Raw genomic sequence first — 69,308 nt, forward strand, 5'->3', positions numbered from 1 at the left:
AATATCTTCCTAGTCTGATGCTCACGGGGCTTCGCTTTTAAAAGATGTGCGCGGGAAACCTCACATATATTTTACCCTCAGTGGCCACGGGGACTATTTCCAGCTACCAAAGTAAGGCCATAGTTGTTTTTGGTGAGTTTCCTGAGTAAAGAAATAAAAAGAACTCGTGGGCTGGCGTGTGGAAGGAAAAAATATTAATGTGGTAGGACGGAGACTCCACCAGCCACCTCCTGTTGACTCCACATCGATTTAATATTTTTACCCTGTGGCCTCGGCGATTGCTTCCACCTGGATTTCCACTTGCCACAACACGGCCAGGGATGTTTTGCAAAAGTTCCGTGACAATATAAGTAAATAAAGCTCGTGGGCTGGTCAGTAGAGGGAAAAAAAGTGTTAAAATCCCCAATCAGGCACCTCCTCCTGACTCCACATCGATTTAATATTTTTTAACCTGTGGTCTCGGCGATTGCTTCCACCTGGGTTTCCACTTGCCACAACACGGCCAGGGATGTTTTGCAAAAGTTCCGTGACAATATAAGCAAATAAAGCTCGTGGGCTGGTCAGTGGAGGGAAAAAAGTGTTAAAATCCCCCATCAGTCACTTCCCGCCGACTCCACATCGATTTAATATTTTTTAACCTGTGGTCTCGGCGATTGCTTCCACCTGGGTTTCCACTTGCCACAACACGGCCAGGGATGTTTTGCAAAAGTTCCGTGACAATATAAGTAAATAAAGCTCGCGGGCTGGTCAGTGGAGGGAAAAATGTTTAAAATCTCCATCAGCCAATCCCTCCCTTCCCCATGTCAACATTCCAGCCGCCCTCACTTTTAAGCTGTTTTTTACCCTTATTTACTACTTCCTCCGTACTTTACTGAACTAGAATCGTCATCCATACCTTATTCGTTGTTTCTGTCGGTTTGTCTGTTGGCCCTGACGTCTCCGCCTTGAAAAATATGGATAAAATTGCAGGACATCAACGACACCAAGCCTTCAAATCCCACCCCGCCAGGCTACTGCTCGCTGATTGGTTGACCCGCCCGAGCCTCAGCCAATCAGCGGGACGAGATGCCAGTGACTGTAATGTCGTACGCCTTTAGTCTAAATTGTCGTATTTTAGTCGTATTACAGGTAAATTTGGTAATATACGCTATATCTGCTGCTCATCTCCTTTCCATTGGCCCTTTGAGTGGAAGCTAAGGCAATATTGACTATAAAATCACTATATTCGGTGCGATGTCAGGACAATTACCCCTTTGTTGTATTTTACATCAATAAATATTTCATTTCAATTTAATTCAATCCAAAGCTATTTTCACAGTTTATTTATCTTTAGACTCTTTCCTACTATCCTCGGTAGGTTTAAAGATCAGTAAATGAGATAAATGACTACACAGAAGTATTTCGTCAGGCAGGGAGCGAGGTATGGATGTGTATCGTTAATATATCGTAATTATCGTACATCTAGCCACGATGACCCGTCCAAGCTTCAACCTATCAGCGCGCGGCTTTTTTCCCTCCCTTCATGACGCCATAAATATGAACATTCCTCATAAACATTTCTGTGGTTATATAATTTCTCATCCTAAAAGCCTATGAATGCTAACAGAAGGCTTTCCAGATATAGGCCTACACTATTTTTTCTCTGTATTTTTATTAATTTCTTACTCTCAAAGCCTGTGAGATTAGGTAATAAGCTGTACTTTCCTATATATTTACAGTTCTTTTCATATCAAGGCCTATGAGTGTTTGAGGAAGGCTTGCAGACATACACATTAATATTTGATCTATTTTTCTTTTCTCTCAAAGCTATACATTTTCCTCTTTATTTTCTCTTAAAGCTATATATGAGGTTGATTATTTATTTTATTTTCTCTCCATTTGCTGTAGGTTGATTGCGTTTTTTATGAATAGTATTAATTCTCTCTCTCTCTCTCTCTCTCTCTCTCTCTCTCTCTCTCTCTCTCTCTCTCTCTCTCTCTTTGCTACTACTACTACTACTACTACTACTACTACTACTACTACTCTCGTTACTATCACCACAAGGACATAATACAAATAAAACAAAAAAAAGTTCATTCTCAAGGTCTACCAATTCCTATGTAAAGCTTTTAATATTAGACATTATTTTTCTTTATACTTAAAACTTTTCACACTATAATGTCTACCTAAATTCATCTAATGCACAGGTAGACTATAAATTACCTGGTCCTAATTACTCCACAGGTACTTCATTATTATTACTATTATTATTATTTGTTAAGAAGCAGATCAAATTTAGCATCTTATATCCACTAATTAGCAGGCTTTTTTTATTATGGATTCCTTTTTTTGTGCCCTTGAGCGGTCTCCTTTGTTGTAATATAAAAAACTAGACCTCACTAAATAAACTAGAATGCCATAGTGAGCCAGGCATGATAGGTAAATGAGATCAAAAGAATGATTAGAATGTACCATAGCTTGTCCGAGTTGTTATATATGTTAGTTATAGATAGATGTGTTATTAGATGTTATACCTCTGTTATGAGCCTCAACTCTCCTGTATCTTTTTTTACTCTTTCCTGTATAATTATTTTCCAGTGTGAGGCGGATTATTTATTTTATTTTCTCTCCATTTGTTGTAAGTTGAGTTTTTTAAGAGTAATATTAACTTTGTCTCTCTCTCTCTCTACTACTACTACTACTACTACTACTATTACTACTACTACTCTCCTTACCATCACGACAAGAACACAACAAAAAAACAAATACACACAACTAATATAAGGATAACAAGGAATAAAAGCTACATTTACATTATTATTACATGTATATTTCAACTCCAACATGAGCCTTCCAGTTACAACACTTCGCTATGAACCTAAAAAGTTACATAAATAGAAAAAAGATACCAGCGGACTGAACAGGGCGGAGGGGAGGAGGTGAAGGGACTGGTGTTGTTGGCGCCCCTTACAGGTAAAGCCCCTCGGGCGTCCCCTCCTTCTTCCTGTACAGCACGTTCTCCTTGGACTTCTTGAAATCCTCGCTGGTGACCTTCATTCGCCGCTCCCTTAGTGCCATCAGCCCAGCCTCGGTGCAGATGGCCTGAAACACACGCACAAAAAATAAACAATGAGCAAGTGATTTCAAGGAAGGGAATACTTAGAATAATGAATGAATGTCTTGGGAAGGGAGGATTTTAGAATGGATGACTGACTTAAAGAGTGGTAGAATGTATTGAATGAATGAACACACACACACACACACATAAAATACAAATAATGAGCAATGAATGAGTCTTGGGATGGGAGGATTTTAGAATGGATGACTGACTTAAGAGTGGCAGAATGTATTGAATGAATAACTTGAACACATATACATAGAATACAAATAAGGAGTGAATGACAGTGTGTGACAATGTATAGTTACCTCCACCTCCACCCCTACCCACCTTGATGTCTGCCCCCGAGAGGTCGTCCTTGGCCATGATGAGCTCGTCGAGGTTGACATCATCAGATAAGGTCATCCTCGAGGTGTGGATTTGGAAGATGCGCCGCTTGGTCTTCTCGTCCGGCAGCGGGAACTCAATCTTGCGGTCGATCCTCCCCGGCCGGATCAGCGCTGGGTCAAGGGTTTCGATCCTGTTGGTTGCCATGATCACCTGTTGGAGGGAAGTATTAATAGTTATTCTCATTTACAAGTCAATAAATAAAGGTCCGTATAAAGTTATCAGAAGAGAAAATCGAGTAAAGAAAATATTAGACGAAGGAAAATTAGATAAGAGGAAACAATAGAACAAAACACTAAAATCAAAATAATAAAAAAATAAAACATATCAGTCAAATATATTCATGAACTTAAAAGAGCTTAACTTGATGACATGAGATTTAGATAAGCAGAAATGTATTACCATATCTTGCTTCTTGTACATCAAAACTAGGTAAATACAAACACATATAGAAACACATCAAATAAATAAATAAATAGAATAATAGAGAGCACCTACGTAACCCAAAAGGAAGTAAATAAATAAATACAAAAGATTAATACAAATAGAGCAGAATAAGGGACGCATTACAGATCCCTTGACGACACAGAAAGGCCTCTAGAAAAAAAAAGTAAATCAACAGAATAACAAAAGAAACAGTATAGGAAACAATAAGGAAAAACAAGACAATACCAAACCAACAAATAAACACAAACACACACTAAAAGAAAAATAAATAAATAAAAGGAACGCATTACCAATCCCTCGACGCTCACCTTGACATCACCGCGCGAGTCGAAGCCATCCAGCTGGTTGAGGAGCTCCAACATGGTACGTTGGATCTCCCTCTCGCCGCCTGAGTTTGAGTCGTAACGCTTGGTGCCGATGGCGTCGATCTCGTCAATGAAGACAATACTGGGGGCGTGTTCTTCGGCCACACGGAACAGCTCACGCACCAACTTGGGTCCATCGCCCTAAGAGGAGGAGGAAAGATGAGCATTAGGGGATGGTAAGGGAAGGTTAGGTAATGTGAGGTAAGGTAAGGCATGGCAAGGGAAGGGATGGTAAGGTATAGTAAGGAAAAGGAAGCGAAGGTAAGATAAGGTAAGGTAAGATTAGGAGACATGAGGTGAGGTGAGATGAGGTAAGGTATGGTAAGGTAAAGCAAGGCATTCTCATTTACTCCAATCCTCTTACTCCTTTCTCCTCTCTCAAGTAATTCTACCACCCCGATATTCCATTCTGACCAAAGACATTCCCTTTTAAATTGATATTATACTTTGCCATCAGCTTAGCTACTTGACTGAAAAAGAAAGAAAGAGAAATGAGAAAGAAAAGCCCAAAAGAAACAAAGAAAACAAAGAAAAGACAACAAAAGTAATCCCTCTCACCAGGTACTTCTGTATAAGCTCCGAGCCCACCACCCTGAGGAAGGTTGCACTGGTCTGGTTGGCCACCGCCTTGGCCAGCAGGGTCTTGCCAGTGCCGGGCTGGCCATACAGGATGACACCCTTGGGAGGCTTGATGCCCATCTCCTCGTAGTACTCGGGGTGTGTCAGGGGCAGCTCCACCGACTCCTTGATCTCCTGAATTTGAGTGTCGAGACCTGAGGGAAGAGGGGAAAGGTAAAGGTAAGGCTGGGTTTGAGTGTTAAGTGAATAGCTCACCGACCCTTGAGTGTGATAAGACCTATAACCTCAGAAAAGAAGGTATGTGTGACAGCCAATGGAATTATTATTATTATTATTATTATTATTAATAGTAGTAGTAGTAGTAGCAGCTTTTTTTGTGTTTTTTTGTTTCTCCTATGGCACCAGAAGGCTTTTTCTTAGTGGAGCCAGGTGTTCAATCCTGGTCCGTTATGGCTCAGGCAAATGTTTACAGTGGTGCCATCTTGCTTGGCTCATGCTGCCCCCCTGAACTCATCTTTGATTCTCTTTTCCCAGAGAATCAAGAGTCCGGGTTGACGGATGGTCTTCAGGACAGCATGTGGGTAGTCTTAGGTCACTTGGCAATGGTTGAAAAATTTCCAGCACGTTTATTACAGTGGGCAGGACACAAATCCGCATCTTCCTTAACGCCACGCCAGCATGCTAACCACTCAGTCATGTACTACGTGGAGACATAGTAGTGGTAGTATTGAGATCCATAAAAGGTATCGAGGGAAAATAAAAAAAATTGATGTACACCTAAAACCTCGATGAGCAGACATAAATATAAAAAACAGGAGACAATGACCATAAGGCAAAGAGATCAATAAAAAGGGGGATCAAAAACAAAATGCCGAGAGTATATGTTGAGTTAATGCGTTTAAATTAGACATAAGACAGATGGGAGAAGCAAGATATTTTTCCATCCAGAACAGATCTCTCTTTGGCCAATCTTATTCTCTTTGCTTTTGTAAGAGCAGCGCTGAGCGAGCTTTTTTGTTTTCTTTTTGTTTTTGCCCTTGAGCTCTTTCCTCTGCTGAAAAAAAAATAAATAAATAAATCTTCTCACCTCCGATGTCGGCGTAAGTCTCCTGCGGCGCCTTCTCCAGCTTCATCACCGTCACCATGGGGTCTGTGTCATCACTCAGCACCCCCACCACCGCATGGACCTGCAATGTACACAAAAACACACAAACATTTAGCAAAGATGGAAAAAAAAAAAAAAGCCACCTGGCACTGTTATTTTAAAAAGACTTAAAACCCTTATCACCATCTTCTCCATCTTCTTGGTATTATATTCCCTTCTACCCTAACCTTGACCTTTTATTAGTTTTCTCTTTTCATTTCCAGCTTTCAACCAATAATAATAAGAGTAATAAGAATAGGAATAATAATGTGACCTCTAATGCCTCTCGTTATTTTCTCTTTTATTTCAAGCAGCGTCTAGCGGGCTATTGCTGTTGTTTTTTTGCCTTGCCATAAAAAAGCCTACTAACCTTATGATTGAGGAGGACGGAACAGCCAGGCTCGAGCTGGTCCTTGTCGACGAAGGAGAGGATGGAGACGTAGTGCTCCGAGCCGACGCTGGTGGAGACGATGGCGTGGTTGTCGTCGATGATCTCCTCCAGGGTGCCGACGCTCATTGGAGTCCCACGCAGGTCGTCCACTTTGCTGCGCTCCTCCTGTTAGTGGGGGTGGTGGTGAGGTTTGGGGTGAGTGATTTTTTTATTTTTTTATTATTAGTTGTAGAAGTGGTAGCAGTTGTGGTGGTGGTGGTGGTGGTAGTAGTAGGTAGTAGTAGTAGTAGTAGAAGTGGTGGTGGTGGTAATAGTAGTAGTAGAAGAAAAATGAGAGGAAAAAGAGGAGAAAAGAACAAAACGAAAACTGAAAAGAAAGAAAAGGAAAACCAAAGGAGAAGAAAGAGCAAGAAGAGGACCAGGAAGAAGAAAATTAAAGAAAAAAAACTATAATAATAAATAAGAAAACAAAACAAAAGAAAGAGGAAATACAGAAGTAAAAGTAGTAATAGTAGTAGTAGTAGCAACAGTGATTAGTTATTCCAGTTCTCTTAAGACCTCTCCTAAAAATACAGCAACAACTATATCATTTAGATTACTATTACTATCATTTAAATATACTACAATTTCTGGAGAGGGGAAGATACAAAACAAAGGTGACATGAAGTATATGAGCAGCTGATGATCTACTGTTAAAATAATACTCTTGGTCGTCTTTGCTTTTCTTTCTTTTTTTTCTTTATCTCCTCTTCCTTACCTCCTGCTTCTCCTCTTGCGGCCTCAGAGTCTCCTGGTTACGGATAAACTCCTCCTCCATGAGTAGGTAGTCCTTGATGCGCTCCAGCTTCAGCATCTTGAGGCGGCAGCGAGTGTGTGGCGTCACTGTGGGGAGGGGAGACAAGGGGTGATGAGGCTGGTGAGAAGAAGTGTAAATATAAATGAAAAAAATAAGGATGCTAAACAAAGAGAAGTGAAAACATAAATATAGGAAAAGAAGGAGAAATCGATATATAGACAAACATAAGAATCCAACCCCAAAAGAGGTCATGACTCACCCAAAGGAAGCTTGTTGGCGGCATCTGGGCCCTTCATCTTCCTCTTCTTCTTGCCGACGCGTGTGGGGACTGGCGGCTCATATTTCTTTTTTTTGTCCTTCTTGTCGTCCCCACCCTGGCCCGAGCCCCCCGACCCACTGCTCTGACTCTGGCCCTGCACACAAGGAGAAATATTGTTACTTCTCTCTCTCTCTCTCTCTCTCTCTCTCTCTCTCTCTCACACACACACACACAGCACCTACAATAATTAACTTTTTCATGCAATGTTTAGACAATTACCATGTTGAATTGAATCATATTAACCTAACCTCTAACATTTATTATCGTTAACTCTAACATAACAAAGAGCGAGTTGACGAATAGCACATTAAAATCTTACAGGAAAAAGAGTATAATTCCCGGCAGGGTTGAGTGTAATTCTAGGTAAATCTTTTCTCAATGGTAATAAAAAAATAAATAAAAAAACTCATATAATGTCTGGGTGTGGTAGCCCCCTCAACTTCCCTGATATGGAGGTTTCAATCCCCTCAATCCCTCTATTTTTTTTTTTAAGTCAATCGTTACTGCACTGCTTTCAGGGACCAAAAAAGAATCCATGCTGTATATAGGTATTATATAACTTCGTATATGCTTCCATAGTAATGAGACAAACAAAATGAGATCTTTCTTTATTGACTTTGTGCTATGAGTTTCCGCCTATCATGTGTTTGAGTATACACTAAATACCTTCTCTCGATGATAAACACAAAAGCTTCCTAAAACATTCGTGTAATTCGGTGTAAATACTTTTATAAACCGTAATCTGTAAATGTTTAAAACCAGAAAAGACTGATCTCATTAAAACATACGTGTGTGTACCCAAAAATGCTTTACACAGACCAAATAACGAAGATATAAAAAAAGGACGGCAATTATACACCCAATGCGGCCATCACATCAAACTTCCTTATATTTCACAAACTACTACACAGAGCACAAAAATAACCTCCAGCAATAACCAGAGGAGCAATATCACCTTTTCTATCCTAGTTTCCTCTTATTTTCCGCCATAATTAAAGAAAAAGAGCTCAAAACACCACGACCTACCATGGCTTGCGGTTCCCCTTGTTGACAGTCGCCTGGACCCTCGACTTGCCCAGAAGAAACCACAAACATGTATTTCAATATTTGCTTACATCTGATATTTTACTTACATTTCGATCGTGAATCTCCACAACTTATTTACAATTTTGAGTGTGTGGGAAATGAAAACTCTGTGTGCTCTCTGAATAATGTCAAGTCGATGAGTGATTAGGTGAAAGCAATTACGTTTTTTTTAAGTAATTGACTGTTTTATTTATTCAAAGAGCACTTATCTCGTTACTTTAAATTATAGCTTATCTAGTTACTCCTCCTTGTAGTATTAGAAGGCCAGTAGTAAGATATGTATATACACCGGCTGATGATTACGATGATGGAAGGCGCAGAGAGTCCCATGCAAACTGAACACAATGATTTTAGCCTCTTATCATTCCTTTAAGATGGCCCTAGTAATTAATAATAAATCTATGGTGGTTATAAGGATGTATACTTATATTATGCCTATAACAGCATATTATGGCGTCTGTTGTGGGTGCCTGCTGACCTTGCCCTAAACTGCTTTCTCTAAATATGGTCACCTTCTTAATATAATGTTTCTGAAGCAGCTGCTGTCTTAGAATAATACCAGTAATAATAATAATAACAATAACAGCAGAAAACAGTGTGGAGAGGTACTATATAGGAGGTATGGCCTAGTATATTTTATTTCTCATCCCTTTTATTGGTAGACGCTGGAGCAGCCTTCAAGACACTTCCCTAATGAAACATGACTCCTCTTGGAACCCTTCACGTCCTCTTTTTGTATAGCAGCTTCATTTCTTTTATTATTACTCCTTTAAGCCCTTTTTTTTTGCTATGAGAAAACAAAAAATTAGGATTGGGGCTACAATGGCCATCAGGTATGCTCCTTTATGCAGTCCTATAGTGGCTGCATGGCCCTTCTTGTGTCTCTGGTTCAATGGTAAGTGTGCCTAACTGAACCTGTGGACCTGGGTTTAGCCTGGTAGCAGCGGGGATCATGTTTCTTAATGGTCCCTCCAAGCGAGAAAAATGAAAAAAAATCACCCCTCGCACAAACCATTTCATAATATATATCAAAGCATTTGTGATCAGATTATGTATCATCTATTTTTTGGGGGTTTATCTCATGGCACAAATTTGGCCCGTCGCTGCTACCATTTGTGATCAGATTATGTATCATCTATTTTTTTGGGTTTATCTCATGGCACAAATTTGGCCCGTCGCTGCTACTATTTGTGATCAGATTATGTATCATCTATTTTTGGGGGGTTTATATCATGGCACAAATTTGGCCCATCGCTGCTACACGGTAAAGCCACAAACTTGGCCCGTCGCTGCTACTATTTGTGATCAGATTATGTATCATCTGTTTTGGGGGGTTATATCATGGCACAAATTTGGCCCGTCGCTGCTACACGGTAAAGCCACAAACTTGGCCCGTCGCTGCTACACGGTAAAGCCACAAACTTGGCCCGTCACTGCTACCGGGTTAAATCGCGGCCTGGGCAGTCAGCGAGCAGCCCAACCAGTTCATCCTTCTTTCTGGGATGCTTGATAAATGGGTACCTGGGGAAACCTGGTGAAGGTAAACTGTAGTGACCCACGGCAAGTTCTACAGTTCAGTACAGCAAATTTGTGCGCTCCCCAACCAAACACAAAATACTACGAAAATTCCTTGTGTAGTGTTTGACATTGACATAAAAAGGAGAACATTTTAGGAAACCACACGGGAAATCTCTTTAGTATCTGGGATTGAGTAGAAAAAAAAAAGGATCATTGTGGTTTGGTTTGGGTGCTGGAAATGACTGCGTCTTGAACTGTCGAACTGGCCCCCAGATGTTGCACTGACTTGTCTCTGGGCAATGGGTTCTCTCCCACCACAGGCTCAAGGGCCAATGATACAGAGATGAGGATTGTGGTAATGTACAGCTATAGCCCAACCATTTCAAAGAGTCCGTTTGGGCGTTCAATTCCGCGTGTCCTTTCCTCCCCTATGCTCTACCACACAGTCCCAACACCTATCCCTTCCTCTCATATGTTATAATGTTACCTACAGATAACATATGAGAGGGAGAAATAGGTGTCCGGACTGTGTGGCAGAGCAGAGGTGAGGAAAGGACTCGTGGTATCAAACGCCAAAATGGAATATTTGAAATGGTTTTACTGTAATAACATGCCCCAAACTTTACATTTACCCATCTGTTCTTTCAGCATTTAAAACAACACAATTTTATATGGCAGCCTTAATCCTCCCTTCCCACAGCCTCCTACTGCCACACCTCACAGGAAAACAGAACATATATAATCTAGTGAAACCAATACTATTCCAAGAAAACCACATTCAGGAAAATAAATGTTTATTACCCTACAAGAAGGATTCAGTAATCCTGCCACTTCATTTTGACTTAAATTATCTTCTCTTTGATTCCTTACACACTTGAATCATTTTAAAATTCACCCTTTAGTCAAACTTTCTTCTTAATATATTTTTCCAGGTATCAAAATTAAGATAAATCACTAAAAATTTGGCTATTCACGCCCTATAATGGAATCAAACATGTTGTAGTATTTCCAATCATAAAGGTGAACACACATTTCCGTTTTTTGTACGCTCCTTGTATACACAGATCCATTTAATGGCTAAAAATTTTATTCATGTATTCTTACATAAAAACTCATAACCTACTGTGCAAGAGGAATATAGTCCTTGAGATCTCATTTCTTTTAATCCCCTTCAAACTCCATGGTGGGTATTGGCACAGAATCCCCACCAATCATCATCACCACTATGTAAACAGGCCTTACATCAAAAGAATTTACACTCAAGATGCAAAAAAATGAATACACATACACATTGTAGTAGTAGTTGTAGAAGTGTCTTAGAGTAGCGTCTCGTGTCACGCCGCAAACCCCAGAAACGCCAGCCGAGCCAGGCAATAATATAAAGCAGGACTCTCTCTCCTATTATATTCATGACAAGAGTGGCGAGCGAGTCCCTTTTCGAGTCCCTTTCCGCCCCGTCCCTACGTAGCTCAACGCAATGGTACTATAATTGGGTATGTTCGTTAGCCAATCCCTGTACACCACACCAATTAGCACTCATATCAAGAAAAACCCGCAGAAAATTGAGTCGAGACAAAAAAACAAACTAGCACTCAAAATAATGAAAGGTTATACATTTTTTACACTTAATTATCACGTCTCTGGTCAATTTTCCGAGTTTTTATGAGCACGAACTTGAGTGATGATTACAAGCAAACTGACACACAAACACACCCACTCTCAGCAGTAAGGAGTCAACCAGTCAGCCAATCAAGCAGCCAGTCCAATATTTACCAAGGGAGAGGCTTTGGTTGATAGCCTTGACACTTCCTTCACTGCTGCTGTTGTTACTGAAGCCTCACTCATGTCTCTGCCCTACGGTCCTATTTAGTAAACCATCAGCCTCACACACACACACACACACACACACATGTAAGCAGATTTCCTTACGACATGTCTAGTATTGTTCCCCCTTCAACTGAGTCCGTTCTCCACTCATGGTTTCAACTGACTTATTTTTTATCCACTTTTGCACTTATTTCTGAGCCCTGACCTGACCTGACCTCCCTTCCATGCTTCTTACTCTCTCCGTTGTTACGTTCCGACCTTCCTCCTCCTCCTCCTACCCCACAAGTCCTTTCAGTAAAGTATCTGTGTCCTACTCCTTCCATTCTTACTACTGAATATCCATCTCCTCCACACACACACACACACACACACTCACACACTATTTCTGAGCCCTAACCTCCCTTTGATATTGCTTCCATGTTTCCTACTATCTCCATTGTTACTCCTGAACCACCTCCTCCTCCTCCTCCTCTCCTCCACACACTCAAAGAAATACATGCAAACAAACATACACACCGTTTCTAAGCTCTCACTTTCTTTCGATAATGTTTCCATGTTTCCTATTCCTGAACCTCCTCCTCCTCCTTACACACGCAGAATTACAGACACACACACACATACACGATAGCACTTTCCATCCATGGTTGGAGGGGATGCCGGCAGGGAGGGAAGTGGGCAGTAGAAGCTAATACTTACATCCACTTCGCTTCCCTCCACTCACTCAGATTATGACAGTGAGATATAGCAAGAGACATAAATATTGATTTCCTATATAGTGTTGTTTTGTTTGTATCAAGTGTGTATATTTGTGTACCTGTCAAGTGTTTGTTTGTCGTATCTGCTTTGAGGTTACATGCGGCTGTCTGCCATTCAAAAGTGTATATATACGGTAAACCATAAGCAAGGTATGTATGAGTGGTTTTCTCGGCTTATATCTTGAGCAACATGCATACTTGGACACCTAGTATACCCATGTCTGTGTGACTGTGTGCCCCTCACGCCCGTACGAACACACACACACACATGCTACTGTACACGGTGGTGGTTCATGGAGTACAGGCGTAAAAACATTTTATTCTATGTGTGTATAATGTAACTTCTATATGTGAAGCTGCATGATATTTCACTGATACAAATATGAGACAGAGTGATAGATAGATAGAGAAAACAAATACAAGTCAGCCATATGATGTAAATGTGAGACAAAGATAAATAGATAGATAGATAGAGAAAACAAAAGGAAATCGACCATACAAAGAGCAGGAACAGCAGCAACGAAGGGAAAGAAAAGATGATAGAGAGAAAAAACCGACACATCAAACGATTAGTAAATGATGAGAGCCTTGAGAGAATGCCACATGAATTACTCTTACATCTTGCCCTTTAATAATGGTATGAGGCCAGCCAAACACACACACACACACACACACACACACACACACACCCACACCCACACACAGTTGACACATGTGCACTGATCTACGAAATTTATACAAAACCGCACACTTGCTTTCTCGCTTAAATTCACTCGCTCACTCGGTGATGCTGCTCATTCGTGGGGTGGTTATCATCCTTGGGGGCCTAGAGGAAGTAGTCCGCTTGAGGCTTCTTCGCGGGGATGCCTCGACTTTCCTGTGGCGCGGCCTCGAAGATGGTGAATTCACGCTTGAGGTTTTCGTCAAGTTCCAGGATTGCCGCTACGTTGCCACATCTGTTATCATTATCATTATTGAGATCCATGAAAAGACATCAAGGGAAAATAAAAGAAAAATTGATAGACCTGCTTGAAAGTGTTTTGTCATTGCCAGGAGGAAATATAGACAGAGGAAGGCTATTTTATCTGTATATCAGTCCTCTCTAATAAGCTCATAAATTAATATATTATGATTCAATTCCTGCAGTGATATGTGCTAGATTGACCTTATCACAGCAATGCCTATTCCACTACTACATACTGTACTTGGCATCTTTTGGTAAAGCCTAACAATGACCCGAAATGTGCTTCATGCCATGGCTCCTTGATCTATATACTCATCCCTCATGGACATTTTTTTCTTTTAATAGGAAAGGAGGCAGCTCAAGGGCAAAAATGGCAACTGGCAATTTAGTGTTTCTTGTAAAATATCCTTGAGAGCACACTTTAATCATTCCTCTTAAATAAAATATAAATGCACATTACCCCTCCTGTATAGAGTAAAAAATGAATTAGGCACTTATTCCACAAAGCTAGTAGGAGGGGAGGAAACTTTAATCAATCCTATACAAAAAAGACAAAAGCATTAACCTCGGACCAATGTAGCGAACCACTCAACCACCCACCTATAGCAGTAGTTAGGTGCGGACCAGACGGTGAGCACGGTGTTGTTGAAGTGCCACTTGTAGCCCTCCATGACCAGCTGGTGGGCGCGGCAGATCATGTCGATGCCGTTGGTGTCGTTGAACTGGGCCACCACATCAGAGCCGAAGAGGTAGCCGGCCCCCCTCGGACTCACACCCCACCCTTGTGTGTCTGCAATGGGGGTTAGGTTAGGTATTATTGGAGAGAAAATAGAGTTGTGTATGTGCCATGGGGAGGTTAGGTTTCATCACTAGGGGGAAGAAGCTATTAGGAGTCTGTGCCTATCATCTATCTATCTCTATCTCTATAATAATGCGAGTGTGCTTGTCAGTGTGTGTGTGTGTGAATGCATGTACTGGCAGTCTTACCTTCCGGGTCTGACCACAGCAAGTCACACATAGGGCCATCATGCGGCACCTCCTGCTTCCTGTCTATCGTGCGGATCTGGTCGAGGGTCTGAATGCTCGGGGAGAGGCCACCGTGCACGCAGAATATCTTCCCGTCGATGATGGCCGAGAGGGAGAGGTAGTCAAAGATCTCCGTGCAGTACCGCCAGACTGTGATGGACCCGTACTTCCTGAGGCACTCGTCGTAGAAGCCATACACCTGTGTGATCTGCCGAGACTCATGGTTGCCTCGAATGAGTGTTATCCTGTCAGGGTACCGCACCTGGGCAGGGAGGGAGAGGGAGGAGAATGGTTGATTGGTTGATTGGGGTAAGAAGTCAGTGGTCATATGGCGCTGAACACAATTAGAAGAGAACGGGATATTGATAAGTTTAGAGCAAAAGTCATTACCTGCTTGTTTTCATGTCCAAGTCTGCTCTTAAAGGACTGTTTGGGTCTATATCAATTTTATATTTTCCCTTGATGCCATTTCATATAATAATAATAATAGTTAATCCTTAAGGTAACTATCTGGGCTCTCTGTTCAGCACTTCCTCCCTCCCCCGGCACCCTTAGCCCGCCCCACCTTGAGTGCCAGCAGGAGTAGGAAGGTCTCCACGCTGTAGAAGCCTCGGTCCACGAAGTCGCCCATGAAGAGGTAGTTGGTGTCAGGCACGTCACCGCCCACCTTGAACAGCTCCTTCAGGTCATAGAACTGTCCGTGGATGTCCCCGCACACCTGGGACAAGACCCAAACGACATGCCATTCAGAAATATGCCAGGTGAATCAAGTTAAACACACGTCCAAGGAATTTAAATTATTACCTAAGACTAGAAAAATTGAACTTCCCAACACCAAAAGTAGGGTAAAAAATATCATTATCATCTTCTGTTTTAAAGTCGTTTGCGTAATCTTCTATGAGGTTAGACAGTCAATGATACGCTTCAAACTATTCTTGTTCACTGCCTCAGCCTCTCCAATGCTCAATGCTGCCAAATTCTCTTCAACACACTGCCTCCATATCTTCCTTGGCCTTCCAACATGATAATGCGCTACAAATGCTATACAAACACCTAACTAGAAAAAAATACTTGAATGAGGCTAATGCAATCTTGGGGAAGCTACAATTGCTGGCCAGCCTCAACTCACCGTGACGGGAGAGTCGACGCGCTGCACATTGCTCTCCTCCACCAGGATCTCCCGCGCCTTGGCACACAGTGCCTTCACCTCCGCCTCCTTGATCACCTCACACCGCCGCAGCTGCTCAATCTGGCGGTCAAGGTCACTGCAGTCCCCCATCCTGCCCCCTGTCTGTCTGTTCGTCCGTCCGTCCGCCCTGGCTGCTAGGCTAGGCCCCCACCACACCTGGGAAAAGGAAATATGTAATTTTAAGTTGTATTTTTTTTTTTTAGGAAATGTTAGGTACTAAAAAAAACATGACTAGGCCCCCAAACCTATCAAGACAACTCTCCACATGACTCTGGCCTCTCCATTTCTGCATCTTCAACTCAACACTGTTTGCAGGAGCAGTGACATAGCAGACTTTTATTTATTTATTTATTTTTTTTATATTTATCTTTTTTTTTTTGCCTTTAACATGTTGATCTGCCTCCTTTTCTTAAAAAAATATAGGAAAATAATTGGAAATGCTGCATTTATAACAAATATTACTAGAAGAAAACAATGATTTGAGAAGAATAATGAATAAAATATCTTCATTATCTGGCCCACTTTCAGCTTCTTTGTGATGTTCACTGATCATACTCTCTAAATTTTCCTAAGGCTCAGTAAGACTATGTCCATTGTGAATCTGGGTTTGCTGAAGTAATCACTGTCTATCTTGGTTCCTATTTTATTCTTCTCTATATTTTTAAATACTTCTCCTAAACAAGCCGCAGCCCAAGTGGTGCGGTGGTAACATAATCCCGTATAGATAATTTACAGGAGGGCATAGAGTACCACCACACACAAATATGTTACCCAACTTTTCCATCAGTCTTGATTTAGCATATAGTGCTGCGTCTACTCCGTAGGGAAACAGAAATAGAAAAATATATCCTAAAGGAGGTGTAAGGGCCCCCTACTACAGATTAAGTTACATCTAATTTGGTTAGAATAAAATAGCAGGGAGTTCAAAAGAGAGCAAAGCCCGTAGATGATTAGGTTAGGTTTTGATTGATGATATTAAAACAACGGAGGGATTGAGGGAAAGCCCCACACACAGAGAGTTAGATCATATTTTCTTAATTTAGACTGAAATTTTTGGGGGGGAGGACCGAGGGGGGCCGGGCAAGCCCCCCTATAACTTAGGTTAGGTTAGTTATGGTATAGTTCATTTTGATTAATGTAACATGGTAAATGGAATCAGAGCACGCAGGCCTCATGTACTTCCTTCATGGTTAACTTCCCCTTTGGTGACCCGCTGAGGCAAGGCCAGGTCACCCACTCACCATGACTGGCCTCGCCGCTGCCCGCCCCGCCACACACCCCGCCACGTTCTCACCCCGGGCTACTCCACATGATCACACTACTCCACATGCACTCCATCACATCCACTGGGAACTCCCCGCCTTCGTTATGACTCCAAAAACTTCCCGAAACTCACTTATCTCAAGGCTTGGGGAGGGTTGCCCGCTCCGCCCAACTCAACGTCCACTACTCGCCTTCCACCCACTTCCAGACCCAACTACTGACAAAAGAAAGCGAGGATAACGTCCATGAGTTCATATTTACCTCGAGGAGCCAGAAAGCTCTGCAGGACTTCAAGGGAGGGCAAATAAATAAGTCCTTGAGGATTAGCGCTTCCTCCTCCCCGTGTATGACTCCAGATGTGCGATAACGGTTTTGATACGATACTCAGATCACCTTCAGGACCGTAGATTTATCCTTTTAACTAGGAATAAAAGCATCCATAATTCACGGTTTAATTATAGGTATAGATGAGTATCGTTCTTAGCTTGAGTTTGATAGTTTTAAGTCAGATATCGACGTATATAGGGTGATGAATACGACAATTTAATGCAGCTCTAGCGAGGCTCTGTCAACACACTGCTTGAGCTTCTAACTGATAACAGTATTACGTAATTAAAATATTATACCCTCATAAAGAAAGCTCAAACATCAGTACATTCATTATTATCAACTTTAAGTCCATATCACCTATTCACAGAGATATTTTAGAGGTTTTCATAATTATTAAACGATAGTTCCATTTGACTAATTCCCCAAAACTCGAAATTTCTAACTTCTGTCTTTATTTTATCTTTGTAATCGAAAGCAAATTTAAGATCACCTGGACTGCATAAACTCTGAAATGATGGTTGTATTCAGCAAAGTTAGTTCCTGGGAGGGTTATAAGGATATCCTCTTAATTATTTTTATTTTTTCGGTATTTCGTTGATGATATACCCCAATGGAGGAAAGCGATGCATGCCGCGTAACCCCTAAGACGGCTGGTAGAGAGATGCCCAATTCTTTCAAGGAGGAGGCCCATAAATTAACAACGGGGCTGAGGGTGTCGGAAAAAGCCCATGCACTTTTCCACTACCAAGGCACCGGGCGGGGTCTCGAGGAGCAGACTACCACGGGACCACGGGAGCCCCTCTCTTAAATTTCCTTCATCTTCTCCATTGTCCTTCTCTTGTCTCTCTTCCTGTTTCTCTTAATAATTACTCCTCTTCCCACCATCAATCATCTCCATGTTTCCCTATTTATCTTTCTTTCTTCACTTTCCTTTAGATTCCTTTTCGCCTCTCGATCTCTACCCATGTGATTGATTGATTGATAGTTTATTGTTCCGCATAACCGCTGATCTCTATTATATAAAAAAGACAGAAAAGACGAAGAAAAGTACGAAAAAGAAGAAGAAAAAGACGAAAACACGAGTTAAAAAGAAGGACGGCTGATGATGACACTGATGCCGGAGATCCTGAAGGCCATCATCAGCTGTTTGGTGTTATGGTGGTGAGTTACTTATAATTATCACGTTTTATACCTGTCCCACGTGCATTAATTAACCTGATCCTCACCACATATATCAAATAATACCTGAACTACATGAATATAGAGGAATTATCAGTAGGGATGTTGTGGTTTTGTTGTTATTTACCTTATAATGTGTGTGTGTGTTTTCCTTGGGTTATGTGAAAAGACGAAAGAGAAGAAGAAAAGGAAATAAGAGGAAGGAGAATAAAGGAAAGGGAGGAGAAAGGGAATCAGAAGGAAGGAAAGAGAAGGAAGAAGAAGAAGGGGAACATATGGAAGGGAAAGAAGGAGGGAAGGAGAAGGGGAAGAGGAGGAGGAATGGGGAACAAAAATTAAGAAAAGGGAATAAGAGGAAGGGGAATAAAGGGAGAGGAGGAGAAAGACAAGGAATCAGAAGGAAGGAAGAGGAGGAAAGGGAAGAAGAACGGGAGGAGAAAGAAAGGAACTCAAGAGGGGGAGGAAATATGAGAGGAAGGAGAAGAGAGGAGAGAGAAAGAAGGATGAAGAAGAGGAAGAAAAGAAAGAAGGAGAAGGAAGGAAGAAGAGGAAGGGGGAGTTGAAGGAAATAGAGAGGAAGGAATAAGATGAAAGGGGAATAGGAGAGGAGGAGGAGGAGGAAGAATGGGGAATGAAGGGATGGGAGAGAAAGCAATATATAGGGAAGGAGAAGAGAGAGAGAGAGAGAGAGAGAGAGAGAGAGAGAGAGAGAGAGAGAGAGAGAGACACCCCATAGTAATATAGTTAGGTTACACTAATTTATGACCTGAATATCATTATCATCATCATAGTAATTACATTTAGATAAGGCAGACTAATACTACTTTCCCTTTCATTTCCAGGTGTTGAGCAACCATGAAGTCAACCAGCACTAACAGATACCCAGTCCCAGGTAAGTTGATGGCCCAGGTATCGTTAAAGCTTACCTGGTTATCGTTTACCTAGTGATTGCTTAACCCGTCCGCTGCAGTTGGCATGGATTTGGCCTTCACTGGTAGCCTGGTAACATATACTCCCAGGGTCTTTCTCTGCCTCTGTGGTGGATAGTGGAGTGTTTCCCATGTGGTATTGGTGTGCTGGATATCCTCTCCCAAGGTGCAGGACTTTACATTTTTCTTCATTTAATTGTAGCAGCCACTTTTTGTTCCATTCCTGTAGTTTGGTGATGTCTTCTTGTAGGAAATCCACAGTCAAGGGGTTAGGAAGCAAGGGAGGCAATGCTCTTAAGGGGATGCCTCTCCTTGTAAAGTTTTCAGTATGTTGTCCATTTCCTTTCCTCCTAGTTTTCCTTCCTTTCTTTCCTCCTAATAAATAATAAATAAATAATGTGTAATAATTGTGCACTGTAAGCCTAGCAGTTTCACTTAATATCTTAGTAATTTGAGCCATTTAACTTTTTCTCTAATTTTTTTCTATCCCCAAAATGTTTATATTATCTTAGTTATTTTTTTGTGCTTGTGTTATACCTCACTGCTTTCCACTTTCTTTAAATCAATCTTATTCTTATTTTTCTTATTCCTCAGTTCCTATTCTTTTTATACATCAGTTCTTATTATTCTTGTTCTTCATTTCTTATTCTCCAACTTTTTTCTTTTATTGTTCTTCAAAATATTCTTCTTATTTTACAGTTATCATTTTATTCTTCAGTTTTTATTCGTCTTATTCTTCAGTTCTTCTTCTTCCTTTTCAAAAATCTTATTCTTCAAATGTAGTGACGGAAAGAAGAGATACAGCTATGTACACCCACTCAGCCCCCCCAGCCCTCCACCCACATCCTCAGGCCCTTCCCTAATCAGTATCCCTTCCTCAGGCGTGACCTTGCATCGGGTCACAGCAGTTCCAAGGTCACAAGGCGATGGAGAGGAGCAGGCACCACCAAGCACACAGGCCTCTGCCGAGACAACCCCAAAGACCTTGACGCAGCCATCTCCAAAGCCATCCAAGGTGCCAAAAGTGCAGTGGGTGGACGAGAGAGCAGCGATGAAGGACAAGAAGGAGAGAGAGAAGCCTTCCCCGATTCCGACAACACAAGACAAAGTTTCTACCCTAGGGGAGAGCGAGCCCGTGGAAAACAACCTGCCGGAGATCATGGAAATAGCCAGCAAGCTCACCAAAGTCTCCATCATGTCCTCCCCCGACTCCCAGCTTCTCAACACTGCCCCGAAGGACTTCAACATGAAGAAGATGATCCTCCTCCATCCTAAGTCCGTCCCTTCCTCACTCACTCACACCGGCAGTAGTAGAAGTAGGTTGCCAGCTGCCGGACGGTCGAATGGTAAAAAGGACCCCAGATTTGTCCCTTACGAGCCTTACAAAGGATGCGTCAAGCCTATTCTGCTGAGGAAGAAGAAGAAGATGAGCAGGAGCAGCCCGGGGAGACGCAGAAGCAGCGAGAGGGCGACGGAAGGGAAGGGAGAAGGGAAGGGTGGGGAGCAGGATGCGAATGAAGGAAGTCAGGTGATGGATGAGGATGCCGAGTTGAAGAATGCCGAGAAGGTGAGCATTTTATTTACTCTCTTACCTACATTTACTTACTTTTTGTTATTTTCTTTTGTTTTTTTTTACCTTGAGTTGCCTCCTGACTGTAAAATAAAATGTCACATGTAGATAACTGTCTCTTCAAGCTCACCGATTTCCTATTTCAAGCTTACATATTATAACTGTTTGCTGTCTGTTTACTTAGTGTTGTTTTTTGCCTGTTGCCCTTGAACTGCCTCCCTTGCTGTAAAAAAAGAAATGTAACTTGTAGATAACCACCTTTTCTTTGCTGTCTGTTTTACTTGTGGTGAGGAGGAGGAAAAATAAGCAAAGACAGCCATCAGGAGTATTATGATAGCAGATCCTCGGCCACTTTTCAACCCATTATCGTCACCATTATTTTGTATCTTCCCTTCCTCCCCCATCACCGCCACAGACATTGTTCTATATTTTAATGGCAGCAACAGTAAGCCATAGTTCGTAAGAGTTGCCGTGTTTTAAGTACAGGTTAAAAAGATCAGGAATAAATACTAATCACTTTTCTTGTTCATTTGATTTTTTTTTTATTGTTTGTTTTACTTTCCAAAAAGCATAAAGTAAAGAAAAACATGCAAATCTACTGTTATTCATCTATTCATCTTTAATATTTCTTCACCATTCCACCAAACAGCATGAAATTGAGAAAATCATGCAAGTATTTTTTTTTTATTGTTTGTTTTACTTTCCAAAAAGCATAAAACAAAGAAAAACATCCAAATCTTCTGTTATTCATCTATTCATCTTCAGTATTTCATCTTTAATATTTCTTCTCCATTCCACCAAACATCATGAAACTGAGAAAAAACATGCAGGTATATTTTTTTCCGCCACTCATCTTTCCCTCATCCCTGCAGCTGAGTATCCTGGTGAGGGACTTTGAGGGGGAGCGCGCCTCATGGGAGGAGAAAGTTTCCTCCCTCACCATGGAGAGAAAGAGCCTGGAGGAGCAGATGGCCCAACTGAAGAAGGACAAGACCAACCTGGAGGGTCAACTCAGCGTGCAGTCACAGGTGAAGGACGAGGAGGAGGAGGGGGAGGTGGTGATGATGAGGGACGTGGAGGAGGAGGAGGTGGTGGTGGTGGTGGTGGTGATGGTGAGGGACGAGGAGGAGGAGGTGGTAGTGATGTAGGAGAAGGAGGAGGAGGAGGAGGAGGAGGAGGAGGGGGAGGAGGAGGTGGTAGTGATGAAGGAGGAGGAGGAGGATGTGGTGGTGGTGATGGTGGTGATGGTGGTGGTGTTGAAGGATGTGCTAATCCTTCCTCTTTTTCTAACACTCCCAAGTCTTGCTGCAATGCTCCTCTCCATGTTCTCCTTGGCCAGGGTACCTCCATTTCCTCCACCATCCTCAGCTCTCTGTCTCACTTCTCACATGTCCGAACCATTGCAACCTTTTCCGTCTCACTCTCTGCATCTCTTTCATTGTGTAGAAGTAATACTCTCATTCAGCTGACTCACCTTCCACATACACAAGTCAACACAGAGCTGTATATTTATCATCTTTAAATCATATAATCTTCTATAAACTGTGCAGAAGTATATTTCTTTCAAATGACTAACCTTCTACATCTTCACTTTTTAGGTCAACACAGAGCTCTTTATTTATTGCTATAAGTCACATGATCTTCTATAATTTGTGTCAAGGTATTGCTCATTCATGTCACCTTTGAAGTCTCTAACCCCAGCTGTATATACTATGTTAGGAAGGGTCATCTGAATTTACCCGCGCTGTGACCTGTGATGAATTGAGATGCACTGTGAGTCTGTCTGTCCCTGTACCTCCCTGTGTTCCTGGTTTAGAGAGAAGTATTTGATTTTTGTGTGTGCTGTGATGTAGGTTTGCGATTCTGCTCTCTGTACCACCGTTGCCAGATTATCGTACTCAGAGCATAGTGTTTATCGGTTTCTGACGCCTAACTATTGCCAAGAAACATCAGGAATTAACTATTTTAGCGATATTTATAAGTGAATCTCCTTATTGGGTCCACGAGACAGTTTTTGGGCCGGAAGTCGGTAAATATAAGAGGCGAGTAAGACAATCTGGCAACGATGCTCTGTACCATTGTCTGTGTTCACTGTGGGAGAGAAAGGGTGGCATATCCATAAGAGGTGTGAGAGTCCTGGAGGCAGAAAGTAAAGCTACGTCCACATCTCCACTTCTTAGGTCAACACAGAGCCCTATTTTCAAGGCCTATAAGTCACATAAATCTATAAATTGTGTAGAAGGGTCACTCTTTCTAATGACAAACCTTCCACGTCTTCACTTCCTCAGTCTCAGGTTCAAATGACTAACCATCCACATCTCCACTTCTTAGGTTAACACAGAGCTCTATTTTCAAGGCCTATAAGTCACATAAATCTATAAATTGTGTAGAAGTGTTGCTCTTTCAAACGACAAACCTACCACGTCTTCACTGCTTAGGTCTTGGGTTCAAATGACTAACCATCCACATCTCCACTTCTTAGGTCAACACGGAGCTCAAGAGGCTGCTGGTGGCGTCCGTGGGGGAGGAGGTGCAGGGGCGGGTGCAGTGCCTGACGGAGGACAAGGCGCGCATGGCCGGGATGATCCGGCGCTACTCGGAGAAGGTGGATCGCGACTATGAGGAGAAGGAGCGGATCGGCATACAGTGTGACGTGTGGAGGTCAAAGTTCCTCGCCAGCAGGTGGGTGGTGGGGGTATTTGTTTGCGTGTGGGTGCTATATATGTGTTCTTTTTCTTCTTTGTTGTTGTTTTTGTTGTCTTTTTCTTTTCATTCTTTTCCATCTCATCTCCTTTACCCTGTTTTCCTGATGTATAGTTTCTTCTTTTTCTTCATCCTCTTCTTCTTTGTCTTTGTTTTCTTCTTCATTTTCTTTGTTCTCCTTTTCTTGTTCTTCTATTTCTTTTTCTTCCTCTTTTTTTTCTTCTGTTTCCTTCCTTCCTCATCTTCTACTTCTTCATCATCATCTTTTTCTCCTCTTTTAACGTTCTTATTTTCCCTTATGGGGTTGGTCAGGCTATAAGTCTCTCCCTCTCTAGACAATCATACTCTCTGTGTCTGTATGGGTGTTGTGTATATGGAAGGATGTTGTGTCGTGTTGTAACCCCAGACCTATGCAAGCAGAGGGTTGTTAGAATTTATATACGTACAATCACACCATCTTTGAAGTCTGATCTCAGTTGTGTACTATGTTATGAAGGGTTGTTGGACTCTACCTTTGCTGTGCTGGATTGAGGTGTATTGTATAAGTCTAATAAGTACAGTCTAGTAATAAGTAATAAGTCTTGTATCTTTTATCTTTCTGTCTGGGTTCTGATTCGGAGAGAGAGAGAAGTATTTTATGTTAGTCTATGCCGTGATTTACGTTTATGTTCCTGTATGATTCAGTTTGAGCTTTGATTTAGAAAGATGTATATTATTTTTGTGTATGTATGTGATGTATCATGTATGTGTTTGCCTGTTCCTGTATCATTTCTGTTTTTTATATTAATTTCGAGAGGAAGTGTATTTATTTTTATGTATGTGTGTGATTATGAGTATGTAGTATGTGTGTGCCTGTTCCTGTATTATTCTATCCTGCATTCAGATTAGGAGAGAGAGAAAGGGTAGCATATATATATTTTTCATGCTGCGATGGACTAAGGTGTAAATGAATCAAACAAGTGTGAGAGGTGACAGGAAGTATGTAGGACCTGGATTTCCCCTCTAGTGAGCTGTTCATTGATAAGATGCAGGTAGTGAGCGTAGCAGTGAGAGCCTTGGTGTGGTGTGTCTTCTGGTCTTGTGGGTGTGTCATTCATTCACTCAGGATTGGATCATAGGCTGGACTTGTGATAGCCAGTCAGTACCCTCCTTATTATTTACCTACGTGTGTGTGTGTGTATTAGAATTAAGCTCATATCCATATTGTCCTAACTCCATATTCATATTTATCCAGCTTAACCTTTTCTCCTTTCTCTCCTTCTTTATTCTCTCTCCTTATCTCACTTAATCTTCCACTACTCCCTACTCCATCCTCCCTCATTCTTCTGTTGTCTCTCATATTTAACTAATTCTTTATACAGCACTCACCTAATGTTCTCTCCTTCCACCATCCTTGAACTTTTCTCTTTTTGTCATTCCTATTTACACTCTTCCCTTATCTCCTGTTTCTTAATCCTCCACTGCTCCCTGTCCTGTCCTCCCTCATTCCTTTTTTCTTATCTCCCTCTCACTATGTTTTGTATCTAATTATTATTCTTTCTTTATATATGCTGCACTTCACTCTTCTTTTGCTCTCTCATTGCCTTTTATGTCTTGTATTTAACTCTATTATCTCCTGTTTCTTAATCCTCCACTGCTCCCTGTCCTGTCCTCCCTCCTTCCTTTTCCTATCTCCCTCTCCCTACCTCTGTTTTGTATCCAATTATTATTCTTTATATATACTGCACTTCAATCTTCTGCTCTCTCATTACCTTTTATGTCTTGTATTTAACTCTACTATCTTTCCTTATATTGCACTCATCTAATGCTCTCTCATCTCCTCCCCCCGGCAGTATGATGGTGGACGAGCTGGTGGGGATGCGTGTGGCCCTGGCTCACAAGCTGGAGGAGGCGGAGGAGGCCCTGAAGGTGCTGCTGGCGGAACATGACCTGGCACGGCAGAGCACCCTAAACATGTACAGGTCAGACCATAGCCCACTGACGGTCCTTCTTTCTGTAACGTGATGTATGTTTGTTGATTCACATACACCATTCCTCTCGGTCAGTTCCTTCCCTTCTCATCCCTTTTATGCTTCCTCTAATGCCTTCCACACAGAATGAACAAGTCACTCCATGAAAAAGTCCCTTATCTCTCCCACACCTTGTTCTCGTCCCTTTAGAACCTCTCTCTGCCTCTTTTAATCCCACTCTCACACAGGATAAACAAGTGTCTTTTCCCCCCACATCCCTGCTCACCTTCACCATCATTACCTCATTTATGCTTCCTCTAACACCTCATCCACACACAGGATGAAGAAGTGTCTTTTTCTCCCCGTTATCTCCGTTCTCATCCACCTTAATCACCCTCTATACTTCTAATCCCTCACACACAAGATGACCAAACCACTGCCCCTTTTCTTTCCTTCTCTCACTTCCGTTCCCACTAGAACCTCTGTCTGCTTCCTTTTATGTCTCTCACTCACTCACACAGAGGATGAACAAGCTAAACCATAAAGTATTGACCCCTTTTCTCTCCTCCTCTCCCAATTCCCTATTCTCATCCACCTCTAGAACCGAACCTCTCTGCTTTCTCAAATGTATCACTCGCACAGGATGAAGAGGCTAAACCATCAAGTATTATCACTTTTCTCTCCTTCTCTTCCACTTCCCTGTTCTTATCCACCTCTAGAACCTCTTTTATGCTTCCTTTAATGCCTCACTCACACACAGGATGATCCAATGTCCCTTTTTCTCTTCTCTTTCTCTGTTGTCATCCCCACTGAGAACCTCTCTTTGCCTCTCACACACACAGAATGGACGTGCCGTTTTTCTCTCCACATCACTTTCCTCATCCTACTTTATCATCTTTTTTTATGCTTCCCCTAACACTTCACTCACTCACAGGATGAACAAGCAACTCCGTGAGGCCTTTGACCCTCTAGCAGCCCAGAGTGGAGGCCTTCCCCCCCTCCCCTCGGCCGACCTGGTGACCCTGGCGGTGGAGGGAAGCGTGCTGGCAGAGACCGTGCGGGACCGTCTGTTGGGGGAGCTTGGGCGGTCGGTCGGGTGTAGCCTCTCCCTGGACGGCCTGGAGACGCACACACCCGGACAGAAGATTGCCAGACAGGTGTGTGTGTTTATGAGATCCCTAATATTGCTCCCCATCTCAAATCACCTCCCTCCTTTCTTCCTTCCCTCATGTGTGTGTATGTGTGTGTGTGTGTGCGTGTGTGTGTTATGAGATGCATAATATTGCTACCCCTTTCTCATCACCTCCCTCCTTCCTCCCTCCACAGTTGTTACACCAGCTGGAGGGGTCGCAGACGTGTGGCGGTGTTGGCGGGGACGGTGAGGGCGAGTGCAGCACCGTGTGTCCTGGCCGGCCCGCCCTCCTGCACCGCTTCCACCCCAACACACGCTACGAACACCTCACCGTCAACTGCTGTGCCCACTGCAATGGGGAGATCAAGGTGGTGTGAGGGCTGTGTGTGTGTGTATGTATGTGCGTGTGTGGGTGTGAGAGAGGGAGAGAGAGAGTTGCATGCTAGTATATATAATTTTGTATATAATCAAAGAAATCAACTGTTGTGTTCACTGCAACGAGGAGATCAAGATAGTGTGAAAAGAATTGGTTGTGTGTTTGTGACAGAGAGAAAGAGAGAGAGATCTATTTTAGTATATATGTTTGTATGTTATAAAAGTTAGGAAACTATTTAACACATCACCCTTTCTGTTACTCTGTGTGATGTGAGGGCAATGCTGTGTGTGTGAGAGAGGGAGATGTCTGCTAGTGTTTAAAGTTTGTGTGTATATAAGTAAGGTCATTTAACACATTACATACCTTTTTTGTTACTGTGTGGTGTGAAGGCAAGGCTGTATGTGTTAATGTGTGAGAGAGAGAGAGATGTATGCAACTATATATAAGGTAGGAAAGGAACTCATGTAAAACACCAACCTTTTTTGTTACTGTAATCTTTGGATGCAACTCTTCCCCCTCACGACCAGACTGCATCATACTAATTCAATACTGATGAGCGGCTGACAGAGGCTCTCAGGACCTTTCTACTTATAAGTGAGGTAATGTTTGGTGTATTCAGGTAATTTTCTACATTATTTTTTTCAACTTTTATGTAAGTTATGATCATGAAATGTGGCTTTTTCTGTGCAGGGTATGTTTGCTACTCAAGACTACTGTGGGCATAGGAATGGTGTCTATGCATTGGTAAACAAACCCTAAACAATCACTCATCATCAGTGTACAAGAGTTAACATGAGTGTGGTGCAGGTCTAAGGAACATCACCCCCTCACCCCTCCCCTCATACACACATTTACTGTAGTCTGTTCCACCTCAAGTGACAACAAATATGAAGAAACTTTGATAAAATAAGGAAGCGCTGTTAACCCCTCCGCTGCGATTGGCACGGATTTCACCTTCACTGGTAGCCTGGTAACATATACTCCCAGGTCTTTCTCTGCCTCTGTTGGGTATTGGTATGCTGGATTTCCCCTCCAAAGGTGCATGGCTCTACATTTTTCTTCATTGAATTGTAGCAGCCACTTTTTGTTCCACTCCTGTAGCTTGGTGGTGTCTTCATGTAGGAAATCCACATCCAAAGAGTTAAGTGCCCGCTCTCCAACAGGCTTTTCCCAACCACAACGGGTTATCTGTAACCAATCACCAGCAAGAGAGTGGCTGTGCTCTTCCTACATGGTCTTTAAGGAAGGACTCCTCGCCTGACTCGCTGTTACCTAAGATGGAATAGACTATACATGTGCTCATAAGTTAGTTTTAAGAGATTGAAGGAGGCTTGGAATATCTCATTCTTTGTTCCTCCCAATACAGGTTACAATTCCTCGATACTTAGATGCCTTAACTGCTGAAAAGTTAGGCAGATGTGAGTGTTTGTGTCGAAGGTGATGGAACATTGTGGTGGTGAAATAGGTGTGGTTGTGTAGGAAGTTGACGGCAGTGTGTATGCTCCTGCTCTCTTTGTGGTTCTTTGAGGGTAGTGAGTGATACTGGTAGTCACGAGGTTAGTGTAAATATAAAATGTGAGTGTGGTGAAAGTGATGGAACATTGTGGTGGTAAAATAGTTTTGATTATGCAGGAATTTGATGGCAGTGCATATGTTCTAGCTCTCTTTTGTGAGTGATACAAGTTGAGCAGTCACGAGGTTAGTGCAAGTATAAGATTATTGTACTCAGAACACTGCATTTTATGATTTCTGACCTGTAACTAGTGCCAAAAAACTGATAACAATTAATGATTTCAAAGATAACTATAAATGGATGTTGTTATCTGTGTGGGGGCAATAGTTTTGGGTCAGAAATTGGGAAATACAATATGTGGAGTACGACAATCTGGTTACATTGGTTGATGGTTGAATTGAATATGTGCGTGCTTAGTTGCTTGATTCACTTCCTTGCATTTCTTTTTGTTGGTGGTGGAAGTGGTGGTGAGATGGAAGTGGTTGTGTTGCAAGTTGACGGTTGAATTTAATGTTTGGTTAGTTGCATGATTCACTTATTTACATTGTTGTTGTTGGAGGTGGTAGTGAGATGGATGTGGTTATGTTGAAAGTTGACGGTTGAATTTAATGTTTGGTTAGTTGCATGATTCACTTATTTACATTGTTATTGTTGGAGGTGGTAGTAGAGAGTGGTTGCTTTTTGTGAAAGTTGACGTTGATTAATGTTAATTTGGTTTATTTGAGCCTTTTTTCTTTCATTTTTATTTGGTGGAGGTAGGCCTAAGTGTTATGATACTGAAATATATAGACTCGAGATGATTCTGTGATGGGTTAGAGCTGTTGTACCATTGTGATTATTGGGGGATTGTGGGGTTAGGAAATATATTGGTGATGGTGGAGGATTGCCTGGTGTGTGTGTGTGTGTGTGTGTGTGTGTGTGTATTTACCTATTTGTGGTTTACAGGGCCTGAGCTAAGGTTGTATGATCCTGTCTCCTTGTCTATATTTGTCCAATTTTTTCTTCACAATATCCTCCTTTAGACCATTCCACTCATCCACGCTTTTGTATGGGAAACTATTTTTTTTGTGTGTGTGTGTGTGTGCCTGTTGTGTGTGTATATGTGCGTGTGTGTGTGTCAGGGCTGGCAATACATCTAATTTATTATGAAGAACCACCATCCCTAAATCCCCCTTTATGATATGTTAGTCTGTTAGGATGGATAGTTGTGAGCAAGTTGTGCTGGGGAGGCAAGTATCTATACATGCTACAAACCCTCTCTCAAATGTCAGAGAAGTGTATATCTTTAGCTCTCTTTGTGGTTCATTGAGGGCAGCGAGTGAATGATGCAGGCAGAGCAGTCGTGAGGTTAGTATAAATATAAGAAAGTGTCGATGGAGGGTGGATAATATTCTGAATGAAGAAGACGATGAAAATAACAGGTTCACTGGAGCTGCCTTGTGGTTCATTAAGGGTACTGAAGGAGTGATACTGAGCAGTCATGAGGTTAGTATAAATATATTAGTGTCAATGGAGAGTGGATAATATTTTGGATGAAGACGATGAAAATAACAGGTTCACTGGAGCTGCCTTGTGGTTCATTAAGGGTACTGAAGGAGTGATACTGAGCAGTCATGAGGTTAGTATAAATATATGAGTGTCAATGGAGGGTGGATCGATGTTTGGATGAGGAAGACAGAATGAAGAATAATAGGTTTACTAGAGTTGCCTCGTGTTGGCTGACTGGCCTAGCACAGAGCCATAGATAGGGAGAGTTATGCTACTTGCAGTCTTTCATCCATACCACTCATGCTCACTGCCTACCACTCGGAGCTCCTGCCTCAACACCAGCTGCTGGAATGTCAAATATCACAATTTTTATTTCTTGGTGTTAAACTTGTGTTCAGGCAGAAGCGCTGGGATAGGAGGAAGTGAGCCTGAGCAGCGTTCCCAGATTATTGTACTCAGAGCATTGTATTTTTCGGTTTCCACACAACTGTTGCAAAAGAAAGACACCAGTAATTAACCATTTCAATGATAACTATAAATAAATCTAACTATTGAGGTGGAGACAGTTTTAGGGTTGGAAATCGGCAAATATAAGAGGCTGGGCACGACAATCTGGCAACGCTGAGTCCAAGTGGTTTAAGTGGAAAATGGTGTTGAGGAAGCCCATGGCCACACTCACCCCATCTACGGCTCTGGCCTGGCACAGTATTCTTGTTCCTTGGTGAGACAGTAGACAGAGGCATTTACTCAACACAGTGGTGGGAGTGTTCATGGGGCGGTGACTGAGTGCATAATATTACTACTTAGTCTCAGCTTCAAAGCTATTTTTATATGTAAGCAAGCAATAATATATTCTTACGATTTGTATATGAGAAGCTTGGGAAATATTTCTTTATGTATTTAAAGAATAAACATTTTTATTACTACGAATGAATTTCCATTTTGAAAGTTACCTCGTTTTAAGTGCTTAAGGAAAGAGGGACAAATTCGAGCATTACTATTGATTGATGAACTATAGTCACTGTACACGGAGTTGGTCCAAAAATCCCGCCCCTCTTTCAAACCTATGGGAGCTGACTGGTTGGAAGAAAGCTTGGAGTTAGGAGTCAGTGTTACCATGGAGGGAGGGTGAGGGGCTTCTGGACCAACTACAGTGTGGTGACTAGAGCTGATGACAAATTAATTGCAGAAGAGAGCTGAAGATGAGATTGGTAAGACATTCAAAGGCAACTACTGTATCTCAAGAGGTGTATTATAGAGACACAATGTTACCAGACCATGTACCCCACTACGCTACCAGGCTAAATACTCCCGGACTTGCGGTATGTGCCTCTAACGACATACAAAACTGTGGTGGCAATTCATAGCACCCTCATAGTTAGTTATTTCAACAAATAGAAATATGCAAAATACTTTATTGACAGTTGCATTTATTAACAACAAATTACAAAAGATAAAGACATTACACCACTTAAATCTTACTGTTGGTCAAGCAGACAGAGAGAGAGAGAGAGAGAGAAAAAAAATGTAGATGAGAGTAAGAGAGCACAGTGAGAACAGGAGACGGGACAGTGCGGCAAGGAAGGAGGGAGTACAGTCCTCAGAGTGATCCAGTGGGAGTCCGCAAAACACAACATGGCGCACGGCAACCCAACAACACCTCGGTAGCAACGCAATCATTACAATGTGACTGGAATGAAGCAGCTCGTTCTGAAGCATCCGCCAACCAAGGAAGATAAAGGGAGTGATGGATGGATGGGTCTTTTTTTCATCTAATTGATTACTGCTGCCCTTGTCTAAGTGGGGTGGAACAAGACATAACTGCAAAGTAGCTCCATCTTCTCCAACCATTACACTGATGTACCACAATTACTCTTGTTTAGTTTATATCTTTGGATGATTTCTATTCTTTATTTTCTTTTTATTGTTCTTTATTTTCTTTAGTTTAGTTTAGGTCATTATTTACTTGGATATTAGTTTTGAAGGGTGTTTTACTACTACTACTACTACTATTACTACAGCTGCTACTACTACTACTACTACTACTACTACTTTTCAGGGATGTTCAATTTACTCCCAAATCCCAAGCCTTAAGTCCTGGGAATCACCTTTCACATAGGTATTTCAGTATATAAACCCTTCTCCTTCCTGACATACTCTTTATGTAGCATTATAGATGAATTTGTGATCTAGACTTTTGAAGAATAACACAATCTCTTTCATTAAATTACATAATATCACATGCTATTTAGAAACAACCTGTCTCTATGTACAACTGTGAGATAAAAAAAAGGCAGAAAAATAAACTGAATGAATAAATAAACAAAAGACAAAACAAAGTCTGTGAATGTATCGAACGCAACAAAACCTTCTGTCACCTTATCAAGTCCAACAAATGGGAGGAAGAGGAGGACAAGGAGGAGGAGGAGGAGGAGGGGGCATGACAGAAGGAAAGGAGGAAGTGACACCAGCAGCAGCAGCACCAACAAGTCTTCCTCCACATCCGTCTTCCTCACCCGTCCAGCCCCAGCTCAGCCGCTACTCCCTCGCCGCCCCCACACGGTCACGAGGAATCAGCCGCAGTTCCGAGCCATGCTTCAGGAAGACACTGCCTGTTTGGGGAAGATAGGAAGATGTGGGCATTAGTGAAGAGATGGAGGACGGAAGACCAATAAAAGTATCATTAATTTTAAAAGAGGACAGGAGAGAAGAGGCAATTAGTGTGGGAGAGACGGAGAAAGGAAAAGCCTTAAAGTATCAAGTACAGAAGAGGACAGGAGAGGCGGGCAGTGGTGTGTAGGAGAGAAGGGACCTTTAGTGTGTGGCTGGGAGAGATGGAGGAGAGATATTTTATTAAGTATGGAAAAGGACAGAAGGAGAGTGGTGAGTAGAAGAGATGAGGACATTAGTGACCAATCAACATCAGTGACAAGTGTATGTGATTGACTGTCTTTCTATTTATTTTTTAACATTGTATTAGTGTTCATCAACAATAATGTGGCTGATTTATCTTTCTGACCAGTATTCCAAGATGTGGCGAGAAGGTTTTGTTGATTTTTTTATACCTCTTTTCATAAATGAGTTTGTAATATGTTGACTCCATTCTGTGAAAAATCTAACTCTTCCAACTAATGGTCCCAAAAATGGAATTAAAAACCCAAACAAACCACAGGACTGTAAATAAATACTAGCATGGTTTTTAAAAAGTCTGGCGTGAATGATACAGGTTGAGCTGCCAAGGGTTAGTACAGTTACAAAAAATTATCAACGGAGGAGGAGGAAGTAGAGTTCGTAAGTGTGTCTATCTTACCGGCGTTCTGGCTGGGGTTGATGCCGATGCCGTCGTCAGTGATGATGGCAGATGTGGCGGGTGGGACCTTGAATTCCTCAGCGGCGAATTTGAGAACTGCGGTGAAGGGAGTGTTCTCGGGCACATTGAGTCTGCAAAACACGTACAATGTGCTACAGCGTGGGACAAAGTGAAGGTGCGACATTGGACTCACAGAAAAATAACCACAGGGGGCGACAAAGTGAAGGCGCGACACTGGACTCACAGAAAGAAGACTACAGGGGGCGACAAAGTGAAGGAGCGACACTGGACTCACAGAAAGAAGACTACAGGGGGCAATAAAGAGGAGGTGTGGAACTGGACTCACAGAAAAATAACTACATGAGGCAATAAAGTGGAGGTGTGGAACTGGGCTCACAGAAAGATAAATACATGAGGCAACACAGAGAGGGAGAGTCCATTATTATCATTGTTATTATAAAAGATGAATCAGGTAGAGAGGGAGGAGCGTGGACACTATAAGCCGCCTGTTCAGCATCCCCGAAACACCTGAGACCCTGAGAAAGAGGAAATGACAGAGAAGGTAATGAGAAAAGTAGAAAGGGGATGAATGAGGAAAGAGGAGCATCTGTGTTAGTATTATTTTAAGAGATAAATAAAATAAAGAGAGAGGAGTGCGGACACTATAAGCTCCCTGTTCAGTTGCTCCCAAACACCTGAGATGCAGAGAAAGAGAACATGAAAGGGAAAGCAATGAGATATGTAGAAAGAGTATGAGATAATATACTAGATTATAAAAGTGGAGGGACAGAAGTAGAGCAACAAATACAGTATCCCAAAACACACGAAGGGAGGCAATGCTATGGTCGACACATACATAAGATAGTGTTCAGTACATAAGTATGGCATGGCTTCTCATATGTCAATGGATCAGTGTCCTCTAACCCAAGAAATATTAGTATTATAAGTCTACTGGGTAAAGTTCTGTCGCTACCATTGACGTAACAGCATTATATAAATTAAATATACATGCATTTTTCTATTTTTTTATTTGTGTTGTGTTAGACGGTGGCAGTATTTAAAGAGTAGCTCCCCCCAAATGAATCATCTATGTATGTATAGTCACTGCCGACCTTAGGACCGTAGCATAAATATAGTTACACCACATAAGAAATGTCAACTATCGTCTATATATATATTTTACCGCAATCTGGAAGTGTTGTTATATTTCTGCCATACAAATCTGACTGACTCAATTTAGTGCCATGTATATTAAGTTCCACTGCTGTCTAAGGGTCGGTCATCAAAACTATTACTCAGACTGAAAAGGCCACTACTATAATACAAAGTTCATGGATTGTACTTCTTACTTTATCTCAGCACAAGAAACCTACCAATTCTGTGACATGATTATAGTGATCATGGGCTGCTACATATGGGAAAAGGCTACATGAGAGGGCTTTGCTTATAGTGGCATGTTTTCTGCTACACATGGCCATTATAGGATGCTACACATGGGAACATTTCATAAGAAGGGTTTTAGTGATAGTGGCATTCAACACAGCACACAGGAAACCCATGAGAGGGGGCATGGCATTCAACACAGCACACAGGAAAAGGATGAGATGGGGCATGGCATTCAACACAGCACACAGGAAAAGAATGAGATGGGGCATGGCATTCAACACAGCACACAGGAAAAGAATGAGATGGGGCATGGCATTCAACACAGCACACAGGAAAAGAATGAGATGGGGCATGGCATTCAACACAGCACACAGGAAAAGGATGAGATGGGGCATGGCATTCAACACAGCACACAGGAAAAGGATGAGAGGGGGCATGGCATTCAACACAGCACACAGGAAAAGAATGAGAGGGGGCATGGCATTCAACACAGCACACAGGAAAAGAATGAGAGGGGGCATGGCATTCAACACAGCACACAGGAAAAGAATGAGAGGGGGCATGGCATTCAACACAGCACACAGGAAAAGGATGAGATGGGGCATGGCATTCAACACAGCACACAGGAAAAGGATGAGATGGGGCATGGCATTCAACACAGCACACAGGAAAAACATGAGATGGGGCATGGCATTCAACACAGCACACAGGAAAAGAATGAGAGGGGGCATGGCATTCAACACAGCACACAGGAAAAGAATGAGAGGGGGCATGGCATTCAACACAGCACACAGGAAAAGAATGAGAGGGGGCATGGCATTCAACACAGCACACAGGAAAAACATGAGAGGGGGCATGGCATTCAACACAGCACACAGGAAAAGAATGAGAGGGGGCATGGCATTCAACACAGCACACAGGAAAAGGATGAGAGGGGGCATGGCATTCAGCACAGCACACAGGTGATCATCAAGCAGGTTGGTGTCAGTACCCACATAAACACTTGGAAAGAAATGATCAGCCTTATACTGGTAGCTTGTAAAGGCAATCTGCTGGTCTCGTGACTGACTATCTCAATCTTCAATGTCTTCTATCAAGGGAACTACATGTCTTTTATTCACCGCTAGCATGCAGAGGGACAAAGAAATGTGCATCTGTAACCTCTGTGTCTTGGGAATTAATAAACTATGTCAAAGGAGGTAGACAAAAGTTACATAGTACTAGAAACTTGCACTGGCTCCTAAAAAAAAAAAAAAAAAAAAATAAAATAAATAAAAAATCTATGTATAAAAAAGAAGTATATTTCAAAGTAAGATCAACTACATATCTTCCCCCGTTTTTTGTCTTCCTCTTAACTCTCCTTTATTATATCTCTTTTTCCACTTCCTTGTCCTTCCCTCCTCCATGATTCTGTTCCTTTCCTTGATCCCTTCTAGGCACTCAAGTGATAACCAGCAGACTTTACCAAGGGGGAATAAAGCTGTCTTACTAATGCTTTGCTCTGGGCATAACTTTAACGAGCTGGACCTACAATCAAGCAAACACGCACAGGCACCTCTGCAGAGGGACTGAAGACACTTGGAATAGTCTCCACATCCTCAGGCAAGATTAATACCACAATGGAATGACTACCTTTATTGCTTCCTGAATTTCTTATTTAATCAGTAAACAAATAAACAACGTAAAGGTATATTTTTTCTTCCACGAAATTCTTGAATCAGGGTAAATCAATATTCACATTTGTACTTACCTACGTCATAATGCCGAGTATAAAACACACTACTCCTTTGCTCCTCCAACTTTGCAATATTCAGTCCTATATTTACTAGTAAAACAATATAACACATTATCCTATGCTATAAAAGGTCATTAAAAGAGGATAAACTATGCATTATCAATTAGTACATCACCGACAGGCTTTGGAAAAGGAAAATTTTGTTTACAGTTCCTTTCCTTAAATTCATTACAAAAGCCCAAAATTAATAAACACTGATAATAATTACTCATTTCCCTTTTATGTTTTCATGTCACTGGCGCTGGGTGTGAGTGGCATGCTGGAAGCTTTAGTCTGCCTCACAATGTCCCCCCACACTGCGCTCCCATCCAGCATCCTCCAGCCCTCCACCGCCTCCTCCACACGCGCACCCATTTTCTTGTGGCTGCTCAGAACAGCGTATGTCCTCACCAGGTCCTCCCACTTGAGCACCAAGGGGCCACAAGGACACCAGCGGCACTCATCTCTATCATAGCGTGGCTCCAGATTGCGTGCTTCTCTGTGGACACACTCCAAGACTGCCATGACAAGCTGTGGGTGATTGGCCAGAGCCTTGGACAAATGGTGGGGTGCAAGGGAGCACAGGCAGCCTAGCACACGCCTGTACTGTCGGTGCTGGGGGGAGGCCACCACCCCTCGCACCCAATGCACCACTGCTGGGCCCACCTTGATGCCCACATCCTCCCCCTCCAGCAGGGCAGCCTTGATGCCAGCCTGCAGTGAGGCCGGGGAGTGAGCCACCTTGGCCAGGCACAGCCCCACCTGTTCCGGGTCTTCGTTGTGTGCTGCCTCCATCATGAGCCTCACTCTAAGCCTCAAATCGATGCTGCTGTGCTGAGACTTTGTCAGTAGTGTCAGCAGGGTCTTGGCATGCTGCTGCTGCTGCTGTACTGTAAATTCTGCACGTTTGGCAAAGTCTACCCCATGGGCTCTCTGAGACACTGTCAGAATATGTTCCTGCACATTGTTCTCAAGCAACTGATTTTGCAGCAGGAGTTTCAACAAGATGTGCCTGGCCTTCAGCAAGTCTCGAAAGTTTGCAATGTGCTGGCTCTGTCTGATCAGCGTAGCGAGAGCTTTCTGCATACTGCCCCTGTGCCTGAGGTGGGCGACGGCCCTCTCACAATACTGTGCCCAGGACAAGGCCCGATCCACCCCTTCCTTGGTCCAGTGGGTGTGGCTTGTTGCTCCAGGCAACACTGTGTACAGGAAGTACATCAGGTGGCCCATCACCTCCTGCCATGACTGATTAGAACTCTTCATGGTGCTGCTCGAATTATGGACAAACAAGCCTAGGCTGGGGGCACAAAACGTATCCCTTTAAGTTGTGAGTCTGCTGAAAAACACTGGCACTTTCATTCAGAAAGCCATTCCCTCTTCCTTATGCCTGACTGTTCCACTAGACACTGGCCATCTTACAGGGGACGTCCACCCTTCCTCACAGGGAGACACTCACTGGGTTTGACAGGCTACTGGGACAGTCCCATGTACAAGGAGCTTCATGATGTACTATGCCATATGCACCACTAGGCTGGCCAGTGGCCTGCCTGGTAGAGCTGGTGTGAGAACAGTTCCCTTGCTGGGCTAAAACCCTTGGCTTTTCTCACTCAGCTGCCATCGGCTCTCATCTGCAGAAAGAGGGAGGGAGGCAGCTTTAGTCCTTGCTCTACACTGGTGGGGTGCAGCGTCCTTCTGGCTTTGCAGTCCAACACAATGGCCAGTGTCTCTCAGTACAATGCTTCAGGCAGTCTTTGCCACACCAGCACCCTGGACACATTTGTATCTGCATTAAAAACAGTTTGCTTTCTCCAAACAGAGCTTAATATGTCTGGTCCCACCATGTGCACCCCTCCCCCCTTTTTTGTAATAAGGCACACACGAGAGGCTGTACATATTTGTGTAATAGATAAAATGCATAGAGACAACTAAAATAAAAAATTATATTATCTGTAAGAGAACCAGCTCACTACCTTGGCTGTCTGCCATACCCACCAAGCTGAAAATACAGCTGTCACATCTACATTCTTTCCACAGTCAAAGGCCAAACACCGGTGGGGTTTTTTTTTTTTTTCTTTTTTTTTTACGTCTCCGCCTATTGCACCAGTAGGCTTGGTTGAGGGGCCTGGATGGTATTCGGCCCCAGCCCGTCATGGCGCAGGCAAGTGTTTATAGTGGTGCCATCTTCATTATCATTGCAACTTGCACATTCTTCCCACACAGTATCCCTTTGGACAGGATTCTGGCTTGTTTTTATGTATTTCTTTTTCAACATAACTGCAAGTGTTCCTTTCAGCAGTACAGAGAACACTGCAACAGGTATCTCTTTGAAGTAGGTATCTCTTTATGAAGGATATGCAAAGAGTATGCAAAGTCTTGTGACTTTGTGCTGGGTGCAGATCCATACTTTTAATATGCTTTAAGCCATCCCCATCACCAGGTTCTGATGTTGGTTAGCTAATTCTCTTTACCCAATCATAGCATGAGTAAAATGAAGGAAAATATGATTAAATTTCCATCCGGATACACTACTTAGTAATCAGGAACCATTTCCAAGAAAGTACTTCACTAAATCTTATTCATCAGCTACTTTTTCCTCTCCTCTTCTACTGCACCACCACCACCACCACCACTGCCACTATTATCACTACCCCCACCACCCCTTATCACCACCACCACCACTATCACTACCCCCAATACCATCAACCTCTACCACCACCACCACCACCACCAGACTGAAGGACAGCAACTCACACTTTGTAGGGCAGCTTGGGGTCAGAGGTGAGGGTGATCTTGAAGGTGACTTTGGATCTGAAAAACAATGGTGCAGTCAACATTAGCAAGCTTTCAACTTACCCCTCAAGGATATAATATTGTATAGAAGACAAGAATATGTATTTTCCTATGCCACAAAAGATGGTAAGTGTTGACTGTGATTATTGGTACAGTTCAAGAGGGATGCTGCAACATACACTGGACTGGTAAATAGGTGCCGTGCATGAGAATAACTGTTCACACATTGCAATGGAGTTACTTTCTTTAAAGCGAGCTCTGGCTGGAGGACCACACTGCACTCCCTGGTTGATACTGAAAGACAGACTTTTTGCCTAAATGCCATCTTATTGTGGCATGCTGGGGTGTGGAAATAAATAGAACAAGTTCCACGATAAGTCATGCTACAGACTACCAGCTGTGGACAAGATACAGGGACTGAAAGGAAAGAAAATAACACGAAAATGCTGAGGGCAGAGGCGGCCAACCTGTCAAGTAGTTGGCCAGCCACTGCCCTCAGCGTTCTTGTATTATTTCCCTCCTTTCAGTCCCTGTATCTTCTCCACAGGTGGTAGTCTGTGGTATGACTTATAAGGGAACTTGTTCTGTTTATTTCCAAAGAAACAGAAAAAAAGGTGTTACACGACTTTTACTGCCCACGTCTGTAACACCACATTAACGCTAACTTCTGAAACGATCATTATGGAGGAATTTTAATGGAACTCTACAATGTAAATCAACTATAAATACCAAAAAAGAGAGTCACTAAGCCAAGGAAACAGACAAAAAGGTGTTACATGACTTTTACTGCCCACGTCTGTAACACCATAATAACGCTAACTTCTGAAACGATCATTATGGAGGCATTTTAATGGTGTAACACCACATTAACGCTAACTTCTGAAACGATCATTATGGAGGCATTTTAATGGAACGCTGCAATGTAAATCAACTATAAATACCAAAAAGAGTCACTAAGCCATGGAAACAGACAAAAAAGGTGTTACATGACTTTTACTGCCCACGTCTGTAACACCATAATAACGCTAACTTCTGAAACGATCATTATGGAGGAATTTTAATGGAACGCTGCAATGTAAATCAACTATAAATACCAAAAAAGAGAGTCACTAAGCCAAGGAAACAAAAAAAAAAGTGTTACATGACTTTTACTGCCCACGTCTGTAACACCACATTAACGCTAACTTCTGAAACGATCATTATGGAGGAATTTTAATGGAACGCTGCAATGTAAATCAACTATAAATACCAAAAAAGAGAGTCACTAAGCCATGGAAACAAAAAGAGGGACAATGGAGGGAAAGTTTGCCCCCAGCTGGTGAGTGACAGAAGGAAGGGAACCAAATATTTCTCCTCTATTACCAAACTGACAGACTTAAGACACGAGGGAATGGTGTAGAGATATATACTATGCAATCCAGATACAGAGGAACACGTTTAAAGGTCTCGGTAGCAAAGATATAGGAGAAAAATAGGGAATTCTTACGTCATGGTGTCCGGGCCAGCTGTTGTTTACCTCCTCCACGTGGACGCCGCCGCCCGCCGCCAGAGGGCCGCCACATCCTCACGGCGCGGGAGATTTAAAATAGATATCCGGATTTTCAAAAAGACCTGTGATTTCTATAGTCTGTTTTGTGATCCAAGTGATAGTTTTACCCGGCGTCTGCATCTTGTAAGGGAAAATCACCCATGAAAACTTGATTAATCTTCTCTGCATGGCCTAGGGAAGTGATTGTAATGGGTGCCCGATACGTGAAAAAAAATGATAAAAACCGACCTAATCTCCTTTTTTGGTTTTTGGAAATAGTTGATGTGTGAGGTGGAAATGTCTGAGAGTACCGACCCAGCACTTCAGTTTCCATTTGAAGTCTCTTGTAGAAGTTGCTGGGATTTCCATAGACTGTTTTGTGATTCTAGTGATAGTTTTACTCGACCTGAACTGAAAAAAAAAAAAAATAAATAAATAAAATAAAATAAAAAGTGTGGCCTTCGGAAATAGTCGTAATGAAAGCCTGATACGTTTAAAGAATATGGACCTAATATCTGGGTTTTGTGTGTATTTATCTAGTTTAGAGAAGTTAGATCATTAGGAATCCCACGGAACTTATTGGTGAGTCTATCTAGTTTTAATATAAAGGGCCTGAGCTATACTCTTTTGTTCCCGTCTCCATATCTATAATTGCCCAATCTCTCCTTAACCCTGTAGCTGCGGGGGTCATGTTTCTAAGGTTAGGTTAGGTTAAAGGCCCGTCTAAGTAAAATAATGAGAATCACCACTCAGGCAAACCATTTCATAATATATATATCAACACATGTGTGATCAGTTTATGTATCATCTATTTTTTGGGGGTTTATATCATGGCAAAAATGTGGCCCGACGCTGGTACACGGTAAAGCCACAAATTTGGCCCGTCGCTGCTGCTGGGTTAAACTGTTTGACACTTTGCCATCACAACATCCTCCCTTGATACATTCCCTGCATTTACCACTATATACAGAAAGCTGAATTTGACATTATTTAAGCACCTTCCTTTCATCAACTTCATACTGTTTCCTCTTAGTTGTCTTGCTCCTTGCTCTCTTGTTAATAGCAGATGTGTGGGTGTTGCACCTATTTTCCTATACTCATGGATGGTTTCCAGAGCAAGATCTAAAATTTTCCTCTCTCTCGGACTCTTCTGCTCTTGGTGTGTTCATGGTGGGGCAGAAAATGTTGGCAGCAAAGTCTTCCTGCAATGCATTCCCCCCTTCCTTCCCAGAATTTATTGTTATGGTCTTGAATGAAACTATTTCCTTATCTAAACTACTTCACTGCAGCAGATCTCAGTGCAAACGATTCCTTTCTTGGTGTTGTATTGGCCAGCTTCGGCTAATAATCTAGAAATATTCCGTTTTTTTGTCTTAATAGAATGAATGAAATAAGTGATACTTTGACCATATATCAGATGCATGAAATAAGAATTTACTTTCATTAGCTTGCCTGGGCTGAAAGTGACCCCATTTGCCTGCTACTATAGCTACTTACTATAACCAAGGGGATGCCCATAGAGTTTGTGGCTTGAGCAAGTCGATAGATCCTGCCAGGAGGTACTCAGGACGGAAAGAAGGCCTGCATGGAGACTTGCCCAGAGGGACCCCCGAACCTGGCATCTTAGGGTGGGTTAGGTGATGCTCCCTCCAGCGAATACCCCCACTGATTGATTGATCAGTTGATAGCTATATCATTCCTTTCTCCTTCCCTCTTCCAATACTCTTCTCCATGCCTCCTTTCCTTTCCTCACAAGCACTTCTAAATTTCTCCAATAGCTACATTCGTCATTTCTCTTTCCCTTCTTCAATACTCCTCTTTATGCCCCTCCCCTTTCCTCATAAGCACTTCTAAATTTCTCCAACATTCAAGCTTGAACCCCTGCACAGTTATCTCACAAGAACTCAGAAAAGATATACATTCAATGAAAACTTTCCTGTCAATCAGATATCTGCTAGACCCATGAAGAAAAAGAACATGGTATTTTTGACATCTCAACCAATCATACACTAGCAAAATCCTGAACCTTGAAGCCTTCTTGATCAAAACTTACTATGGTATGTTATGAGTGGCCTTTATTAGTAAGTCCTATCTCCTAAGAGCGAACCATCCCCACAATACAGCACCACAGATGAGCACAGCAATGGAGGAAGTCTAGGAAAGGGTCACATCGCTGGTTTTTAGAATAGTTTAAGATTGAGGGTGAGAGTCAGAAAGAACTGGAGTATGTAGAGATGAAAAGTGCAAGACAGGAGAGAGTAATGTGCTATGGTCACTGACTTACGGAGGTCCTCGGGAGCAAGTGTGAATAGAGATACAAAGTCACAAACACAAAAGACAGATTGACAGATGAACATATCCTTGTGCATATAAACTCTTGTTTCTTTTTCAGATCAATAACAAAATAATGTGAAAACATAACTATGGTGGGTGAACATCCTTGTAGCCAGGTGCCACTTTTTACCAAACATTCAAGACTTTCCATCATGATAAAAGAAAGAAAACTCTTACTTCAGTTTTAAAAAGCAACCATTTACATTTTTTACATTTCTTACACACAAAAAAAATACATAACTTACTTTTTTATAACTTATTTTCTTACTTTAATTTGTACAAAAATATCTATGTTTTAGATTATTAATAAAGAATACAATCATACTCACAGTGGGATAATGAAAAAAATACACATTATAAATGAAGAAAAAATAAATACATGATAAACACCAAGCGTTATATAATTACTATGAGAGTTGTTGGTTAGGAGTGGTGCTGCGCCTAGCCAACTAAACATCATCAGTCGAGTCAAATATGTGCTAAGTGTAACAATCATGTACCTTTTATTTCCAAATAGTCAAGCAAATATGATAGAAAATACAGGAACTCTTTTACTTCTGCAGTACCCGGCTGCACTGTTAAGAGTAAACAAGGAAACTCTCCCATGACTGGATCAAGAGTGATGAAATCGCATGAACAGCATGAAGCACAAGCACCAATGACATCCTTCCTCTAAAGCCTTCACAGTCTTCAGTAACACTTTACCTGACAACACATCTCTGCTTCGAGATGAATCAGTCATTTCCCCATACAACAAAGAAGTGTGTAAGACACCTGGTGAGCAGTCTTGTGGTGTCTCCATGTGTAGTGCGGCGACTATGCCTGATGAACGAGCCTCCCATAACCCACTTAAGCCAGTGGGGTACCTCTTTGGCCGACTCGGTAAGGAGTGGCTCTCCCGTCACGCTGGTCGCGGGTTCAATCCCAGCCCAGGCAGCCGGCGAATACCCTCTCATGGTCTTGATTAATTTCTCATGTGTTTCGATACACGCAGAGGACGTGTTGGAAAATAGAGGGAATAGGAAAAGAAAATCCCAGGGCATGACACATGCCCTTAGTATTAAAGGAATAAAGTAGATGGTATGGGAAATGCTGACTGGGTGTGGGACTCATTTGTAAACATAAGATGCATGAACTGTACAAAATTAAGATCAATTGATGTATTTTGTTGTACGCTTAATCATTACTGCAATTAATATAATCAATGTAATGATATATCCTTCTCATTACATCTCAATACTGCCATAATCAAGTCAATACATGTTTAGAGATTTCAAAACCAAGTTACAAAGGAGTCACTATACTGTGCCATTTTCCTGAATGACAAGCGAGTTTGCAATGAATGTGGTGCTCTTCATAAACTGTGAACATGTCAGATAGATGTGTTAGAGTAAGAGGAGGAGGTAGATTAAAGATGGTCACACAGAACTTGAACGTTTGCCCAGCACCTCGGACAGAGTGGCCTGCCTCTTGGAGCTGTTTCTGCTACTGGGTCCTGCCTGCTGCTGCAGAGGGCTGGAAGGCCTCTTTCTCCGTCTCAAGGCATACTCGTCTTCTGAACCCTTGGTGCGTAACACCTGAAAAAAGTTGTACTGGTTATTCGTAATGGTGATAGGGAGAAAATGCAGAGTGCAAATTATGATTTTGGTGACTGTGAAAACCAAAAACAAGTATTACCATCTTTGCTGTGTTGAGTTCCTCCTGCAATGCTTCAGCCAGGAGGCGGTCCTGCAGCTCCTGCTGTAGCTGGGCCTCGGCACGCTTCTGCTCTGCCAACAGAGCTGCCAAGGAGTCCTGAAGGGGAACATGGCATGTGCAAAAGGTCCAGTTTATTTTGTTTTTATGGAAAAGGAGGAAAAAGATATCACAAGATTCTTTTCTGAAACATGATGCTGAATATAAACTCTATAGTTTCTCTTTCAGATCAATAATAAAATAATGTGAAAACATAACTATAGTGGGTGAACATCCTTGTAACTAAGTGCCAATAAGGAAAACATCCATACCTTGTCACTCTCCCACTTCAACAGGAAGGAAAGGTCCTCTTCAGGTGGGTTGTTGTTGCTTATTTCACTCCTCTGCACTGGCTCTTCTTCCTCATTCTCGCTTGCACTGTCTCCATCTGTAAGTGCTCTAGAGGATCCCTGGCTCCCTTTGTTCCTGGTGGGGCTACGAATGGTAGTAACACAGAAGCTGTCAATGTCTGGGCTGAACTGTGGGTCACAGCAAGCCTGCCTGCCCTTGGAGCTCTCTCCTGAATGTGATGGACTTGAGTGGCACTGCCCTATGATGTTCTCCTTGCCTCCTGCGACCTGGCGGCGGGAGGATGCCTCGTCACTCTCTGGAAGGGAAAGGAAGATTACCTGAATGTAATAAATAATTTTCAAGTGTTTAAGTGTAAAGTAGATCATATGAAGAGAGCAGGAAAGAGCAGGTGTTAAAGGAAGAATACAAGACAAAGTAGGATAAAAAAATCCACAGAAACATTAACTCACCTGACTCAGATCCATTGCTGGGGAAACGCTTCAAGGTGGCTTCTCTGAGGTGAGGCGAAGATGAGGGTTCCCCGGGCAGGATGGTGTTGGTGTCTGGCCATGGAGGGAAAGGATTTACATAAATTTACATATACTTACATAGATATACAGACCACACTGACCCTATGGTCCAGACTAGGTGTTCTATTCTTAAACCTAAGTGAAATTATATTAAATCAACTGCCACCTAGACTTTTCATTTCTACCTTATTAAATATTAAGTTGAAGGAAGGAGAGGGACATGGAAGGTTGATATATGTGTGTGGGCATGTAACGTGTGTATATACCTACTTATGATACACAAACAAAATATGAGCATTATTATTAGTATGTATAAACTTGCTTGTGTGTGTGTGTGTGTGTGTGTATTGAAATGAGTTAAGGGGATTAATTAGGCAATGTTGATAATTAACTGATAATAAAAAATAAAAATAATAAAATAAATAGAAATCTCCTGAGCTACTGTGTGTTCGCCATCTGGTCTCTTTACCAGCTTGTCCAGGAAGGGAGAGGGGAGCTATTGACTGCTGTGTCCTCTGAATGCTGATGAATTGTTTATTGAGTCTTAAGAGTGTTTTATATCTGGCCTGCCACTCTGGGAAAAAAATCAACTCCTAAACATCTCCAAGAGCTCTGCCAATTATCTGTGTCAAAAATAATTGTGGGTGCTTTCATCTGGGGGAAAAAAAAAGTAATAGAAAAAGTGGTTTGATTTAGAATAATTGGTGTTTTTTCTGTACATAAAAGTTCATTATTCACCTGATGAGCCGAGAACGCTGGCCGAGGCCTGGGAGCGGTGTCCACGGCTCACACCCTTCTGACCTGTGGAGAATTCACAACATTTCTCGCTCAGTAACAATAAAAAAAGATTAAATAAATAAATAAATAAAAAGAGACAGAGATAGAGAAAATTGATCCACTGCGGTGACTCTTAACAGGGACAACTCTAAAGATGTTATGAAAAACTGGAAAGTTAAGCCCATTGATAATGTAAATAAACTAATAAATAAATAGATAAAAATACATATTTATCAATGAATTCAATAAAACATAGTAACTGGAGTTTTAATATACAGAAATAGCATTCCTACATGTAAATAAAACCTCTCAAAAACAGTTCTTTCATCAACACTGTAATGACTAATGACACTTGGCAAGAAGACGCTAAGAGAGCCCACCTAGGAACAGATCCATGGGCCCCTTCTGAGAGGCTGTGGGTGTTTTGGATGCTCCAGCTCCCTTACTCTTGGACACAACCTGCGGTGACCTGCTCTCAGCTCTCTGTGGATGAAGGGAGAGTGGCGGTGAAGGCCCAGCATGGTGAGCCAGGAGCGGTGAGGTGAGGTGAAAGGCCAGAAGCTGTTTTTCTTGTGTGTGTGTGTGTGTAAAGGAGGCAGTTTAAGGACAAAATATAAATGAGAAAAAAAGCCCACTAATCACTACCCCTATAGAGAGCACAGATGTGTGGCCAAAGGGAGAGTTTAAGGTTGAAGAAGTGAGGGCTAGAACAATTGAGGAGTCCAAAGGAGAAGGAGCGTACAGGACAGAGCCATTTTTTCTAGTTTGCACAAGAAAAGGAACTCTACACATTGCAGGCAGAACAAGAAACAAGTTGCAAGGGAAAGACAACCTTGTATTTTGTGTACTGAGGGTTACTCTTTCTGTTGCAATTTATATCTTGTTCTTCCTCGGATGTGTAGCCTACCTTTCCTAGTGCAAACAAGAAGAAACTGTCTCTCTCTCTTATACCCCTTCTCTGCATGGCCCAATTGGGTTGTATTTGTGGTCTGTGTTATGAAGGACAGTTTAGAGACAAAGCGAGAAGTGAGCCTAAGATGGTTTGGGCATTGACAGACATGAAGAATATGTTGGGAGGAGGATGCTGAGGATGGAGGTGCCACGGTGGAGAAGTGGAAGGCCAAAGGGGGAGATTCATGGATACCACAGAGGAGGACATGAAAGGAGTGACAGACGATTGAGAGGGGGACAGAGTTGATGCACTGTGGTGATCAATAACATGAAAAAGTTGATTGATTGGTGTGGGCAATCATGACACCCCAACTACAGTGGTTATAAGGTGCCAAGGACAAGCCGAAAGATGTCATGATTGACTGAAAAGTTAAGGCTACTAAATTGTAAAGGAAAAGGAAAAGGACGGGATTCATAATGCTAAACAAATGTGAATGAAAAAGAAAAATATGCATGACTTGTAAAATCACCAATGGGCAGCTAATATCAAGAGGACAAAGTATGAAACCTTAGGATGATCTGATAAGATATAAGGAAATTAAAACCTTTTCAAAACAGCGATTAGAAAGTAAAATGCAAAGCCAATGTTGTATGCGTTAAAAGTATATACCAGTTTAAATATTCATCTGATAAAAACTAGGAGTTTGAATACAGAACATCACTAGCCCGAGTCAATCCCATTAATGAAAAAAATAAGTAAGAATGAATGGTTGCAAACACAAAATTTACCTCTAGCTATATGTGTTAAAAGTATATATAAGTGTAAACATTCACATGATGAAAAAAAAAGGGTTTAAATACAGAACATCACTAGCCTGAGTCAATCCCATGCATGATAAAAGTAAGAAAGAACGAATGGGTGCAAACACTACTTTACCTCTAGCTGCCTTGCCAGGTCCTCATCCTGTAGACAAATCTCATCCAGCTCCTTCTGCCGTGTCTCCATTTGGGCCACATCTCTCTTCTGCCAGTGAGGTGTGTGTGTGTATTTACCACCCTTTGCACTCTTTCTGACTTGTGTGCTGTATGTGTGCTTTTTGTCAGGTGAGGTGAGCATGCAACAGCCACATACTCTGGTCTTGGCCTTATCACCAGTGTGTGTGTGTGTGTGTGTGTGTGTGTGTGTGTGTGTGTGTATGTGTGTGTGTGTGTGTGTGTGTGTATGACTGCACATTCATGCTTGGTTTTGCACATAAAGGCATGCACAAAAGCAAACAGAAGATAGTCAATTAAAAAAGCCAATTAACTCAAGTGATATACAAACACTTAATGAAATGCAAAGGAAAATAAATTATAAAACCCACTTGTGAACTCAACCTTATCACTCTTTACTATAAAAAAAAGTAAAGTAGAAATATATGCAAAATTAACATTGCCACTTGTAGAAAAAATATACATAGCTATACGACTACAAAACACTCACAGCTGAACTCCATCCAACTCTCAGTACAGGAAATTTTTACACACCTTGAGCTCGATCGCCAACAGGAAGTCCTCCAGCGCCAGGTGTTCCTGCTGCTGCTCCTCCTCCTCCCGGCGCTTCCTCTCTTCCTCCTGCGCCACACACACACCAAAGTAATGTTGAACCAAGGCTATGATGATCTTATCTAAACCATTAGGGACTGTTTTATCCTGCCATGTTTTGTATTATTTTCCTTACTTTATTGTCACTGTCTCATTATTCCTATCCTTGTATCTTTTTTTTATAGCAAGGGAGGCAGGGCAAGGGCAATAAACAAAAAACAACACAAAAAGCCTGCTAGACGCTGCTCCAACAAAAGAAAATAGAATGAGAGGCCAGAAAAGAAGTCAATTTTGGGTGGAGGTGTCTTGATATTCTCCTCTTCAAAGGGACTCTGTCAATTTTTTATTTTCTCTTGATGCCCCTTCATGGATCTTACTACTACTACAACAACAAAAACTATTACTACTACAATAAAAACTACTACTACTACTATTACTACTACTACTATAATAACAATATAGTATTCATCTGTACTCCTTCCATACTCCAGTCACATCTCTCATTTCCATACCTGGAGTTCCTGAATTAACTTTATGGAAGCAACCTCCTCCTTGGTCTTCCTCTGCCTGGCCTCCTGAGTCTCCTGCTCTATGAGGGTCTCGTACTCCTGCCGGATCTCCCCCGGCTGGCTGACGCGCTGCTGGGGGAGGTTGGAGAAGATGCCTGCCATTGGTGTGTGGAGAGAAAGAATGGGATGTTAGGGAGACTATGACAAGACTATCCATTCTAAATACTGCATAGGGGGACACAAAGCCTTAGAAACAGTAAAAGGATATAAAAAAATTGAGATGTCTGTTATTGGAATGTGAAGTGAGAATGGGATGTTAGGGGGACTCAGGGCAAGACTATTCATTCTAAACAGTGCAAAAAGTTGGTGAATAAGACATTAGAAGCCTAAGAAATAGTAAACAGATAAAAAATAAATAAGGAAAGTAAAACAATAAATAATCTAACATGCTGCGTACCTATACGATCAATCACTCAGTAAGGGCACATGCCATATAAATTGCATAAAGTATAAAATATAAAAAAGATATAAAAGTAACAAAACACAGACTGACTTTAACAAGAGCAAAAATTTACAGAATAAATCATGTCATGCTGAGTATGAAATCAATCAATCAATAGGGAAATATGTAGTATAAAATGTACAAAATAGCATAAAGTATAGAAAAATAAGTATAAAATTGTACAAAAATATACTATATACGCTATAGCTGCACATGGCCTCAGTGCTCATCTCCCATCATATTAGCCATTCTAAAAGGAGCACACACTGTAGAAAAATCCACCCCTCACCTGAGTCATCCTCCAGGCCAGCAAGCCGAGCCTCGAGTTGGGCAGGGAAGTGGTTCTTGATGGCCCTCCAGAGCTTGGCGTCCACCAGTGTCTTGGTCTTCGTGTTCTTCCTTACCCACACACTGATCCTGAAGAACGGTGAGTGTGCGGTGAGTAGTGATGAGGGAGGGAGGGACAAACACACACACACAGGAGAAGGATGAACGTCAGGGATGAGATAGCATATGATTGTCAAGAGTGGGAGACTCATAGCCTGTCCAACCTCATAAGGGATAATATGGACATTAAATAAGAAGAAAAAGAAGAAAAAGAAGAGAAGGAAGATAAAGAAAAATATGAAGAAGAAAAAGAAGACACGCACACACATACCTGGTGCGACACATGGGGCAGGCAAGGGAGGTGATGGACACATGCTCCTGGAAGCACTGGAGACAGAGGGAATGGTGGCAGGGGAGGGTGACGGGCTCCAGCAGCAGAGACAAGCAGATGGGGCAGGTGACGTCTTCCAGCGATGGGGCCGCCGCTGGGTCTGCCTTGCCTGCCTTGGCCCCAGCCATGAGGTGCAGGATGACCCTCACCTGACAGGAAAGGACTTGACTTCTGGGCTAAACCTGTGCAGGAGCAGGTCCATTACTAAGATTCAAAGACAGAAGGGTAAGAAAATGGTCAAGGGGCATTTATGTATATCCACATATTTACCAATGCTGGGAATTAATCACACAATTAAGAGCAGTGTCCCTTTCCTCACACACATCTCTAACACACTGCCGTCAATATAAGGTTCACAAGAAACAATGTAACTTATGAACAACCTCTCCTGCTACCACTACTCCCCACACTCCTCTATTCAAAGTGACAGTGGGTGTGTAGCTGTCATGAACACATCCCTTGCTGGTGAAGAATAAGTGCCAAATATTACCTTTATTATCCCTTCCTGTGTGTTTCTTTTTCTTCCATGTGATAGTTGTTTTGGTAAAGATTGGTTATATTAATGCAACCATGTCTCACTTCCTACCTCTTTCTGCTGGCAGGCATATCTTTTACTAACCTTCAAACCTCTGGGATAATGGTTACTTTGATGGAAAAGCTGCAATGAGTTTTTAAGTGGAAAATAATAATAGAAAACGAAATTATCCGTCCGCTCGGCCTGCTACATGAGTGCTTTGAGGATATAAAAATGGTGTGAGTCTGGAAGCACACAGCCACCCACTCGATAACAAACTCCCTCAGCCTTTCTCACTCAGTCTGCTCTTGTTTTTTTGTAGATCAATAGTTCATTTGAGTGCTCCGAGGCGTCTTTCAGGAAATAAATACCAAATAAAACACCCAGCCGCCCACTCATCCCCGTCGATTACAACCTCTCTCAGCCTTTATCTCTCCCCCCCGAGCACCTGGCAATGTCTCGGCAGGTTAATTGTTAGTAGAGTACCTTATTTTATTGCCTTGCACTCACCTGGCTATTTAAAGTACGTCAAGGCCACGGTTATCACAGCAGAAGGCCGCCCGTCACTTCCTGTCTCGTCTTGTTGTGTTAGGCGGCCGCTGCGTTCATGCCTGCACCTCCTCCACCTTATCACAGCTCCACACACATGCTTATATTCACCTATTCCACCCATTTCAACCCACTAATATATACTCTAAGTCAAAATGTTCCTATTCCATACCTCTCCCGTCAAATTCAAATCCATATTCACACTGGGGGTATTGTTAACTAAGATTGCATTCACTATTCTCGATGTATTGAAACACCAGAAATTATTTGGAGGGCAATCCGAGGTAGAAATGATATTGTAGTTGTGATCGTGTGGTATTTAGGTCTTGGTTTAATTCCCATTCGAATTTCGTTTTGGCGCCAAACTTACGTAAATAAAATGTCTGCGGGCAAGAGAGACACATGAGCCTCGATCGTTCCCATGCTCCCAACACAACATTCAAGGAGGAAACTCAATAATACAAGCTTGTGTGAATGATTATGAAAGAATAAAGTGAAGCAAATAATGAATGAAGGTGGATCAGAGCCTTGTCTACCATTGTTATTACCTTGAACTACGCAGACCCTGTAGCTAGGTTATATTGTGCCAAGGTCCGTGCAGGTCATATAAAGTCTTTTCACACCTGTAGCAACGTTTGTGAATAAAAAAAAGTATATGAAATTAGTCGTGATGAATGGAATGGCGGATGTGGTCTTGAATCTTTGAAGTGGGTTAGTGGCAAGGAGGTTAGTGGGTAGTGAGGGCGGGCAAGTTTCTAACAACCGGTTGACATCTGGGAGGAGGAACTTGAGAGAGCGGACAGTACGTGTGCTCTGAGTAAGCCGCAAGGGCCTCATTTCGGCTTTACTATGAGCATGGACTATATGAGCCTATGAAAGTTGGAAAGTTTCGTTTAGTCGGCGCAAGATCTGTGGTCATATGCCGGAGAGAGACAGAAGGGGAAGGAATTATAGGAGAAGGGAACAGATCCCAGGAGACGGGCCACAACCCCCGATTAATACCTGGTACCCATTCACTGCTGGGTGGACAGGGGCGTAGGGTATCGGAAAATGCGCCCAAATTTTTCCACTCCGCCCTGGAATCGAACCCGGGCTCTCTTGATTGTGAGCCGAGTGTGCTAACCACTGCACCACGAAGCCCCCCCTATGAGCTAAAGAGGGGAGGCGCAGCGCAGCCAGGAAAGAGGGGGGGGAGGTAATGGGGCCCGAGGGAGACATGAAGGCCCGCCCCCCTTTGAAATTTTGTGGTAATAAAACATCATCAGGAAGAAGAGTGAATTCAGCTATGCCTCAACGCGTATGATGAAATGCAGTGTGCTTTACATTTCTCTTGGTTAGTTATTCTGCCCCCTTCTTCTATCCCCTCCCCCTTGAACTATATTCCTAGATGTGCCCATGAAGATATACATTTCGGGGTTTATCACACCCATATTGATAAGGCATTGGTGGAGATTGTGTGTTAATTAAGTCTCTTTCTCTTGGTTAGTTGTTCTCCCCCCTTCTCCCATCCCCCCCCTGAACTATATTTCTAGATGATTGATTGATTGATTGATAGTTTATTGTTGCAGGTAATGCCCGTGAGGATTATAAACATCTCGGGGCTTACACACCCACTTTTGATAAGGCATTGGTGGAGATTGTGTGTTAATTAAGATTTCCATGTTGGGTAGTTTTATGAACCTGTTTATAGCGGCAAGGCTTCTGCACCAGGAACGTGACAGGAACTCATGGGAACCAGATTACTATGCCCGCCTCCTCTCCTTAGGGTGAATTGAAACGTTTTGTGCTTCCATTACGTCTATTTTCCATGGCCACAGGGAAGATTAACCGTGTTTTAACCTATTTATAATGACGAGGCTTCTGCACCATTCACGTGAAAGGACCTCAAACTCATGGGAACCCGATTACTATACTCGACTCCTTTCCTTAGGGTGAATTTAAACGTTTTGTGCTTCCATTACGTCTGTTTTCCAAGGTCACAGGGAAGATTAACCGTGTTTTCATTGGTGATTTTTCGCTTCAAGGTGGAGAAGTCGTAAGCAATTTCTACGCGAGGCTTTTGAAAGTGGGCGAAAGCGTCTGAGAATACAGGTTTAAAACAGGAACGCATGAGTGTAAAGCCTCAATTAAAGATCTTGCGTCCATTCATCCATACGTTAAGCATAAGAGGACGATAATGTGGAAATCGTGCGTGTCGTCATCACTGATTTCTAACTATATGATAACAGTGGCCGTCATGCGTACACCGTCTCCCTCCTCACCCACGGTTGCCAGATTATCGTACTCAGAGTATCGTATTTACCGGCTTCTGACTCATAACTATTACCAAGAAACACCAATAATTAACCATTTTAACAATAGATATACATGAAGTTAGTTATTGGGGTGAAGGAGACAGTTTTGAGGTCGGAAATCGGCAAACACAAGAGGCTGAGTACGGCAATCTGGCATCGTTACAGGGCCTTGCCGCCGTCAAAGGTCCTTCAGGCACCGGTCACCAATATACTGTCACCTGTCACCTGCTCACCTGGTTTGCTTTGAGACTTTCTTCCTTCCTTCCTTCACGTTACTTTCACTTGCGTTGACAGTGCTACTTGAGTTATGCAAGCTGGGTCAGTTTTTTACGGGTTTTATTTAGTGTTTTGGCTGTGTCACATTACAGATTGCAGGAAATATTAGACCAGTACTTTTTATTATTTTCTGCTTTTTGTGTAGGTTTCTGGGTGTTTCCTCTTACTGGAAAAAAAATAAACAACCACATATTTCTTTTCTTTTCTTTTATTCTTTTCTTCCTTTAGGTCTTTGGCAGTCTCCTAGCTCTTACCGAAAAATGATGCAAGGACATTTATTTTATTTTATTTTCGTTTTTTGTTCTTGTTTTTCGGGTTGTATGTAGTCATTGTTAGGTATGTAGACAGTGCGTATATTTGTGAAAGCCTTTTCTTCCTCTAATGCTCGCCTTGTTCTCCATGTAAAGATGCCGCATTCCAGGGCAACTAAGCCTGACTCAAGTGACCACCTCTAATAGTAAGTCCTGTCCAGCAAAGAGAGCGAAAAATAATATTTGGAGTACTCCATTTACTACGATTCCCCAACGAGGCACGGTCTCTCTCTCTCTCTCTCTCTCTCTCTCTCTCTCTCTCTCTCTCTCTCTCTCATCAGTTTCCCGCCTCCGTCACCGTCGCCTTCACTCAGCCTCCCCTTCAGGGATATAATTGCCCTCCTTCAGACAAGCTTCTGGTCACGGCTAATCCACCAGTTCACGGCATGGGGCAGGGCACGTCACATCACAAAATGAACGCGGCTCTGAGCCTGCAGAGGGGATCCTGCATTAACATCCCCATTGATTACATATTTGTTAAAAGGAAATACGGTCAGTCACTCGGTGGGACATAACAAGCACCAGACAAAACTCCTGGTACACAACGTAACTGAAGCCACACCCGCTGGTCCTCAATGCTTGTGTCCACTTTTATGGCATATTGTGATAAATCATTCCTCGTGCACCATAACCACTGGACCACCACGATGGGGTGACACCTTATTGTTACTGTTGCAGCAACTCTATCCTGGGAGACATTCTCTCACCTCATTCACACACTGTATCACATTTCATCAGAAAATCCTCCACACATTGATTTTATAATTCTGATCCCGCTCCATTTATGTTCCATGATACTAGTTCAAGAGAATGTGGGTATACATGACGCTGTGGTCGTCCTAAAAAACGTCAAACTCCACTTGCTTGTCACCTTACATTCCTTATACAGCTGGTTCCCACGAGTGTTCAGGTAAATGTTGCAACCCCCCCCCCCCCCCCACACACACACACATGTACTATAATTTCGAAGAACATACTTCCAAGGAGCCGATACGCATGAGTTTTTTTTAAATTTTTTTTTTAGATAGTATGTATTTTTCATTACTTTCTTCAACTCTCTCTCTCTCTCTCTCTCTCTCTCTCTCTCTCTCTCTCTCTCTCTCTCTCTCTCTCTCTCTCTCTCTCTCTCTCTCTCTCTCTCTCTCTCTCCTTTCACTCCATACTCCGTTTTTCGCACCCTGGAGACAATGTAGATATTATCAAACCTTTTTTTTCCTGTCATTATATCGCAGTACGCTTGTCATTTTTTTCCTTTCTTGTTTTTTTACGTTTACTGGGTATGAATTTGCCGTTGTTTTGCTTCTCGGTTCAATGGCGCTCTTGCTCACTTCTTACATTGTTTTTTTTTTTCTTTCCTTTCTTCTTTCTTTTCTTTCACGCTCGTTTTCACTTTTCAAATTTCCGGTCGAGCTCAGAATGTCATGGTATTACATTTTCTTTAGTGCATCGTTTTGGTTGGTATCGCTGTCCACTTGTTGCTCGTTATATGGATGGGTGGTGCTCTCTCTCTCTCTCTCTCTCTCTCTCTCTCTCTCTCTCTCTCTCTCTCTCTCTCTCTCTCTATTCGTCACATTTCCATCATTCTTTTCTTCTTTTGCTTATATTTCTATTTTTTTCCGCTTTATTTTCTTATATTTTCTTCTTCCTTTCTTCTTTTATTGTTTATTTTCTGTTCTGTTTTCTGCTTCTACCTTCCGTTTTATTTTTATTTTATTTTAATTCGTCTCTTTCACAAGTAAACTCTAGAACCGCCTTCATACCTTCATTTCTGCCTGTATATTTTCTCCTCCCTACGACTTGGACTCTTCCTCACTCACTCTTTCATTCCTTCTCCTCCTCCTCCACCTCCACCTCGACGCCACTATATGCCCCGAGAAGGAGGAGGAGGAGGAGCAGGAGGAGGCGAAAAATTGTGAAGTCGCTAAATTCCTGCGGTGTGGAGCGATGAACCAAAAAAACAAAACTAAAGAAAGAAAATAAAATAAAAACAAACAAAAGAAAGGAGGAGTGTGGGTCGGTGTATGGCGTGCGTGTGAAGCGATCTTGTGTGTGTGTGTGTGTGTGTGTGTGTGTGTGTGTGTGTGTGTTCGTTCGTTCATATGATCACGCCGTTCCGTGTCGTGATCGCACAGGTGAAAGCAATTCGATTCGTCTTCTCGCCCAGGTAACCACCGCAGGGCGTGGCGGGAGGAGGAGGGGGAGGGGGAGGAGGAATGGGAAGGAGAGGGGTGGTAGGGCGGAGAGGGGGAGAGGAGAGGGGGGGGGGTATCGTGGACGGGGTAGGATGACGAAGGTGAAGGAGAGAGGGAAAGAGAGGGGGCAGGGGAGAGGGTGAAGGGGAGTGGAGGGGTGCAGGAGGGGCGTGACCACGAATACACGTAGGAAGGATCCCCCCTCCTCCCCCTGACCAACGGCTCCAAAGGGGAGGGAGGGCACGGAGAGGGGGCTTAAGGGAGAGGAGGAGAGAGAAAGGGGCGTAAGACAAAAAAAAAGAGGGGAAAAGGGGGAGAGAAAGGGGGGCATGGCTTGAGGAGGGGAGGGCAAAAGGTCGTATGGCTTGGGGGAGGAAGAAGGGGAGAGTAGGGCTCATGGCTTGGGGGAGAAGGAAGGGAGAAGGGCGTAAGACTTAAGGAGAGGGAGGAGGGGAGAAAGGGGTAAGGCCTGGGGAGGAAATGAAGGGAGAGAAAGGGACGTAAAGTGTGAGAATGGGGGAGGAGAAGGAATTGGGAGTTTACAGTAAAAGGGAGGGGGAGGGGAGAAAGGGGTGTAAGGCTTGAGGGAAGAGGAGGGGAGAGGAAGGAATGGGGAGTTTACAGAAGCAGGGAGAGAGAGGAGAGAAAGGGGCGTAAATGTGAGAGTGGGGGAGAGGAAGGAATGGGGAGTTTACAGAAGCAGGGAGGGGGAGGGGAGAAAGGGGCGTAAATGTGAGAGTGGGGGAGAGGAAGGAATGGGGAGTTTACAGAACATGGGAGGGGTAGGGGAGAATGAGGTGTAAGGCTTGAGGGAGAGGAGGGGAGAGGGGTGTGTGACTTGATGGGAGGAGAGGGAGGAGGAAGGGCGGGGCTACTGTAAAGAAGGTGGAGGGGAGGAAGGGAGGGAAAGGGAGTGTTTCAATGCAGGGCGGACTTAATAGAAGCACCTTATCAAGTATGGAGAAAGCAATAGGGGGTGGAGGGGAGGGGAGGAGGAGGGGAGGGGAAAGAGAGGGGGGAAGGAGGGGAGGGAGGTGAAATGATAAGGAAAGCAGCTAGATATGGGGGTGAGGGGTTGGAGAGAGGGGGGAAAGGGGCGAAATGGTAAGCTAGGTACGGGGGTGATTATTGGGGGAGGGGGAGGGGGAGGGGTTGGAAGGGGGGTGGGGGGGAGAAATGATACGAGGAACAGTGTAAGAAAGAAAAAATCCAGAAAAGAAAGAAGAAAAGAAGAAAATGTTTGTGTGGGGTGAATAGGCATGGGTGATTGGGGAGAGGAGGAGGAGGAGGAGGAGGAGGCGAAGGTAACGTAAATATTACCTTTATCACATATGGGGAGGGAGGTGAGCGGGTGGGGAGAGAGAGAGAGTGGGGGAGGGAGAGGGAATCACAAGGGAAGGAAAGGAGAGGGGGAGATAAAAAAATGCGAACAGGAGTGAAAAGGACAAGGAGGAAGAAGAAAAGGAGGAGGAGGAGGATGGGGTAAGAAAGGAAGGAAGGCGAAAGAAGAGAATAATAATAATAAGAAGAACAAGAAGAGAAGAACAACAATAACAAGAAGAAAGAAAGAAAGAAAAACAGGAAAAAAAGAAAGAAGAAAAGAAGAAAAAAAGAACGAGACGAAAAAGAAGAGAACAAAACAAGTCCACAACTCAGCCAAAAACTATAAGACATGGATTCTCGACCAAGGGAATTTCAGGGTTTCAGGGGGGTACTTTGGATCACAGATTGGCATACACAACCATCTGGACTATTGATTTTTATTGCCTTCAAACTTCCCAAGGCGGCACAAAACGCAGCACGGATCGGTTATTACTCGTTGCAGCAGCCCACTGAACCGTAAGACCACCGTTGTCAGACTATCGTACTCAGAGCCTCGTATTTACCGGTTTCTGAGCCATAGCTATTGCCAAAAAGCACCAATAATTAACCATTTCAACGATAACTATATTTGAAGGCAGTTATTGGGATCGAGGAAACATTTTGGGGGTCGGAAATTGGCAAACAGGAGGCTGAGTACGACAATCTGGCAACGTTGCGTAAGACTCAAAAGTGCCGTATTATCAAAGGTCTTTCGTATAGAGGTTCTGGGTGCTTCCATGGGTGCTTTCATGAACCAATAGATAGTGTGACAAGGTTAATGTTTCTCGAAAGTGCAGAACACACATATAAGAACCCGAACAATCTCTTTTATGGCCTTTGAGATATTTGGTGAGAGGGGAAATTGATACCTGACTATATAGACCAAAACATTTTATACCCACAGACAAGGCTGCCACAGTTACGCTCACCTTGGGCCTCCTGCGACGTCCCCCCGTGAAAGTAACACCCTACACCCTCTTTCGTAGGGGAGCTGTGACTCGTGCTACTGCCAGACAATTTTGAAAAGGAGGAAATGGCATTCTTATATATTACGAAAACGGTGCACTTGGCAGAAAAGCTTGGGATGTAATAGTATATCCTCACCCTCATAAAATAATCGTCTAAGTCATCTTTTCAGCGATTTCCAGGTTTTTCTCTACATCAACTCTTTAACATGCGTCTGCCATATTTGAATAGTTGCCTTCGTCATTCAGGGTTTGAGTGTCCTAGAATTGGCCTTTTCGTTTCTGCCTAAATCTTAAGCCAAATGAGATAATGACAATTCTTTTCTCATTTCCTGTAAAGTAGAAAATAATGACTTGGGCGGTTTGTTTACGAAGGTGACGATATATAGGATGATTACGTGACAGGAGGAAGGGGAGAGTATAGGAGGTGGGGGTGTGGCCGGGCGTGGGTGTGGTGCGTGCGTGGGTGCCGTGGAAACAAGAAACTCTGGGGTTATGAACGAGAGTGAAATGGTTCTCCCCAGTTGAGTGGAAGCGGAGCGTAGCGTTTCATTCCCTGCACGCCATCGCCACTTCTGCTTGGCTGCGTAACTGGAAGGAACGGTTAACATTCACCTCCTGCTGAGAGAGAGAAAGATAGAGATAGTATAAGGTGCTGGCTATCATGTGTTTAACAGTACCCTAAACTTAACTGGAAGGAGAAAGATAGAGATACAGAGAGATTGATGGAGAGATACTGATAGATAGATGAGAAACTATTAAGACTCGCCTTCTATTGCTAAGAGATAGACAGTGACGCATAGATTAAATAGATAGATGAGAAACTATTGACATTCACGTCCTTTTGTAGATACCGAGACAGTGATAGATTGAAATAGATGGATAGTTAAATAGATAGATACAAAAATAGATAGATAGGCATAAATAGATAGATAAATAGATAGACAGGTAGACAGATACATATAAAAAAAACTAACTTCCATCTTCTGCTGAGATAGATATAGATATAGAAACAAAAGCAGAATTAGAGAAGAAAGCAGAAGAAAATAGAAATAAACGAATAAGCAAAACAAAGTAAAAACAAAAGAAAAATTATGGAATGCAACAAGATAGATAGGGAGATAGATAAATAGATAGATGAGAGAGAGAGAGAGAGAGAGAGAAAGCTTCCTGTCAACCTCTGTGAAAATAACAAGGTAATGATAATTGAATAAGAGAACAATTGAACACTCCAGATAAAACACTCGAAAAAAAAAGAAAACAGTTATAAAAAACCAGCGTTCACACACACACACACACACACACACACACACACACACACACACACACACGCATGAAGAAGAAGAAGAAGAAGAAGAAGAAGAAGAAGAACAGGGAGAAATAATAATAACAGGATCCAGAAAATGAAAGAAAAGTAGAAAAGAAGAACAAGAATATGGAGGAAGAGGAGGAGGAGGAGGAACACGAAGAGCCGAAGATGGATTATGTTCGGTAACGTTAGTCAACAAAACAAAACAAAAAAGAAAGAAAAAAAGAGAAAGGCGAGAAAGGGAATCTGTTTGTATTTATTATTATTAACTGCATTTTCTTCGTGTTTTTCTGTTTTATTTTTCAATTATTGCATTTTCTTGTCCATTGTTTTGTTTTCCTCTTTTTCTTGTCACTTTTCCTTTCATGATTTTCCACTTGCTATTCAATTTTTTTTCCTCGATACTTACTTTCCTTTATTTCTCTCTTTTTTTTCCTTCCTTTTTTTCCTTCTTTGCGATCCCATTAACACGCGTTTCGCATTGTTTATTTTCTTTATTTTCTTTTTGTTTAACTTTTGTCACTCCACTTGCTATTCAGATTCTTTCCTCGATATTTAGCTACTTTTCTTTTTTTCTCTCTTTTTTTTCTTTCTCTCTTTTTTTTTCCTTCTTTGCGATCCCATTAACACGAATTTCACATTTTTTTAATTTATTTTTTTATCACTTTCCACTTGCTATCCAAATTCTTTCCTTGATATTTAGCTACTTTCCTTTATTTCTCTTTTTTTTATCTCCTTTTTTTTTCTTCCTTGCGATCCCATTAACACGCATTTTGCATTGTTTATTTTCTTTATTTTCCTTTTGTTTAACTTTTATCATTTTCCACTTGCTATCCAAATTCTTTCCTCGATATTTAACTACTTTTCTTTATTTCTCTTTTTTTCTCCTTTTTTTTTCCTTCTTTGCAATCCCATTAACACGAATTTCACATTTTTTTAATTTATTTTTTTATCATTTTCCACTTGCTATTCAGATTCTTTCCTCGATATTTAGCTACTTTCCTTTATTTCTCTTTTTTTTATCTCCTTTTTTTTCCTTCTTTGCGATCCCATTAACACGAATTTCACATTTTTTTAATTTATTTTTTTATCATTTTCCACTTGCTATCCAAATTCTTTCCTCGATACTTAGCTACTTTCCTTTATTTCTCTTTTTTTTCTCCTTTTTTTCCTTCTTTGCAATCCCATTAACACGAATTTCACATTTTTTTAATTTATTTTTTTATCACTTTCCACTTGCTATTCAAATACTTTCCTCGATATTTAGCTACTTTCCTTTATTTCTCTTTTTTTTCTCCTTTTTTTCCTTCTTTGCGATCCCATTAACACGAATTTCACATTTTTTTAATTTATTTTTTTTATCACTTTCCACTTGCTATCCAAATTCTTTCCTCGATATTTAGCTACTTTCCTTTATTTCTCTTTTTTTTATCTCCTTTTTCCCCCCTTCTTTGCAATCCCATTAACACGAATTTCACATTTTTTTTAATTTATTTTTTTGTCACTTTCCACTTGCTATTCAAATACTTTCCTCGATACTTAGCTACTTTCCTTTATTTCTCTTTTTTATCTCCTTTTTTTCCCCCTTCTTTGCGATCCCATTAACACGAATTTCACATTTTTTTAATTTATTTTTTTATCACTTTCCACTTGCTATTCAGATTCTTTCCTCGATACTTACTTTCCTTTATTTCTCTCGTTTTTTCTTTCTTTTTTTTTTCCTTCCTTGCGATCCCATCAGCACGCATTTCGCATTGTTTTTTTTTCTCATTCAGTTACTTTCCTTTACTAAGTTCTGGTTTCTTTTCCCTTTTTTTTTCTTCCTCCCTTCTTGTATTTTTTTGCTTTTTTTATAACCTTCCGATTCCTTTCTCTTATCCGACTCTTTTTCCTGTTTCTGTTTTTGTTTTTTCTGCTTATTGAAATTTCCTTCATTCCCTGGATTCTGTTCCCTTTCCCCTTTTTTTCCTCCTTCCTTAATTATTTCGTCTTTTCTGCCATTTCCATTTTCTTTCCGTCGATTACAATCTCTTATCAGACTTTTTTTTCCTGTTTCTGTTTTTTTTCTGCATATTGAAATTTCCTTCATTTCCTCGATTCTGTTCCCTTTCCCCCTTTTTTTCCTCCTCCCTTAATTATTTCGTCTTTTATGTTATTTCAGCTTCTTTCCGTCGATTCCAATCTCTTATTTGACTTTTTTTTCCTGTTTCTCCTTTGTTTAAAAAAAAAACCTCCCCCTCTTTTCCTTCTCCCTTAATTCATCGTGTTTGCTGTTTTTTTTCAGTTTCCTTTCTTTGATACTATTTTTTTTACCCTCGTTTTCTCCTCCTCCATTAATTCTTTCCATTATATTTTTCCTTTTTTATTTGCCTCCCCTCGATTCAGTTCTCCTTTCCTCTGTTTCCTATTCCTCTTCTGTTCTTCTCTCCTTTTTCTCTCCCTATATTCCGTTCTCTTTCCCCTTTCTTTCCTACTCCATCTTGTATTTCTCCTTTCTTTTCATTTTTTCCCTTTTTTTTATTTACCTCCCCTCGATTCAGATCTCCTTTCCTCTGTTTCCTATTCCTCTTCTGCTCTTCCCTCCTTTTTCTCTCTATAATTCCGTTCTCTTTCCCCTCTTTATTTTCCTCATCCATTTTGTTCTCTCCTTCACCACAGTAGAGATGCATTTTTTAACCCATTCCTTCCTTTTCCTTTTCTGCTTCAATATCGGTAAGGTTCGCATCTTTTCCCCTTCGCTAGAAATATCCGATTACAGCTTGACTTTCTCTCCGCCTTTTTTGGCTATTATCATGCAGAGGTGTTGAGTGCAGCGTCAGGCTTTTGGTTAGCGCGCGGTGGTGATATTGGTGGTGTAATCGCGGGTGAGGTTTAACAGGTATTGCATTCATTAACACGGTGACACGGGTAATGCGAATTCTCATGAAGCTTTCAACTCTCACTACCAATATTTACAACCAACAATGTCAATCCAGAAAGCAACTTCGAAATACATCTCTCAGCAATAACACGCGGTGGTGGATGAATGAGAGAGGCTTGGTGGTCATGCTGTGAGTGCCAATACCATGGACACATTATAGAAAAGTGTAGATAAATTCATGGATAGTGATGTTAGGTGGGGTTATCAAAAGGGGGTATTACACTGGGCAAATCTTCCGTGGATCTTCAGTCAAACCACGATCCCCGCTAGCGTGGTTCTCATTTGTTTCCTGTTATTGCTGATGATGATGATGGTGAGTAATACCGTCGTCCTTCTTTGAAATCTACCGTAACTTTGGAAGATCGTGGACACGTCAGAACACCACGGAAAATGAGAACCACGCCAGCGGAGATCGTGGTTTGACTGAAGATCCACGGAAACTTTGTCCATGTAGTGTAATAGCCCTTTAAAGGTTAACAGGAGCTGCCTTGTATACGCCTAACTACCTCTTGCAGACTTCTAATGTCCTTATGTTCTTATGTTCTGCCTTCCTTCCTAGCTCGCTTCCTTCCCTTCTGTCTCTCTTTACCCTCTAAGCCTGGTATAGTTTTCTCTTCTTATTTCTTCCTCTCCTGTAAATTTTCTTCGCCACCCCCACAACAGATACCATAGTTTTAAACCACACAGCTCTTCTGGTATCTGTCCTTTCTATGTATTCCTATGTAACCTATCCCAACCTTACCAAGTCTAATCCAAACGAACCCAAAGCTCTCCTAACCCAACCCAGCCCAAGCTAACCTAGCCCACCCAAACCCACCCCACCCCACCCCACCCAAACCTAACTCGCCCCAACCCAACCTAAGCCATCCCAAATCCAGCCCAATCTAACCCAACATAACCCAAACCAATCTAACCTAATCCAACATAGCCTAACCCAACCTAACCCAACCTAGCCTAACCCACTCCACCCCACCCCACCCCAATCCAACCTAGCCTAACCCACTCCACCCCAACCCAACCCAGCCTACCTCACTCAACCCAACCTAACCCAACCCAACCAAGCCCAACCCAATCCAACCCAACCTAACCTTACCTGTGCAAGAAGGATATCCAGGTAACCAGCCTCCCTTTCCTCTACCCATTTAGCACACCTCCTCTCGCCCCCCTTCCTCCCTCCCTCCCTCTCTCCCTCCCTTCTAGCATGCCTCGCCCCCCCTTGCCTGCCCCCCATCAACATCCGTACGTGTTAAAAGCGCTAACCAGTGTGAAAGTGTGACCAGTGCAGCAGCGAGGGCCGGGCCAATTTTTCCTGCTTCCCTGAGCTTGTGGGGGGTGAGGGAGGAGTGGGGGAGTAGAAAGGAGTGAGGAAGAAAGGGGGCTGGTAGAGAAGTGATTGATGAAGGGAGGAAATAGATTGGGAGTGAGAGTAAGGATGTGACATACGTGGGGAGGAAAACAGATAAAAAGAGGAATGAGTGAGGGGAGGAAATGAGATGGGGGAGGTAAGGAGCAGAGCGTAGATAGGAAAATGCGAGAGGGAGTGAGATGAGGAGGAAGGTAGATAATTATACGAGTGAAGGGGGAGTGAGGAGGGGAGGAGTAGAGTGAGTCATGGGAGGGAGGGAGGTGGGGAAGGAAGCAGATAGAGGAATGAATAAGGGATAAGGTGAGGAGGAAATTAGATATCACAAAATACTCATGTTCATAATCACTTTATACAATGTACTGATACCATAACACATAATATTCATGTTATATCATATTCATATTATATCAAACATATTCATATCATATTCATAACTTTGACGTATACGTTTTACTGGTAAGAACATAAGAACATAAGAACATCGGGAGACTGCAAGAGGCCAAATGGTCTACACAGGGCAGCTCCAGAATCCCTCCCACCACCACCTGTCAGCCTCGTCCATGTAGCTATCAAGTCTACTCTTAAAACAAGCTATCGTCCCTGCACTCACTATGTGATTACTGAGTCTATTCCTTTCCTTTCCTAGATTAATTACTTTCTCCCGGAAGAGAAAAAGAAATGTAGAAAAATATCTCAGAGCCCAAAGGGGAAAGGTTTCCTGGGAGCACTTGCATGCATTCAGAGGCTCAAAATCTTTTCCTAAATTACTCAGTCTCTTACATGCTGTCCTGCACTACAGTATTTCCACGCAAGCACTACCTGTCCTACGTCACGTCTCACGCACCCCCCAGTGAAGAGGCCTCCCCCTTCCTAGACGGCCTTGTTCTAGCCCGTTATGGCGCAGACAAGTGTTTATAGTGGCGCCATGTTGCTTGGCTCATGCTGTCCCCCGGAGCTCATCTTTGATCTTCCTTTTAGAGAGAATCTAGAATCCGGGTTGCTGGGTGGTTTTCAGGACAGTGTGTGGGTAGTCTTAGGTAGTCGGCGGTGACTGAAAAATCCCAAATTGTGGCGGCGGGGGGGAACGATCTCGGCGCAGCACGTTAACCCCTCAGCCAGCGCCGGCGGAGTAAAGGGGTGTGAGGGGGAGGAGGGGAGGAGGAAATAGATAGACAGAAGATAGGAGATAGATATGGAAGTGAGTAAGGGTTGAGGTGGGGAGGAAAGATGATAGGAAAGTAAGTGGGTGGGTGGGTGCGTTGGTGGAAAAGTGGATCATGGGTGCGGGCTGGGTAAGGTGGTGGGTGGGTGGATGAATGGGCGTCCAGGTGATGGTTAGGAGGTTTTCAAGTGGTTTAATTAAGGCAATGTTACGTCACCCATCTGCTACTACTACTACTACTACTACCACTATTACTACAACTACAACTACTACAACAACTACTACTACTACTACTACTACTACTACTACTACCACTATTACTATCACTACAACTACTACTACTACTACTACTACTACTACTACTACTACTACTACTACTACTGGACAGGTGGAACGCCAGGTGATGCAATAAGTGAAGGAACCACTGTGTGTGTGCCTCTGATCACGCATGGAGAGTCAACGCACACACACACACACACACACACACATACACACACACACACTCTCTAATTAAGGTAAGAGGTAAAAGGAAAGGTAAGAACAAGATAAGGTAAAGTTGGGGACATACGCTATAGCTGCGCGTGACCGCTGTGCTCATCTCCGTCGCATTGGCCCTTGAGCCTGTGGTGGGAAGAGCCAGAGGAGCCCATCACCCCGGGACAAAGGGCCAGTGTGACATCCGGGTTACCACAGTTTACCTTCTCCAGGTTTCCCCAGGTACCTATTTGTTGACCAGCCCGAAGGGGAAGATGAACAGCTGGGTTGGAAAAAGTTTCGTTTAGCCGGCGCAACATCTGTGGTCATATGCCGAAGAGAGACAGAAGGGGAAGGAATTATAGGAGAAGGGAACAGATCCCAGGAGACGGGACACAACCCTCGATTAATACCTGGTACCCATTCACTGCTGGGTGGACAGGGGAGTAGGGTATCGGAAAAGCCGCCCAAATTTTTCCACTACGCCCGGGAATCGAACCCGGGCTCTCTCGGTTGTGAGGTGAGTGTGCTAACCACTGTACCACGAAGCCCCCTAATAGCTTGATGGGCCGCACGCCGATTACCCGGGTCCTAGATTTGAACCGGGGCCAGCGGATTCGTAGCTAGGAACGCTAACCACTGCACCACGGAGACGCATAAAAAATATAGGTTCTTCTTGCCTAAATGAAGGAAACAAAAACACCTTATCCCTTACACAGAAGAAGTTACCGAAGGACGAGGAACAGACCTAAGCGGAAACCACTTAACTTGACCTTACTTGACCTTACCTAACTTGACCTAACCCAACCTGACCTTACTTGACCTTACCTAACTTGACCTTACCTAACTTGACCTAACCCAACCTGACCTTACTTGACCTTACCTAACTTGACCTTATTTGACCTGACCTAACTTGACCTCACGTTTTCAGGACTAGGGACGCTGACCACTGCACCACGGAGACACATAAAAGATATAGGTTCTTCTTACCTAAATGAAGGAAACAAAAGCACCTTATCCTTTACACAGAAGTTACCGAAGGACGAGAAACAGACCTAAGCGGAAAGCAAAGGTAAAGATAAAGTAGCTACGCGTGGCCTCGGTGCTCATCTTCGTCGCTTTGACCCTTGAGCTTGTGTTAGTCATGGAAAACTATTATATGCATGGATTAAAAGATGTCTTGAGAGAGAGAGAGAGAGAGAGAACGAAAAAAAAAGAAAAAAAGGAAAGAAAGAAAAAAGAAAGAGAAGGAAAGATGAAAAAAATAGAAAATAAGGAAAAAATTGAGAGAGAGAGAGAGAGAGAGAGAGAGAGAGAGAGAGAGAGAGAGAGAGAGAGAGAGAGAATCATCAGTCGTGCAGCCAGCCACGTGCCATCCCTAACCCCCCCTTTCCCCTTTCCCCCTCCCCCCTCACCACTCCCTCTCCCGGACATCGCGTCGAGCTCATCATGACACACTTTCTGGGGGACAAGAAATGGTTGGGAGGGAAAATCAAACACACATGGCGTATAACGATTTTTGGGAAGGAAAGAGAGATAGAGAAAAGTGGAGTGCCCCCGCTCTTCCTGGTGAATCTGATGCCCTTTTTTTCATCTGATAACAATTAAGGAGAATATGCTGAGTTCATTTGGGTTAATGAGATAAAAAAAAAAGTGATTGAAACCTGCTTCCTCCTCGTCTTCCTTCTCCTCTTCCTCCTCCTCCTCCTCCTCCTTCTTTTTTTTCTTCTTCTTCTTTTTCTTTTTCTTTTTCTTTTTTCTTCTTCTTCTTCTCCTCCTTCTTCTTCTTCTTTTTCTTTTTCTTTTTCTTTTTTCTTCTTCTTCTTCTCCTCCTTCTTCTTCTTCTTCTCCTTCTTCTTTTTGTTCTTCTTCTTCTTCTTCTTCTTCTTCTTCTTTTTGTTCTTGTTCTTGTTCTTGCTCTTCTTCTTCTTCTTCTTCTTCTTCTTGTTCTTCTTTTTCTTCTTCTTCTTCTTCGTCTTCTTCTTCTTCTTCTTCCTCGTCTTCTTCTTCTTCTTTCCCTCCTGCTCCTCCCTCTCCTCCTCTTCTGAGTACACGAAGGAGCCACGTCAGGAATGCAGGGGCGGGCCGCAGGAAGGAAATACACCCGCGTGCCTGGGTAATCTACGGGTCACACCGGCCCTGTGTCCCGGGGTAATGGGCCATATCCTCCTAGAGGCTCATGGGGCAATTAATGTGACGGAGATGAGCGCTGAGTCCCAATTTTTATCTTTATTTCCATGCATGAATGTGTGTGTGTGTGTGTGTGTGTATGTGTGTGTGTGTGTGTATCTTTATGTGGTCAATACGCATTTTTTTCCTTCTCTCTTTATCTATCTATCTATCTCTACCACAACATATCCCTACAACACCACCCACACCACCCACCATCATGTCTAGATCCATCACCACGGCCTTCACCACCACCACCACCTCCACCACCACCTCCTCCACCACGAACTCGATCTCATTCTCATGCACCCTCTTTCTCTTCTCGCGGATTTTTTCATCGGCGGGGAAAGGCTTCGGTCGGGGCTGAGGCAACGAGACTCCCTCACTCTCTCTCTCTGTGTCAGTGTGGCCTCAGCTCGCCTCCTGCCCACACCGCACACACCGGCACACACACCACTCAGACTT

The 69,308-nt window shown here is 42.5% G+C and overlaps 8 protein-coding genes and 1 long non-coding RNA gene across 13 annotated transcripts in view; 4 read left to right on the plus strand and 5 right to left on the minus strand.

Annotated features, from left to right (window-relative positions):
- LOC126981177 (G2/mitotic-specific cyclin-B3-like) overlaps positions 1–1,021 on the minus strand; it is an 11,237-nt gene extending 10,216 nt beyond the window's left edge. The window contains exon 1 of the mRNA XM_050831896.1: positions 896–1,021. The gene's annotated coding sequence lies outside the window, so the exon portion shown is untranslated. The remainder of the gene's footprint in view (positions 1–895) is intronic.
- A 1,766-nt stretch (positions 1,022–2,787) lies between these two features.
- Positions 2,788–8,605, minus strand: LOC126981200 (26S proteasome regulatory subunit 4). Its single transcript, XM_050832002.1, has 9 exons — positions 8,552–8,605; positions 7,466–7,619; positions 7,168–7,292; positions 6,390–6,575; positions 5,963–6,062; positions 4,855–5,069; positions 4,240–4,437; positions 3,428–3,637; positions 2,788–3,081 (listed from the first exon to the last, which is right to left on the minus strand). Exons 1-9 carry the CDS (start codon positions 8,552–8,554, stop codon positions 2,947–2,949), a joined length of 1,326 nt encoding a protein of 441 aa, XP_050687959.1. The 5' UTR covers positions 8,555–8,605; the 3' UTR covers positions 2,788–2,946.
- Positions 8,606–10,906: 2,301 nt separating this feature from the next.
- LOC126981207 (serine/threonine-protein phosphatase 4 catalytic subunit) lies at positions 10,907–17,565 on the minus strand. Its single transcript, XM_050832014.1, has 6 exons — positions 17,415–17,565; positions 15,831–16,046; positions 15,267–15,419; positions 14,663–14,963; positions 14,276–14,465; positions 10,907–13,667 (listed from the first exon to the last, which is right to left on the minus strand). Exons 2-6 carry the CDS (start codon positions 15,978–15,980, stop codon positions 13,538–13,540), a joined length of 924 nt encoding a protein of 307 aa, XP_050687971.1. The 5' UTR covers positions 15,981–16,046; positions 17,415–17,565; the 3' UTR covers positions 10,907–13,537.
- A 966-nt stretch (positions 17,566–18,531) lies between these two features.
- Positions 18,532–29,493, plus strand: LOC126981214 (golgin-45-like). The gene is made up of 8 exons (XM_050832023.1): positions 18,532–18,644; positions 19,505–19,554; positions 20,473–21,158; positions 22,034–22,189; positions 23,644–23,843; positions 25,697–25,825; positions 26,748–26,970; positions 27,140–29,493. The coding sequence occupies exons 2-8, from the start codon at positions 19,518–19,520 to the stop codon at positions 27,320–27,322; spliced, it is 1,614 nt and encodes a 537-aa protein (XP_050687980.1). The 5' UTR covers positions 18,532–18,644; positions 19,505–19,517; the 3' UTR covers positions 27,323–29,493.
- An 86-nt stretch (positions 29,494–29,579) lies between these two features.
- On the plus strand, positions 29,580–31,248 carry LOC126981221 (uncharacterized). Its single transcript, XR_007733822.1, has 2 exons — positions 29,580–30,255; positions 30,389–31,248. It is a non-coding gene; the product is annotated as an uncharacterized LOC126981221 (long non-coding RNA).
- A 473-nt stretch (positions 31,249–31,721) lies between these two features.
- Positions 31,722–41,140, minus strand: LOC126981219 (ubiquitin-fold modifier 1). Of its 2 annotated transcripts, XM_050832051.1 has the most exons (4): positions 41,069–41,140; positions 39,544–39,600; positions 33,633–33,763; positions 31,722–32,934 (listed from the first exon to the last, which is right to left on the minus strand). In XM_050832051.1, exons 1-4 carry the CDS (start codon positions 41,071–41,073, stop codon positions 32,861–32,863), a joined length of 267 nt encoding a protein of 88 aa, XP_050688008.1. In that variant the 5' UTR covers positions 41,074–41,140; the 3' UTR covers positions 31,722–32,860. The 2 variants fall into 2 exon arrangements, with proteins under 2 accessions (XP_050688008.1, XP_050687997.1); XM_050832040.1 differs by lacking the exons at positions 31,722–32,934; positions 33,633–33,763 and adding an exon at positions 36,633–38,420 and having other exon boundaries at positions 41,069–41,118.
- LOC126981220 (suprabasin-like) lies at positions 33,771–36,442 on the plus strand. The gene is made up of 2 exons (XM_050832067.1): positions 33,771–36,227; positions 36,314–36,442. The coding sequence occupies exon 1, from the start codon at positions 35,087–35,089 to the stop codon at positions 36,080–36,082; it is 996 nt and encodes a 331-aa protein (XP_050688024.1). The 5' UTR covers positions 33,771–35,086; the 3' UTR covers positions 36,083–36,227; positions 36,314–36,442.
- Positions 41,141–43,470: 2,330 nt separating the features above from the next.
- LOC126981224 (E3 ubiquitin-protein ligase rnf168-like) lies at positions 43,471–52,149 on the minus strand. 4 transcript variants are annotated; one of them, XM_050832081.1, is made up of 12 exons: positions 52,005–52,149; positions 50,921–51,162; positions 50,552–50,679; positions 49,764–49,915; positions 49,195–49,281; positions 48,605–48,691; positions 47,157–47,259; positions 46,738–46,800; positions 45,940–46,032; positions 45,451–45,785; positions 45,122–45,238; positions 43,471–45,021 (listed from the first exon to the last, which is right to left on the minus strand). In XM_050832081.1, the coding sequence occupies exons 2-12, from the start codon at positions 51,106–51,108 to the stop codon at positions 44,863–44,865; spliced, it is 1,512 nt and encodes a 503-aa protein (XP_050688038.1). In that variant the 5' UTR covers positions 51,109–51,162; positions 52,005–52,149; the 3' UTR covers positions 43,471–44,862. The 4 variants fall into 4 exon arrangements, with proteins under 4 accessions (XP_050688038.1, XP_050688044.1, XP_050688052.1 ...); XM_050832087.1 differs by having other exon boundaries at positions 50,921–51,184; positions 52,005–52,133; XM_050832095.1 differs by lacking the exon at positions 52,005–52,149 and adding an exon at positions 51,600–51,618 and having other exon boundaries at positions 50,921–51,184.
- Positions 52,150–69,223: 17,074 nt separating this feature from the next.
- LOC126981253 (glucose dehydrogenase [FAD, quinone]-like) overlaps positions 69,224–69,308 on the plus strand; it is a 39,618-nt gene continuing 39,533 nt past the window's right edge. Inside the window, exon 1 of the mRNA XM_050832135.1 lies at positions 69,224–69,308. This exon is cut by the window's right edge and continues 451 nt beyond it. The gene's annotated coding sequence lies outside the window, so the exon portion shown is untranslated.

This window comes from Eriocheir sinensis, chromosome 4 (assembly GCF_024679095.1).
Source record: "Eriocheir sinensis breed Jianghai 21 chromosome 4, ASM2467909v1, whole genome shotgun sequence".
Lineage (NCBI taxonomy): Eukaryota > Metazoa > Arthropoda > Malacostraca > Decapoda > Varunidae > Eriocheir > Eriocheir sinensis.

What these genes read in the sequence shown, in the direction of transcription:
- LOC126981224 (XM_050832081.1), bottom strand. Translation starts at nt 51,108, where the DNA reads ATGGCTGGGGCCAAGGCAGGCAAGGCAGACCCAGCGGCGGCCCCATCG. An exon ending in TGTTGGCGATCGAGCTCAAG is followed by an intron (nt 48,692 to 49,194) that starts GTGTGTAAAAAT and finishes CCTCACTGGCAG; the next exon opens with AAGAGAGATGTGGCCCAAAT. An exon ending in GCCCATGGATCTGTTCCTAG is followed by an intron (nt 46,801 to 47,156) that starts GTGGGCTCTCTT and finishes AATTCTCCACAG; the next exon opens with GTCAGAAGGGTGTGAGCCGT.
- LOC126981200 (XM_050832002.1), bottom strand. An exon ending in CCGTCCTCCTCAATCATAAG is followed by an intron (nt 6,063 to 6,389) that starts GTTAGTAGGCTT and finishes TGTACATTGCAG; the next exon opens with GTCCATGCGGTGGTGGGGGT. An exon ending in AGCTTATACAGAAGTACCTG is followed by an intron (nt 4,438 to 4,854) that starts GTGAGAGGGATT and finishes TCCTCCTCTTAG; the next exon opens with GGCGATGGACCCAAGTTGGT.
- LOC126981219 (XM_050832040.1), bottom strand. Translation starts at nt 38,055, where the DNA reads ATGAAGAGTTCTAATCAGTCATGGCAGGAGGTGATGGGCCACCTGATG.
- LOC126981207 (XM_050832014.1), bottom strand. Translation starts at nt 15,980, where the DNA reads ATGGGGGACTGCAGTGACCTTGACCGCCAGATTGAGCAGCTGCGGCGG. An exon ending in TACTCCTGCTGGCACTCAAG is followed by an intron (nt 14,964 to 15,266) that starts GTGGGGCGGGCT and finishes CTCCCTGCCCAG; the next exon opens with GTGCGGTACCCTGACAGGAT. An exon ending in GCTGTGGTCAGACCCGGAAG is followed by an intron (nt 14,466 to 14,662) that starts GTAAGACTGCCA and finishes CCCCCATTGCAG; the next exon opens with ACACACAAGGGTGGGGTGTG.
- LOC126981214 (XM_050832023.1), top strand. Translation starts at nt 19,518, where the DNA reads ATGAAGTCAACCAGCACTAACAGATACCCAGTCCCAG. An exon ending in AGTTGAAGAATGCCGAGAAG is followed by an intron (nt 21,159 to 22,033) that starts GTGAGCATTTTA and finishes TCATCCCTGCAG; the next exon opens with CTGAGTATCCTGGTGAGGGA. An exon ending in AGCACCCTAAACATGTACAG is followed by an intron (nt 25,826 to 26,747) that starts GTCAGACCATAG and finishes ACTCACTCACAG; the next exon opens with GATGAACAAGCAACTCCGTG.
- LOC126981220 (XM_050832067.1), top strand. Translation starts at nt 35,087, where the DNA reads ATGTTTTCTGCTACACATGGCCATTATAGGATGCTACACATGGGAACA.